Source organism: Chanos chanos, chromosome 5, assembly GCF_902362185.1.
Source record: "Chanos chanos chromosome 5, fChaCha1.1, whole genome shotgun sequence".
Lineage (NCBI taxonomy): Eukaryota > Metazoa > Chordata > Actinopteri > Gonorynchiformes > Chanidae > Chanos > Chanos chanos.
Window position 1 is genome coordinate 9,306,854 of NC_044499.1, and position 60,948 is coordinate 9,367,801.

Consider the following 60,948-nt stretch of genomic DNA (forward strand, 5'->3'; position numbering starts at 1 on the left):
ACGCATTGCGGGCGTATGAGTGGATCGGCGATATTGGCATCGAGTCTCGGGTAGCGTTGGGTTCAGGGCCCCGGGCGGATCGAAATTCAGTGACCTGGCAGAGACGCGATACCTGATCAATCTGAAGTGCGTACTGCTCAATAATGGATGTTCGGGGAGTTGCGCTATCACAGACCGCTTGTCCGTCTTTGTCTGCTGATCAGGAACTACTCAACATTAAGTTCACATCAGGAAAATACCCAAGCCAGCCTTGTCCTATCCACTGAGTACGCAGTTCTCTTCCCTCTACTTATCTCATCTGACAGGTGACATACACACAGCTGCTTCACACAAGACAGCGCCGATATTCGCAAGACTGCATTCTGTTTACAGTTAAAACAAAAGGCATCGCAAAACAAACCACTTCAATCATTCTGATGTGGTCTGACCTTGGTAGACTGATGAAATTAAAATGAAAAGATGACAGAAATAACCTGTTTTTTTTGTTTGGTTTTTTTTTACCCAGCATTGGTTCACACACACACCCCCCCCCCCACCCCTCCAAAAAAACCCCCATTTAAACATGCCTTTATTTAAAAGTGACTTCATATTTAAAAGCAACTTCATCATCCGCCTGATGCTTTGTAGTATTAGACTGTGCTGTTTTGTCTGCCTTCCAGTTTTGCTGTATCTCAGCCTTCTGAGAAAGAGAGATTTTTCTTCAGCTGTATTTTTATGAAAGGCAGAACAATAACTGTCAGACAGGGGGGGTGGGGGGGGGGGGGGCTGTAGGAAACAAAGGACTGTGGAAAAGGAAGATGAAAGGAAAGTGGCTTACAGAGAAAGGATGTGTGCGCGGAGGTGCTTTCAGAAGAGGTTGCCTACCTGCTGTTAAAGGAGAGAGAGTATTGTACCTCCTGTCAAACGCAAGCTCGACAAGATTATTTTATCTGCTGCTCACTGAATCTCCCCGCCAGACATGCAAAGGGACAGAAATTATACTGGGAGTGGAAATCCCTCCTGTAACTGTAACTTAGAGTTTGATGATGCGAGTTCATATCCAATTCTTTTTATTTTTTCCCCCCACTCACGTCACACTCAGGAAAATTCTAAGAACTTTTAAAAGATGTTGGACCTTTAAAAGATAAATGCCCTTATTTCACAGCTAAAAAAAAAACTGTATTGAACACAACATGTGTTGAGTAAAAATATACTTTTAGGTTTAAGATCATTACAGTAAAATCAACCCCCTTTTCCTCTCTCTTGCCGCCCCCCCCCCCCCCCCCCCCCCCCAAACACACACACACACACACCTCCACCACAAGCGACTCTGTGACATATAGGGTCCTTTTATTATATACATTTAGAGAGCCCTTCACAACCAAGTGCAGTACATACCTATCAGTCCATCCATTAAGGAGGGCAAATTGGTTGTCATTATTCACATTACTCTGAACCTATCTTCACTAACCACTGTGGTAAATGGCTTCTTTTCTTTGAACTCAGAATAATAATGGCTAAGCAGTGTGCCTTGGTCCCCGTATGCATCAAACGTCTTTTATTTCCACTAGCAAACACCCCCCCCCCCCCCAGTTATTTCTTTAGCCTTTTTTTCCTGCCACCAAAACATACCAGGAAGAAGTAAATCTATGGTTGTTATGTTGAAGGACAGATGCTTGAGTCTAATATTTTAGTCCTTTTATCTGTAGATCTGTCTTGCAAGAAATTATCAGTCACAAACAGAGGGCAAAGGAAGCATGAAGAAAATCAATCAATCTGGAACGTAGCTTAACAAAAAAAAAAAAAAAAAAAAAATTACACATTTCTTCAGTTCTCATATATTTCTCAACTCGCCGTTCACTGCTTTGATACTCTATGGACAAAAGAGCATTGAAGGTATTTGTTGATGAAAAATCGTATTATACTTTCATGGTGTCTCTTCATTTTATGTCAACCTTTCTAAGAACATTCTCTGAAAATATTTGAAACTGTGCGAAGCACATTTTCTGCACCTGACTACAATGATTAAGTCAAAGGCAGCGCAAATTAGTTTGTCTGTGCTGAGGCTCCATTTAATGGGCTTAATTGAATGTTTTTCTAAGAGAAGCTCTCAGAGCGTGGGCCTCAATAACGATTTGAGATGTTGCTGGTCAAGTTTGCACAACGTATCTCTAATGTTATGTTCATGCATACGCACGTGCACAAAGAAAAACACACTGCTTGACGATAGGCTGAGAGAACAATCAGTGGTTAGGAAACCTCTTGGACCTAGAGACAGTGGTGTGCATGATGACATCCTGTGGGATGGTATTGTCTTAAGGAGCATTGAAGGGAGAGAAGGAGGGGGGGGGACTTTTAGAGTTGCCTGGTCGCAGGTGCGGGAAATGTGCAGTGTCCAATGATCCTGAAAGACAAGGCAATTTGGCAGGAACTGCTGGAGTAATGAGAATAGAATGGTAATGGTCTAGGGTTGAGATTTCAGCTCAGGAGGAAGGCGAAAGAGCCGGTACAGGCCAGTCTCAATGCCACAATCTTCATGTTGAGGTGTTTGCACATTAACCTGTGCAAATAGGGGTTACGCACCCCCTTCCTCAGTTACCGTGTGTGTGTGTGTGTATGTGTGTGTGTGTGTGTGTCTGTGTATGCGCACGCGAGTATGTCTATGTATGTGTGTCTGCCTGAGAATGTACTCAGCGCGGCGAATCCCTGGCCTGTCACAGCAAAAACATGGACATCTCTTTATAGCACCGCTCCGGTCAAAGTGAAAGAATGAAACGGGAGACAATACAGAGAGAGAGAGAGACAGAGAGACAGAGAGAGAGAGAGAGAGAGAGAGAGAGAGAGAGAGAGAAAGGAAAAAGACAGAAAGTTAGATGAGACAGAACAACCTCCTTGGGGAACTGCTCCCCACACTTTCACAAGACAAACTATATTTAGTAACATTAGGTTTGACACGCAAACAAGAAAAAAAAAAATAAATAAAAATAGATAAAGGCTCACATTAGTGAGATGATAGCTCCTGCTACTACCAGATGTAAGTTTCTCCAGTCAAGTGTGAACCCCCTGTGTCTGCTCCATCTAAGAGAAGGAGGAAGAGACTGAGATTAGATTACATGTTGATTTTTACAATGGTAAAAAAAAAAAAAAAAGAAGAAGAAGAAGAAGCCTAACATGAGTGGGGAAGCAGAGATCTTAGGGCCTAATTTGTAAAATAAAAAAGGGAGAGAGAAAAGAGTAGTCTAAGTGCGTTTAAGCTTTGCAGTCCAAAAGGGGAAAAAAGGCATTTGATAGACCAGACGGTTCTACCTGAAAATACTCACATGAAACCAAAAAAAAAAACAGGTACAAAGCCTATTTAATGAATCAGGTAAATAGACTAGAGCTTCAGCATACAACAGTTTCCTCAGATTCAGGCTGAAGATAGGAAAACAGTAGCTGTAGCAGTCATTTGGCAGCTGTGTATGTAATTAATTGGATATTTCTCAGAGGAAGTTTCCAGTGTTACTGCACAAACATGACCTTTATAAAAACAATTGCTAAAAACAGCGATTAAAAAAAAAAAAAAACCTTCACCTGTGCTCTATGACATAGAAAACATCATAGACACATTATTTATTTAAATCATACATATACTGAAGAAACCAGTATTACATCATCAACTGATTCATTCATTTATACCATTGGATTCAGAACCATTAGGAGTACAGAACCAGAAGGAGTGTGGATTTGGCAAAGCTGTCAGAGGTATGCAGAGTACTGCTTCAGTGTTAGTGCTGGGATACGGGTGTGTTTTTCCCCCTGGGGGACTGTTAGACACTGTGATCAAACTCGACACATGGGAGGGAGTGAACATCAATGCCTCTCTCATATATAATGCAAGACGCTGTGTAATAGCTTGTGCAACAAGCTTTTAAGAACCACAATGAATGAGAGAGAGAGAGAGAGAGAGAGAGAGCGAGAGAGATAGTGTGTGTGTGTGTGTGTGTGTGTGTGTGTGTGTGTGTGTGTGTGTGTGTGTGTGTGTGTCTGTCAGCGAGATGAAAATGGATACAGATGGGGAGGAAAAGGCTGTGATATCATTACAATAAGCACCTGTCGTATCAAATATTTAGTGAAGCTCAGACAGACGTAATAAAATGATCTTAAAAAAAAAAATCGCTACCGATTAAGGATAATCATCATTCTGCCAAATAAAATGTCATAAGTTGAGGAAAATGGAAAAAAAAAGTCTAACATAAAAAACTTTTTGCCTTAATGACACCTTCACTGTACAAAGGAAGAATGCATAGCAATAACTACTAGTTTAACTAGCTGTCTGCCCTTCCTCATTAAAAAACAAAAATCGTCAAGTCAGCCAGCACCCATTCGTGTCATCCTCCTAACACCTTTACTGTGCTTTCCATTTCATCCAAAATCTCTTTTACTGTGTAGATGTGTCACAGGAGTAGTGCAGGCCACTAAAATGGTCTCTTAAAAGTTGCCAGTTAGATTTTTTTTATTAATTGAGGTGATAACTGAATATGCATTTACATCAGCAATTCCAAAAGTTTTCCACAATCTTCGTAGCCATCATTTCAATGTATTTATATTGTAGACTTCACTTTATAAAAACAACAACAATAACAGCAGCAGCAACTACAACAACAACAACAACAATAATAATAATAATAATAATAATAATAATAATAATAATAATAATGATTTAAAGGAACTCGTGTTGAAACACTTTGTTTTTAAGAGAAAGAGAGATTGACAGTCATTGACAGGAATATATTGACATATATTCCAAAAAAGTCTGACTGACAGACAGAAAGACAGACAGTATAATCCGTTCTTGAAGGAGACGGACAGTATAATCCGTTCTTGAAGGAAGAGTGAAATTCTTTCAGAGTGAGAAAGACACAAGCATCTCAGTTTATCACGTCGGGTTTCGCTCGTCTGTGGTTATTTCATTCTTTGTGGAGGTGTCGTGTCTGTGGCAGTTCAGATTCAAAATGGCGCAAAGGCACATATGACAGGTGTGTGGTGATGTTGCCTGTTATCTTCTCTTATATATGTGTGCGTGTGTATATATATATATAAATATATATATAAATCGGGCATTTCCACACATGCTGTGTGATGCGGAAAAACATGGTCATGTGTTATCTGGAGAAAAGGTTAATGCTTTTCTTGACCCCCCAGCACCTCAACACCATGTAACTTCCATTCCTTATCACACATCTACTGTACGACATGCACATTCCCTATTTAGTGTTTGCAGATGAAATCCCAACCAAGAAACAGGGTAAAGCGAGTGTCCCAGCAAAACACAAGACAGCTTTTCCCTCAGCCAATAACCCACAGTCCCTGAGTGGATTATAATCCATCAGTCGTCAGTCTACAGACCACTCTGTAATCTCTACATTCACTGGCGTAATTTAGTTTCATGAGAGATGATCATCACAAGTGTTTCCTGCGCTGACAGTTCGGGAAAAGAAGCTCAGCTTAGCATGGCTTGGTGAAAATGAAGGAGAATGTTCTACTAATTGTTAATACCGAGAGGGGTCTATTGTAATGTGGTTTGATATTAGGTTGAAGAAAAAGCTTGAACAATGGGAAAGCACAGACATTGAGAATATACGAGATCCTCTGTGAGACCTTCTGTAAGATGTTTAATTATACATGCTGATGGTTTGCTTTGATTAGTGGAGATCAGAAACAGCAAAAAACGTGCATCTGTTCAAGTGTTTTCAAGGCAGTTCTGCGTAGTTCGTTAAAAAAAAGCGTACCTCTTTCATAAAGTGTAGACTTACTAATGTGACAAAAGTTCTTGAACTAAAATCACCTGCAGATTTTTCAAAATTTTAAAGCTGTTTTTGTAACTCAGCTCTGCACAGAATAAAGGGGAAAAGATATTGGAAAAGGATTTTCGTCAGGTCATTTGAGGAATAAGTGCTCTGTTTAAAAATTCACTCTATTTTAAAAACTCTCTCTCTCTCTCTCTCTCTCTCTCTCTGTATTTAAATATATATCTTACAGTATGTCTCACAGAGGCTTTTGTACATTCTCAATGTTTATATTTTCCCATTGTTCGAGCTTTCTTCTTCAACATAATATTAAACCACATTCTCTCTCTCTCTCTCTTCCTCTCTCTCTCTCTCTATATATTTATATATATGTTATATATTATATACTGTGAATGTATGTATGCATGTATGTATATATATGTATGTATACACACACACACACGCACACACACACACACAGATATGTACATGTGGAACTAAATGTAGAAACATTCTTAAAGGAAGTTTCAGCCTCTCAAATGAAACCTTTTCACCAAATTGCACTCTTTTGTAAATTTGCATTAACCTGAATCTGAACCTAACATGTCTATATTCAAAGTTTCCCAAAACAACATGGCATTTCCCAAAAATTGGGTCGCAAACTGCATATATGATATTGTTGCATCACAATAAGACTGACAGAAAATCATATATTTTTCCACTTGATAAGTGTTCTGAATCTCCGTGCATCTTCGGAGGGCACTATTTTAGGAGCCATTACATTGCACTGTACTGTTTGACATAATACGCAGTGTCTTTTTTCCATTCATGTCTGGGAAGTTTGTGGCAAGAGTGGTATCATTATAACCTTAACATTCAGCACCTGAACTAATTTTCATATCAGTGGAAATTACTCAGAGTTAAGCTAGTGGGTGTGAGTCATTTTCATATCACCGTTCACCGGGTGAGGGTGTCACAGTGAGGGACCCATTTTCTGCCTCTCTGTGCTGCTATTGTATTTCATGGTTACAATGCACATGCACACACACACATGCACACGCTCACACACACACACACACACACATACATACACACGCACACACACTCACTCACCCACTCGCAAGATTTGATTGACAACCAGAAACATCATACAGTGAGAATTTTCATTTCCTCAAGTTTAATTACCCTCATAGCATGGGCACTACCATTAAGTGAATTTGAGCAGACGTCTCTGTCGTAAGCACTGAACTCGTGAAAAGTAAATTAGGAGAACGGGGAAAACATTGTCCCTAAGCTCAACAGTTCCTCTGTGTCATTCTAATTGAGATCTCTCCCTAATTGAGCCCCTTCATCATTCAGTCTGCCGAAATGTTTTCTCTTCAAAGGCTTGGACTGCTCCACACCGAGTCCAAATGGAACCATATTTCGCTTCGACAATAAGAGAAGCATCCTCTTGTGCTTCTGGGCCCTGATCTGAAAATTCTTTTAGGGGCCTATCAAAGAAGGAAGAAATCTTCCAAGTAATGAATGACCCGGCCCACTAACGGTTCATTAAAGCACGGGCGGGCAATTTTGGGACTCTGTTATTGATCGGAACGTAAGCTAAAATCTGTGATTGTACCAAAAGCACCACATCTCAGAGGAGAGCAGTCTAAAAAGAAAAAAAAAAACGCCCTGGCACGAAGAGAATTAACCGCTTGGATGTAGACCTGTGGATTCTCTTTTTTTATTTAGTTCTTTTTTTCGTCTGTCAAGTTCTCTTTAGTTTGGTGGCTTTGAGAGTGAAATGTTTTTTTTTGTTGTGTTAGACCTTTTTTCTTTATCTTCTTGACAGGAGCCGGATTATTCTACCCTTGAGAGTGTTCAGCAAACTGTACTTAGAGGAAGCAAACTGTCCTTTCTGAAGGCTGCTTTTCTGAAACAAATACAAGACAAACTTTCAGATACACCACACAGCTGCTGCTTTAAAAAAAAAAAGAAAAAAGAACACTTTAAACTCAAAGCCCATCAGCCAATCTAACTATCTTTCCTCTCTTCATTTTATGTTCAGGAAAATTCTGTCTGTAGAGAAGGAACATTGCAGTGCTTTGAATACCATTTCGGATCAAGTAACTGTAAATAAAATTATTCATATGGTCAACCGGGAGGTGATTCAATTTAGTCCGGAGCATTTCGTTTCTTTGAAATGTTTCTTTAACGTAAATTCTAAAGAGCTACCTTTAGATCAACGTGCTTAGTAAAAAAAAGAAAAAAAAAAGAAGAGGGTCTCAGTAAGCTTAAGAAGTAGTTGAATAATTGCTCAGATTAAAGAGCAGGTTTTACTATGTCATTGAGTGGCTTGTCAGCAAAAGCAATTTATTTATCCATGTACTTTTGATAAGGGGATTATTCATTACTACAGACTCCGTGGCCTACTCGTATTTTGGATGATGTACTGAAGACAGACCTGTGATCCACTGCTTCTCATCCCAAGGTCTTGATTTGTGTTCTTCTTAAAGAGATATTTTTTTTTTTTACTATCTTCATATGCTGAATCTAAGCACCCGACATTTACTTTAAAGTCTCCCATTTTTATTCTGGTGATTGAGTCTGGATAAGAGACTTATCTATGTGCTGTAGGCTTCTGTATCAATCCAGTGAGTATGGGGGGGGGGGGGTGTTTTAGCAGATAATCGCTCCCTGACCAACGATTCTGAGCCTCACATCACTACCTGAATGTGATTCATTTTTACAGTTTGCCTGTGTCACAAAACTTGTAGATAAAGAATAAAAAAAGGGACTTCAAAGCAAGAAAAAGAATCATTAAAAGCCTTGGCTGTGTGAATAGATGTATTACTATGTTACTTTGTTAATGTTAGGATTGCTCTCCTGTGACAAACTGAAATATTTCACACACTGTGGATGAAAATGTGAGATTTGAACATTGAAGGGCTGGCTTTATTGGGAATTTAATGCTGAACCACTTTCACTGTGTTAAAGCTATTGTACATCCATTTACAGTCTTTCTTTATTGCATGAATGAAATCACAAAATTGTATATATATATATATATATATATATATGTTTTTTTTTTTATTATTTTTTTTTTTTCATGCAGGACCAACCAGACCATCTCTCAGCGTTGTAGAGTGAACTCACTCCATTCCTGACACGACAACAGGTTGGAGAACCATGACGCTTGTAATTTATCTGACTGGCCTGGCCCTGGTTTTAATGAAGGTCCATGCAGCCCCATCAAACGGAGAAAAACTGGTGCAAACCACCAGGGTCAGGAGACAAGCCCCAGAGGGCGACAGCAGCCTAGGCAACCAAACCCAGCCCATGATCTTCAACCACGTGTACAATATCAACGTACCTCTGGAATCCCTCTGTTCTGTGGATCTGGAGTCCACTACAGACCAAGGGACAAAGGGGGAAACCGGGGGTGACAAGACCCCAACGGAGTACACAGAGCAGACGGTGGACGCGGACAGTCAGGTGACTTTTACCCACCGCATCAACATCCCCAAACAGGCCTGCGGGTGCCCTGCCGCCACCGCCATGCAACAGCTGGCCACTCGAATTGAGATGCTGGAGAGGGAGGTGTCGCTGCTCCGTGCCCAGTGCAGTCCCAGCTGTTGCGGAGAGAGCTCTGCCATTGGTGAGTCGGAGACAAAATTGACAGGAAGTCGGTCCCTACTGCTCTTCCCTCTGTTGCCGCTAACCTGCCCCTGCGCTGGGTTTCTGACTCTCACTGATTCCCTCACATCATGGGATAAAGTCATATTTATGTTCTCCAACAGGAAAGACCCGATATTGCGTCTGCTTTTTGTTTTTTTTTTTTTCACGTCAGTAAATTGTTATCTCTGTAGATACACACTTGACGTCTGCATTTTATGCTTAGATGTTTTTTTCACTTCCATTCATTTAAGTGAGTCATAGCTCTATACTGTGTCAATACTGTGTCCAACAACTAACATTTCTACAGAATTTACTGTGTACCTATTTGAAACCACCATGGTATTAGAAACACCTCACATAGGCAATATGTTGGAGTCTGAGGTCTAAATTTTACTCTATGGACAAAAAAACAAGGTAAAAAGAGAATATTCTCAGGAAGAAAATATCATAATTAAAGGGACTTTGGTGCTTACTTTATCTCTGCCATGCTAAATGGAATAGGACCTATGCTAAACATGCACCAAAAGGCCAAGGATTGGGACAGTGTTGTGTTTGTTCAAAGTCTCAGTGGTACATTTGAGTGGATTCACACCTGCAGAGCACAGTTAGCGATCCCCACAGGGCTACTAAAAAAAAGCTGACAAAGTGGTAAGAGAAGGAGTATGCTGTTTTATTTGAAATTAACTAGGCTATGTGAGAAAAGAAAATTGATTGCAAAGAATTTTTAGTAGGGATTCTGTTCAGGTATTTCTCTTTATTGCACAAGTATAGTTTGTCTTTCTGATAATGCAGCAACATCCTGATGTGTGTGTGTGTGTGTATGTGCGTGTGTGTGCGTGCGTGCGTGCGCGCACATCTGTGTGTGTGCGTGCGTGTGTGTGCGTGTGTGTGCATGTGTGTGCGTGTGTGTGTGCGCATGTGTGCATGCACGTGTGTGTGTGCATGCATGCACACGATGCCATCTTTCCATTCAGGTCGACTGGACTTCGTCCCTCACTGCAGTGGCCACGGGACCTTCAGCATGGACATCTGTGGGTGTGTGTGTGAGGAGGGTTGGACAGGTAAAAACTGCTCTGAACCACGCTGCCCGGACGACTGCTCTGGTCAGGGAGTGTGCATAGAGGGCGAATGCGTCTGCGACCGGGACTTTGGAGGAGAAAACTGTTCCGAGCCTCGGTGTCCTAGCGATTGCTCCGACAGAGGGCTGTGCATTGACGGAGAGTGTGTTTGTGAAGAGGCTTTTTCAGGAGAGGACTGTTCACAGGGCAGATGCCTGAATGACTGCTCAGATCAAGGCCTCTGCGTGAATGGAAGCTGCCAGTGTCGGCCTGGCTTCATGGGGGACGATTGCTCTGTGGTCTTCTGTGCCAACAACTGCAGTCAAAAAGGAGTCTGTAAGGATGGCTTTTGTGTTTGTCAAGAGGGCTACGCTGGAGACGACTGTGCCTCAGGTGAGTGTGAGTCAACCAGGCGATGGTGCCAGCTCATTGCTGATCTAAAAAAAATTCAGTTCAGTAGACGTACAAAGTGATTCTAGAACATAAAAATCCATCTACAAAAACTCACTAGATACAAATGTAATCTGGACACTGGGAACATGGTTCGAAATATTGGGGGGGGTTGGGGGGGGGGGGGGGGTCTGACCCCCCCTAATTAAGACTTGGACCCCCCCAAAAGAGGTAAAAACAAAAGTTTGGAGGAGGGGGGGTCGAAACATTTATACATCCTATGCTATACAGCCCTGGAGAAAAAGTTGACCCCCACCCCCCTCCTCCAATTGTCATTGTATAATTCGCACTCTGACTGGGAAGATATTCAAAAAGAAAAGACTGAGTGTCTTATTTTGAGAATATATAAAAACTGTTTTTTTAGACCGTATTTTTTCAAGAAGCGTTCAGGTTATTCTCTGCAGAGGCACAATCATTCGGCGGAGAAATTCTACTGGGAATTACCAAGCCCCAGTTACCCAGCAGAACTCCAGAAAAAAAAACCCGATATATTTTCACAAATAAAAATCAAAATCCTTCCCTGTGCCGAAAAACCGGCGAATTTAAGGCTCTTGCCTTATACAACAGAAGTCAACCCTCGTGGCGGGTGCCCCCCCCCCCACGCCTCCTATTGTGGCTGTGAAATTGGTGACGGCTCACGGTGTAACAGCATTCATTTGTCAAAAGTCACATTCGCTGGGGAAGAAGTGTCACATTAGCCAAGCCCAGGCAATTTCTGAATGATGCTTACTTGGGTTCACAGCTAGTTCTTGGGAAGGCCTACTGAATCCCCTACATCACAGAAGACTGCTGTCATCTCACCACAAAGAGTACTAAAAAAAAAAAAAAAGAAAAAAAAAAGAAAAAACAGAAAGGGCAAATCACATTACCAATCTAGTACTTTCCTTCTCATTTTCTGCAAGACCTAGTAGAGGCAAAAAATTGCTTATTTCATCGCAATTAGGAGAAAAATTGCAGGTCCCGCTTGTGGTGGAGGCTGTGGAATACAGAACGAGGCTCTTCAGTTATTAGGCACCACTCAGGTGCAAAGGGTACTGAGCATTGTATATGCTTCATATTATTAGGGAGAAGAAATCAGGTGTGTGTCTGGGCCTTCAATTACCTATTGTCTATTACCTATTTTCTCATTCCACCAGAACAATGAAACTAGGCATGGAATATTATGCAGATGAAAATGAATAAACAAAACAGCTACATTCTATAAGGAGTGCATCCACTGCACCATTCAATCCAAAATTACAACAATTCTCAACATAGTCTGTTATACAAAAGGGACTAACTGAGGTTTTCAGGTTTGTGAATATTATCTTTATTTTGAAAAAATGTTAGTGAAGAGGTAGCAGAGGTGCCCGGTTGAGAAATGTGTTATGAAGACATTCCTTTAAAAGAACTGACGTTAATGTTTTTAACTCACTTACGTACTTCATCACTCATTCCTTCACTCACTCATATTGTTTCTATTCGTCTAAACACGATGAGTGTGTCTATGAATTTTGATTAGGTAAACATACATAGGAACCAAACATCTTTAAGACTGAAACATTAATGCGTTAACAAGGAATTCCGACCGAGGCAGAAGAAACCAGTAAAGCTTGCCTCTTTGACCTTAAGTGTGATAAGGTTATTTTGGACACGTGTTTGAAAGTCCAGTGATAATTTCAACTAAGGGCAAGAGAGGTCGTTATATTTTGAGCTTATATGGACAGCCGTGGCCTCAAAGTTTAGAGAAGTGGGCTTGTGACCGAAAGGTCACCGGTTGGATCCCCTGGTCTGGGAAATATGTGGGCGGGAGAAGTGAATGAACAGCGATTTCCCCTCCCTCAACACCCATGGCTGAAGTGCCCTTGAGCAAGGAACTTAACCCCCAACTGCTCCCGGGCCGCTGCGGCTGCCCACTGCTAGTCTGTGTGTGTGCTCACTGCACACCGTTCCTAGTGTGTGTTCCTAATGTGTGCTCCTAATGTGTGTTCACTGCTCGTGGATGGGTTAAATGCAGAGGATGAAATTTGCCACGCCGATCAATATGGCTGCGTGCCCCTGAGTGCAGCGGCTACGTCAGGTCCATGGCCCACGACAGTGACGCATGTGAAGTGCAGCAGCTACTCACCACGGTCCCGAGGACACGCAATTTCGTCCCACATGTGTGCTGTGTATATGGCCGGGATGACAATAAAGAGAATTTCATCTAATTTCATTTTGAATTTCAGTTCATTCGGGCTTTGACTCCAAGAAAACAATAGCAAGCCTCACGCGAGAGCCGAGAGCAGGGATTGCTTTTGGTCCAGTCTGTATCCAACACCTTTTTGTGAACACCTTTAACAGCTGTTAGTAGTGAGACCGGTGGTAATTTTTCTTTCACAGAACTGTACAATGACTTTGTCATTAAATACACATCACAAAAATCTTATACATTATGGAAGAGAAAAAGTTTAGCCTTTTTTTTCCCTTCCTCTTCTTTTTTTCTTCTTTTTTTCTTTTCTTTTTAAGCCAAGGTATACAAACGCAGATTCCTAAGCTCTGAGCCTAACATGTGATTTTAATCAGACATTTATTTGGCATGTCTGAATGAGAGATTTTGCCTTATTCCAACCAAGGAACTGAGGTCCATCTGATTGTCCCTTCATCCACTGATACGATTGGTTTGAGCAAAAGATCAGGTCCAGAATCTGTAATTCATTATTAATATTGTGCTTTAAAAAGAAATAAAAAAGATTTGTTGTCTGCATTGAAAATTCAAAGCAGAGTACAGGTGGGAATTCAACTGTACAAATTTGGTTTGCATCACCTAATTTGCAAACAAAACCTCCATAATGTGTTGTTTCCTAATATAACATTTCTCGGAGTTGATTTCAGTTTTCTGTCACTTTACACGTTACTTGTGAAAGAATGCTGTTTCTCAGTGCAATCACAATTGCCTTTATGCTGTCAAGTGTCGACTGATATCAACACCGTAAAAATGTTGATTGTATGAATGCTCACAGAGCTGTATGAGCACTTTAGCAAAACTTAGCAAAACCCCCCAAGATGTCATATCAGCCAAAACCCTGAAACCCCAGTCACACCATTCTATCCGGAGCATTTCAAAACTAGAGAGGGGCTTTCCGTAATTGAGTTTTTGGTACCACCCTAGGCTTATTTACATTTTAATTTGTGAGATTCCCTTTAAACGCGTAGGGAAATCTCCACTGAATAATCATTTCTTCTCTCAAGCATGGATAGTGTTGTGAAAGCGATAGGATTTCATGGTTTAGAGGGGCAACAATGACTTCTCAGGAAAAAGAAGAGCCAGGGATACGAAAGAGAAGGCGGCAAATGTTTTTTTTTTTTTTTTTTTTTTTAAAAACGACAGTTTAAAGTACTATCTAAATATTCAACATAAGTTTCTATTTCCACATTTCCAGCATTTGAATGTGATTTTCTTCAGACCGAAACCGTTTCAATTCTTGCGTCTGAGGGAACTAATTGGTGGCAAGAAAGCCTGGTCACAGAGTTGTTTTTTTTTGCTTGTGGCTTTGAGCCTATACTGCTGAGTTGTGGGTCTTGGCTTAACGCCTGTGTCCTTAACCCAACTCTCTAAAGCCACCCTCTATCCCTCTGTTGAGAGCTGCTTAATGTCTGACTAATGAGGACCAAATAAGGTGGGTTTTCTGTGGTCAGTTGAACTGGGTCCACATCCACAACAATTGTGTACAGTGTGCTGTCTTTTGGCACTGGTGACCGCGCACTCGGCACCCAATTTCCACCAAAGCTGTTTAGATACCCAAGGAGTTGTATCCAATTTGTGGTGAGGTTTTGTGGTGTTTTTTTTTTTTTTTTTTTTTTAGGGAAAAAATAAAATGCTTGGAAGTGATTGTTAGTGATGAATTTCTTTGAGCACTACCTCGGGACCTCGAAGGGTCAATTGTGGAGAGGGAACAGGCGGAGACCCCATCTGCTGTGCGCGTGTATAAGAAGTTAAAATGCTTCTCAAGTTTTCCATGGCTCCCCAGGGGCATCTTTGTGCCTTCACCGATGGAGCCTAGCCTCTAGAGAGAGTTCCCATGTTTCAAGTCTGCAAGGTTGTTTTCCTGCGCACTCAGGTAGCTGCAGAAATATTATCAACCCTTATTTATGACTGGTTTCATTTACATTCTGGGCTGGATGCTAAGGTTTATGGGCTGGCACCAGCCCAGTTACCCCTGAGAATATGAGAGCATCCTTTTCTCCCACTCAGCACAGCATGTGGTGTGCACTGCCAAATCAAATGATTATCTCTTGCACCATCTCCCTCCTAGTTATCTCTACACTATAATTTCAGACGTCTGAGTCACAAACAAACATACATTAGGCAGTGATGACGTCATGATAGAACACGACCTGCTACAAAAAATGGAAAAAAAAGAAAGAAAGAAAGAAAGAGAGAAAGAGAGAAAGAGAGAGAGAGAGAAAAAAACACCGAGCCATTGTATTTTTGACTTAAGAACCTATAGAAGACGAAGAGGAAGAAAAGGAGAGAGAGAGAAAAAAGAAAAAACGCCTGCCATTGTGTATAATTAGTGAGGCTTTTGTTTCGCCACTGTGCTGGTTCCCTTCTAATTTTTATCACTCTAATGTCTAAATTCACTTCACTAAAGATAATCACTTGCTTTGTGTTGGGAAGAAGTTCAGCGGGTTAGATTTTGAGCCACCTCTTGAATTGAATTACGGATTCTTATGAGGTCCAGTTTAATTCCTGAATCTGAATTAAACTTAAAACAAAAAAAATACAAGTGAAAACCTTTGAATCTAAATTGAAGGAGGCAAAGGAGGTGGAACTGATTTAATTACATTTATGTTTATTTCAAATGTTTCATGTCAGTGAAGAACTCAACATAATTAGATGCAGTAGTTTGAATCAGTTTAAATGACTGTTTTGTAATTGCAATAGGAAATATAGTTATGTTATATGTCCATCCATAAATCACCACAGAAGTTGCTGGAAACACTTGTTGGTAATGTTTATATTCAGACTCTGGTGGTGGGAATTATACTTTATTTGAAATTCCCCCTGTTAAAAAAGAAGAAAACAAACAGAATGTGTGCCTTTCATTCCTTTTTTTGTCCTTTTCCTCCATAGTGGCGTCTCCCGTCAATCTAAAAGTTCAGGGAGTAACAGAGACCACCATTGATCTAGAGTGGGAGGGGTCAGTGGTGCTGACAGACTACCTAATCACTTATGCCCCCACAAGCCCCGGCGGCGTACAGCTGGAGATTAGGGTGCCAGGCAATGTCACCAACACCACCATTAAGGAGCTGGAGCCTGGCATTGAGTACAACATCAACGTCTACGCTGTCCTTAACAATGTCATCAGTGTACCTCTCAGTGCCCAGATCTCAACCTGTGCGTAGAACATTTTTTTAAAAAATATTCCTGAACTGTGAAATATTCCTGAACTATAAAATATTCTTTAATTCTACTTCCTGAACACCTACTGTGTTTTTCAGAGAGAGAGAGAGTGTGATAGGGAGAAGAAAGAAAGAAAGAAAGAAAGAAAAAAAGAAAGAGAGAGAGAGAGAGAGAGAGAGAGAGAGAGAGAGACTGTGTGTGTGTGTGTGTTTGTGAGAGAAAGGGAGAGAGAGACATTTTCTTGCCTGTGAAAATTGTTGATTTATTGAACGAACTGAGGATGGAGGCCAATAATGCATCAATCTGTGCCTTCTAGATCTCTCAAATCCAGACGGTTTACTCTTCAAATCCATCACAGAGACATCCGTAGAGGTTCAGTGGCAACCCTTGGACTACTTGTTTGATGGCTGGGAAATAAGCTTCATTCCCAAGGTAAGGCTTTCTCTCAGAAGTCACACTTAAATTGATTCTTCCCACTACCTCAGTTCATGGAAGAACAACAGCATGGAAAAAAAGAGCTGAAATCTGCAATCAGACGCTTTAGGATGCACCAACTATCTTTTCATATGAACAGTACATTCACTGTCCCGGGATGTAAGGGTATTCTAAGGTTTCGATGTATGATGGTTATTTCAAAAAATCACTTTCCTGTCAGTTCAATGAACACAGACAACTCCTCAGCATGCAAGCCAGAATCCACGTGCAAATGAAAGATGGTTTCGACTTTGAAACACGTCAACACAAAGCCCACACGCGGATGTTTTCTTTCTTCTTTATATTGTGTGATACTGCCAAGGACGATACACCTCCATGCATCTGTCAATCAAACCTGAGACTAGCGCGTCTAGGTTCTCTCTGCCTTCAAAACTACCCTTTTAGCATGCAGAGCCTCAGTGAGGGGCAGCACTGTATGTAAAAGCATGTGATGAGCAGAGCATCTCCACAACCACTTTGCCATTTTCAGCTCAGCAGGATAGAATCCGCCTATCCCTGTCAGGACCAACCTACACCAAACCTCCACAGATGGATCTTACAGTCTCAACAGTGATTTATGCGAATCCATAAACATTCTGCCTTTAAACATTGATAAGGACAGACATGCAGTGCTTGCAATGAAAGCATTAACTGTCTAGATTATGCTTTTTTCTCTTCTTCTTCTTCTTTTTTTTTTTTTTATCTATATCCCACTGTAAAACTGAGGTAGCTCAGAGACTCTTTCCAGCTAAAAGATGATTTAGTGGATTTGACCTCAGACAGGTTTTTGAAAGCTCATAATGGTAATAGCTATTGGTTTCAAAGTTGCAAGAGCTAATTCCCTTAATAAAAGTCAGCTTCTTTAATCTTATTTTTCTCCCCTCTGCCATTGGCTCGCATCACTGACATAGCTTGGGATGAGTTTACTTTGGCTGGCATGAGGTTTTATAAAACCTCGATTTTTAGATGAAAGGCAGAAAACACCATGGAAACAAACTGGGAAGCCTCTTTTCGAGAGGACGGGCACTGAATACAAAGGAGGCTGGGTGCAAGAGGGTCACAGAACACTTCAATCTTCTTTGGGCGTGGGACCGGACCACAGGCCCTGTGCGTGAGAGCCAACCCTGCTCTGTCTCAGGGGAAATCACATTAGAAGTGAAAGCCTTCACCTTTGTGGATTTAATCCAAAAAGCATGAGAAGAAACCCGATTTTTGACAATATCATAATGGATGCGAGGGCTGCTTCCAGAATGAACGGGGGGGGGGGGGGGGGGGGGGGGGTAGGACAGTTTGAGTAAGCATACACTGAATGAATCATTTTTAATAAAACACAAACTCTCCCTCACTCAGTCACTCATTGTCTAAGCTGCTTATCCTAATTAGGGTCTTGGGGGGGGGTGGTGGTGCTGGAGGGGGTGCTGGAGCCTATCCTGGCACTCATAGGGCAAAAGATGGGGAAACATCCCGAACAGGTCGCCAGTCCATCGCAGTAAAACACAAACTGAAATTTCAAATTATTTTTTGTTGATATCAGACAATTAGATGTAAAATTAGTCTGTTCTATTTGATAAATAGAAAACAGAGAAGACATAGTTATCATTCAGTGAATCAAATATCTGGCATTGTTTCACATTTCTGAAATATCTACTCATGGTTTTAGCATGTTCTTTTCAATTGCTGGATAACTCTTCAAATCAGACTCTTTGAAAATGCTCAGAGCTGAGAAGGGCTCTGTGCTGTTTCTTGCTGCACCCTTGCCTGCATTTGCACGTGTCCAAGGCATCACCTTTCGTATCTTTTTTCCTGTACTTGCTTGACAGGATAATGACGGAGGGATGACGGCCCAGTTGCCAAGCACCATCACCTCTTTCCACCAGACGGGACTCAGACCAGGAGAAGAATATACGGTCAGTCTGGTCGCCCTCAAAGACCAGGGCAGGAGCCAACCCGTGACGGCCACCGTCACCACACGTAAGGCTGCGTCTGATCCATCACACGAATTCTTACTGTTCTTTGTTGGCTTTGTTGGAAGGAAAATTACAAGAATGTGGATCTTCTGTTCTCATAAAATGGGATCAAGAGAGAGAGAATAGACGGTCCATCTTACGTCCCCCAACCAAGAATGAGTGAATATGAAGAATTTACCTTTCTATTTTTTTTTTCTTCTGAACTGAATAAACCCCAGGCCTCTCTCTCGCTCGCTCAGTCTCTTTCTCTCTCTCTCTCTCTCTCTCTCTCCCCCCTTCTCACCGCATTCTGGTTTTAGCCTATTTCATTACATATTTAATCTGTTTATACAAGACTAATTTTATCTACCTCTTAGCTCTGATCCAGCTCAGTCTCAGGGCGTCTGTCTTTTTTTTTTCCTGTAGAAGAGACTACTGGTATCATTATCTACAGTATACCCCTATGATAAGGTTCAGATGGAGACCTTGCAAACTGTGAGAACGAGTGAACGTGAGTTGAGGTGGAAATGCAGAGAAGTGTCACACAGCTTCAGCTAATGGAAAATGTCACCTTGATGAATGGGTTGGTCTGCCAGCAATTATGCACTTAATGTAAACCTCACCCAAGACCTCTCTCTCTGTCACATGGAGACAGAAGGATTAGATTCAATTGAACTTTTTTTTTCCCCAGAACAATCAAAATTATATGTCTGTAGGGAAAACACGATTAATTTCCATGGAGTCTCACCATCAGGCGAAATTAAAGAGGCGTTAATTATGCATGAGACTCCATTAATATTTCACATGTCCACCACAGATACCTTATTGGATAAAGAAAGATAAATTTGATTTCATTTAATTATTCATGTGTGCAAAGATTTATCTTCACAGGGGGAAAAAAAGAGGAAATTGTAAAAGTAAAAAAACTCATACTCTTGAGGAGTATCAAGCTGATGGCATCGTGAACGTATTAAATCTGAGTACGTCTCGTGGTTAACAAAGAAATTATTTCAGGCAAGTTAAGATCTTTACAAAGATGCTACATCACCCAATGCAGACAGTAAATGGAACTGAGATGTACCTATTATACACTGGAGAGTATGGCATTGATTTTTCATTGTTAAGATCTCAGTGTCTGTTATAAGTCATGCATCAGGTTATGAGAGTGTCATTTAAAGCACTGATAAGCTTGCTGCTAAGGTTAAATGAAAGACTACCACTGTAGGTTCACTATGCTCAATTAGCACTTTTTCACTCTGTGTGACATGGGGAACAGGTGAATGTTAAAGGCTGTGATCCTCAGGGTTGGAATTCATCAGAGATGCCTACCTTTATTGGATCAACTGTCTCTGTGGCAGATGTTTGCTTTACCTTGTGACAAGAAAAGTTTAATTATTCTCTGAACCAATTAGCTATTTTTAAAAGAAAAGACAGTTTGGGGTTACAGCCGCCAACATGTTCACCGACACAGGTGAGTTTTCTCACATCGACAGCGGCGGGGTTCTTTTTTCCCTGCAAATCTGGCTATGTTCCCGTGTGTACGGTTAAGAAAATGGCTCCTCCTGTAAGAAAGAAAAAATACATTTCACATCATACATACTTTCTCATCAGTCATGCCCCAAAAATGAGAAGGAAGTCCCTCTGTGTCAAGCTTTCGCAATAGATTAATTTTCCGTTGCAATCAGCAACAGAGCTACTCATTTCGAAAAGTGAAATGAAACTTATTATTTAGGTGCAGATTTGCAGTGAGCTCACATTTGTAAAAGTACGCCTACCTGTCTGATGTTCCTGAAAACCTGAGTAACACACAATTCCAGTCCCTTTCATTCCTTTAAATGAATCTCGCTGCTACTTTTAGACCTTACCGTTTCCAAGGAGACTTTGTAATGATTAGGTACGTAATAAAACCAGATTTAATTATGTCTCTCCTTTTGTACCTATTTTTGGTTCCTCATCTCAACTATTGAATATCAGGTCTCCAGTTGAAGGCTATTTCAGGGTGAAAATATAACTATGTGCTTTTATGAGAAAAGAATGACAACTTTACAGTTTGTAACTCATGATTTTTTATCATTTGAAAAGATATGTGGTTTATTTTTACCATACATAACAAAATGTGTAAATAGACATGTATTATTGTGCAACTGTGTCACAAGGTCAATTGCTTATACAACTGTTGTCACCATCCCCTTATGTTGATGCGTTTTCATGAAGTGAAGATTATAATCATGATAGTTTCTGCTTTAAATGTACTGATTATCCATTCGCCAATAATTTGTCGTAAAATGGAAGTCACGATATTTTGTATTTGTGTTCCAGTGATTGATGGACCAACTGAACTTATAGTGAGAGATGTGTCAGACACAGTGGCATTTGTTGAGTGGACTCCGCCCAAGGCTAAAGTAGACCAGATCATACTTCGCTACTGCCTCATAGGGGACGATGGACCGAAGACCACTTTTCGGCTACAGCCAACTTTGAGCCAGTACTCCCTGCAGGTCCTACGGCCTGGATCCCGCTATGAAGTGTCCGTCAGTGGGGTCCGTAAGGGAAACGAGAGCGGGGTTGTCTCTACAGAGTTCACCACAGGTAGATGCTGACCTTGGCCCTTGCACCAACCTCATACCATTGCCAAGCGGCTTTGCATGCAAGTGGCTGAAGCAAGCATCATCAAAATCCAATGTAACGAAGGACCACAAGTTTACTGTCCCAACAAGCTGAGCACATTATAACATATTATATCTTATATATATATATGTATGTATGTATCTACAATTTTATTAAGAGCCTTCTAAAGTTCTAGAATGAGACTTCATAACAATCTTATGAAGTAGTACCAATCATAGTATCAGTTGTTATAAAAGTTACATGATGTGCCAAATCCAACTGATGATCGGTCTGAGTGGCCCAACCATTTGCAGTTCTGTCGTTTTTCTCAGAGATTGACGCGCCTAAGAACCTACGGGTGCTCTCTAAGACCTCCACCACGCTGGAGCTGGAGTGGGACAACAGTGAGGCCGAGGTGGAAGGATACAGCGTGGTCTACAGCACACTGGCAGGAGACCAGTATGACAAGATCATCGTCCCACGCAGTGAAGGAGCCACCACCACAACCACTCTCACAAGTAGGCTACTTTCTCCTTACTCTGTTTCAAATTTGAAAAAAAGAGTGGACGACTGCGGTCGGAAAAATACGAAGTATCATACATTTTTCATCATGCGCATGTAAGAGCCCAGCAAAATGTATAATAATGTGTTGCATGTATAATTACTGTCGTTAGTGCTCTATCTTCCATTTTCATTCTCATTTGATGGATACAGTGTCAGCTTGTAAATTAGACAGCACGTAGAAAATACATTTAAAGACCTGAATACTCAATTACTACAGTCTAAGTTATGGCGAGTGTGAAATCTGTTAATCCCTTTAAAGCACGTTTTGACTTTGAATTTCAGGCTTAGAGAGTAGTGAGTCCTAAAGGCCACTTTAGGGTAAGAGCTTGTCTTGTCCGTAGCGCAGCAAAAATGAAAGAAAAAAAAATCAATGTTTGATTTACCATTTCAATAAACCAATAAGCTAACTGTTATCATATTGACCTTTTGACTATTATATTATTATTATTATTATTATTATTATTAATAATAATAATAATAATAGTAGTAGCAACAACAATAATAATAATGATAATAATTATTATTATTAGTATTGTTATTGTTGTTGTTGTTGTTATTATTATTATTATTCATTATGCTTTTAAAAAGTTAAGCAAAAATCCAAAGAAAACATTGAGAAACGTGATATTTGGCAATGTCCCAGTATAACTGCAGTTTTAATATGGAGGTACTAAAAGCACCATCCGCCAGCAGACTTTGTCTCTTTCATATAAAACTACATAGACTGTGTCAAACATATGAAGATATATGAAAACAGTTCCTCTGCAAAGGCTTTCATCTGCCTTCATAATGAATATTTAATAGACTTCATTTCACATACAATATTACTCTAATTAGTATTCTCCAAAAAGCTAACATTGACCAGATAACACACTATTAACTCTCTCTCCCTCTCTCTCTCTCTCTCTCTCTCTCTCTCTCTCGCTCTCTCTCTCTCTCTCAGATCTACTCCCTGGGACTGAGTACGGCATAGGGATATCTGCAATTCTTGGTGTCAACCAGAGCACACCAGCGACTATGAATGCCCGGACAGGTGAGAGAGCAGACTCCAGCTATGATCACACAGGCTCAAACATTTCTGGCAGAGGTAACAGTGCTGCAACCACAGTCAGGTTTCATTTGGTGGGGAAAAAAAAAAATCTACTCCGATTGTCCTTTGGCCTTTTCTGGTAAGTGCATGTTTTGTTTTCTGTAAACCCTCTGAAATGATTCTACACCTGTGAGGGGAAATATTGCACAGCAAAAGAAAAATGGTTATCTGTCTACGGGATGCAAAACTGATCGAGAGAATCGCTAATGTTGTGGTTGCCTCTGGATTAGAGCCCAGTCCCCATTCTGTTCTGATCTATAGAGCGGATCATGTTTGCAGTGCCAAATGGAATTCGTATTTGTTTACATGGCGGAAATTCCTGTTGATACACGAAGGGTTAGAAATGCTTTCATTTGAACCGATGTCAGTATGTGTTAAAGCATGGACCGTGCGGTAGACCTCTGCTCGACCTGGTTACATTTTTAACTCTACAGGTCTAGACATCCCCATGGACCTGACCGTGACCGACTCGACAGAGAACTCCATCACCTTGCTGTGGGGCATGGTACAAGGTCCCATTGACCACTACCGGGTCACTTACACCTCTTCCTCGGGAGTGACCACAGAACTAACTGTACCCAAGGACACCAACACAGCTACTCTACCTGATCTGGAGCCAGGCACAGAGTACACCATTAGAGTGAGTGCGCAGAGAGGAAGGCAACAGAGTGCAGCCGCCACTATTGACGCCTTCACAGGTAACGCAGTCAGGAAGGATGAGAAAAATATATGTGCTTTACGATACTTTAAAATGTCTGTTACCATGTAGTCACAAAATAATACCACGTTATATGCAGACTGAAATTTACTGAAACTATAGGCTGCTTTCAGTGGGATTTGGATACTAGTGCTAAGACAGAGTCATAATAACTTTCAGTTCAGTAATTAAAGTACAAATCATGAAAATACAGAAGTTGAAGAAATAAGCACGCTCTGCTTGAGAGTTCATTTTCTCTATTCATTTGTAATCGGCAGTTACAGGCACATATATATTTGTTTGTCTTCATTTCCAATAACTCATGAAAAGTGTGTTTTCCTAAGAACCTTTCTAAGCACTGTCTGCTTCATTCTCCATCAACAAAAGTTTTACTTTGATGGTGTTCATCTCCTCATCTTTATGATAAACTTTGTTGAGTTTATCTACTTTCTTTCTTTTTCTTCTTTTTTCATAACCAACATTCATGTCTTTGGACAAGCTGTCATCTCATTGTCTTGACTCATTTCAAATAATTTGCCTCCTCAGCCTTTCATTGCTGACAGCCTGAATCTTTCAGATTTACACCTCACATCTGCTTCTGCTGCTTCCAAGGATCCCATCTTCCATATTTCATTCCTCACTTCTTTCTTTCTCAGAAGAACACACACCAATTAATGAAGAGTTCCACAAAATTGACCAATGGTATTGAACCCTTTTACCATCATTCACTTTCAGGGTTCCGCCCTGTTACACAGCTCTATTTCTCTGATGTCACGTCTGATTCTGTGACCGTGGCCTGGGGTGCTCCCGCCCCGCCCGCCGATGCATTCATCTTGAGCTACAGCACCCTGGATGCTAGTGATAGTTCCCAGGTCACACTGGAAGGCGTGAAAACAAGAACCACACTTACAGACCTGTTGCCTTCCAGGCAGTACGCAGTCACCTTGCTAACGCTACACGGAGACGCAACCTCCGAACCGATCACAGGCACGGTCATCACAGGTAAAGCTCCAATGTCCTCATGTGAGAACAGAACCTCTGCGGCTAGGCTTCATAAAAACTGTCAGAATGTTAGCCATTTACTGTATTCAGAAAACACACTGACTCCAATCTAACAAGGGGCCGGATCAAGAACGGATTTTCTAATATAACATCTTAATAATGTTAGTTCTTTTCAGTAGCACAAGACTTTCAAAATCTGGAAGGCCTCGGATACCGTCGGCACACGCTATTCAGAGTGAAAAGAAACAGACTGAGATAGCGTTCTGCTTTGTCTATTTATAGTTGATTTTTTTTTTTTTTTTTTTTTTTATCTGAAGGCGGAAGAAAATTTTCTATTGTTGTTATCACTTTACTAAGAGATTTTAAATATTTGTCAGCAGTCGCAGAACACCGTTTCAAAGTTAAATGGCAGTTTTCCTCATTAACATTCTCTAACACAGCTGCACTGCAGAATTTTTTTTTTTCTTTTACCCTTTTGTGTCTTAATTAATTCTGCTGTGTGTAATCCTCTCTTAATTACCTCTGTCTGAATGTGGAGGTGTGTGAAATGCTTGGCGGGTTCATGCTCAAGCTGATATTTGCAGTTACCAAGTCCACTGAGAGGTTTATTTTCACTGGAGTTATTTCTAAAACATGCATTTTCATGTCTAAAACAAACATGCAACTCTGTAGATAGACAAGTGTTTCTCAGTTTATTCATCAGATTGCCAAAAAAAGACTTCATTTTGTAGTCTTACAGTAAAAGACCACAATGTTTGTCTCAGTATTCAAACACTGCTCAGAATCTAGGTTTGTGCACTGTGAGTTTTCCTTGTTGGCATGTTGACAGCAGGTTACTAGCTGTAGTTTGCAACAAGTTTTAGGGGTTTTTTTTCCCCCATTATCTTTGGTAAACAATATTAGTTCCCAGTTCACAACACAAAAAGGTTCTATCTTCGAAGGACACATACAGGAAGCTCAAAATGCCTCCTTCCACTTGTGTCCTTTAAAAATCATTTAAATGAGCAGAATCGTTTCTGAATGTTTACTGACTGTTTACTGACTGCTCTGCTGAATGAGGAATAATTAAAGATATGCATATATGAATAATCAAAACCCATTTACTCAGGAATGCTTTACTCTGGAAGCATTTAAATGAGGCTGACGAGCGAGCTTATAAAATTGTCCCTCCCTGATTTATGAATTAAACGCATTACACTAATGAATATGGAAGGAGGAACAGTTTTACTCTCAGGTTAATGATTCAGCCCTCAATAATAGCCCCCAGTCAATCTGTTCATTGGCCTCTCTGACTCTCCAAATGACACAGAATCTTGGGCTGTTGACATGTTTACAAACTCTGTCTCTTGTAACCTTTACCTACACAAAACAAAAAGAGCTCTTAGGATGAACAAACAAATAATAGAAGGATTCTTGCTTGGCAACACAACTCAATTACAATGCAAATATCCCCTGCAAGATGTAGTCCGATTGACAAAGGCTTCGTTTTCGGAGCATGATATTTGCAGCTAAAAAAAAAACCCCCTGAATCCTAATAATATTCTGACACAGTCTGTCACGCTTAAGAAACAGAGAATTACTGACAAAAACATGGCTCTAAAAAGAGACATGTTCAGTGTTGTTCAATCCTTGGGCTATTTTTTTTTTCCTTTTTTTTTTTTGCGCAAAATACAAATGTAAATTAAAATGTCAAACATCTCAATAAATCCCTGCTTTGTGAAACCCCGACAAAAGATTCGTCGCGCTGACACTCTCTCCACGGGGAACTCGGGCTCATTTCCTGATTTTTGAAATCTCTCCGCCGCAGGTATGGACCCTCCTAAAGATCTGACCGTGTCGTTGGTGATGGAGGATTCGGTTACCCTGACGTGGGCTCAGCCTCTCGCACCCTTTGATTACTACAAAATGTCTTACCAATCATCCAAAGGTAGAAAAACTCAGACATCGATAAAACTGCAAATGTGGAAGGAAAGACAAATCAAACAAGCGTTGCATCCGTAGTATTTGTTGAGTAATGTCTGGGCCTATGTATTGTTATTTAATAGGCAGAATGGACAGTGTGGTGATAGACAAGGATATCACAAACTACACCCTGACCAACCTTCATCCAGCAACGGAGTATGAGATTAACTTAAATGCAGTACGGGGAAGCCAGGAAAGCAAGGTTGTCACCACCAGTGTCTTCACAGGTATGGTTCTACGCATCAGTCAACCAGCAGCGTAACAGTCAAGAGTAACAGCCTCTCGTTTTTCAGGGCTAGTGTGACCTCTTGCTTTTGAACATCCCATTTATCCTTATTGAGAGAGACAGAGAGTCAGTTTCAGAGCACTGAATATTTTACATGTTGCTTGGGTTACACACCGAGTTCTACAACTCTCCAGATATATGAACCTGGCCCTTTGCCAGGGGCAGAGACCACAGAATTTTAATGTTAACAAAATACGGATGACAGAAAATACTGAGGGTTGGAACGCAGGAAGAAAATGGAATTTCTAAAGCACTATGTCATGATATCTAGGTTTTAAAAAGAGAGAGTAGCAAATGGATTCAAGCATCTGGAGCTTAGACCCCACTAATATGAAGATTCACACAATACAGTCTCTTTTTGTGTCCTTTCAGCCAAACAGGACAAAAACAAACCCTCAAGTAACCAACTAACTGGTGATTGTATAACCCTCACCCCAAGCTTATGAAACTGATAACAAATGTATAGAATAACAGCCATACGTACTGCTGTCAGAAATATACTTAATTGGTTCACGAAGGTCACTATGACAACGCTGTTACTTGATAACTGTAAAGAAATTTCAACTCTGCTCATTAGAATCTGGCCACAACACAGAGTACTTTACTTTTATGTTAAGAGCAGTCGTTTTAGAGGAGGATAAGACATTTTAGAGCTCAGCCACACTCTGCTTAATGACCTACAGGGGATCATCACCACTCGCTCTTATTCTGCAAACGGGAGATCTGATAAAAGTGTTCAAAAATCCACCGTGTCAGTGGAATAAGTCAGAACTCCATTCTCAAGCTAGCAAACACAGGGCTTATTAAGACACCGACGGGAAGGAGAGGGAAGGGGTTTTCTTGTGGTACCGAGTATGGGGTGGGGGGGGCTGTTAGCATACCATGCTCAAGTGAGTAAGTCTGATTTTTTTTTCTCTCTCTCTCTCTCTGAGATAACGAGAGGGTCGGAATCCTTGGGTCAAATTCAACAGTGTGTCTAATGGAGGGCTTGTTCAGTCAGAGTCAACTCTAACAGTGGCAGTAAAGCTATGTCCCTGTTAAGAAGGTCCAGCTGAGGAGAGATGTGTGTGAACAAAGCAGTTATGAAGACAGATGTGTGTGGTTAGAGAGAGAGGAGTCCTTGTAAGACTGCAAGCTTTTGTTATCGAGAGGCTGTGCAAAGGAAAGCTAATGATAGCTTTGGACAGGAGAGCAGGAGTAGTCAAAGTGGTTGTCTCAAAGGGGGGGGGGGATTAATTTGAGCATTGGCAGATAACCAGTCTGACCATGAAAACTACCAACATTTATGTGATAATTATTATACTCGTGACAGAGTCCAATTTAAAGTCTGTGGTGGTAAAAAAAAAAAAAATGCAATAAAAGTGGGGAATTGTGCAGAGCTGATAAAAAAAATGCGAAAAGGAAAAAAAAAATCTGACTTAAAATTACAGTGATAACCAGCTCTCATTATGCTCTTGCAGTCTCAAAAAGCTGTTGAAAAGCGCAGATATTTGACTGTATAATTTCCCATATGATCTCAGCTAATTACACAAATTGTGATTCTCGTCAGCTGGATAATTACAACAAATTAGCATCAACCTGCTGAGGCGCTGTTTTTTAACCATCGGCAAGAATAACATACACCTGAAAACGTAAATTGCTATCAGGTATCTAACGCGAGAGTGCTGGAAATTAACCCGCGTCTACACTGTAAAAATGCGCGAGCTTTCAGTGAGCTCGCAGCGTACAGTGATTTGTCTGATCCCATGTTCACTGGACTCTCGCAGGCTTGCATTTAACTCTCACTGAGTGAAATGAACACTGTCAAATTTATCGCGATTTACCGCGAAATTCCTCTGTTTCTCACAGCCATGGACATGCCGACGGATCTGACCGCCTTGAACGTCACGCCTCAGGGGGCTTTGCTTCGTTGGAACGCACCGCTCTCCAGCGTGGACAACTACGTTCTCATGCTAACCCGTAACCAAGGTACAGAGAGACCTGCCGGGCATATCCGTGCAGAAATCAGCACTGGCAGAGTGCATCTCGGTCAATGTAGCTTTCATCAATATCAGTGCATATGATGGCACCACAACAGCCCCAGTGCCAGAGCTGTATTGACTCACTGCAGTGTCCATTAAGAGTGTTTTTTTTCCTATTTACTCCAGGTCTTGTCACAGACAATAACAACGCATCCCCAGTTTGGTTAATGTCTATGAATGCTTTTATTAATGAATATAATTTTGACACTTAAAATGATCCATTGTTGAAATGTTGTGTTAAAATGTCAAACAGTGACAACTAGAAAGAAATCATATGGTAGTTAAGATAAATACACATCTGCAATTAACACCTTATCTGCAGCTTTCGCTTTAAAGATCATCAGTGTAATTCAACTTGTGGAACTCTTTCCCCTGTAGTGACATCAGACACTATACTGGTGGATGGTAACAAGCAAGAACATCAGTTAAGCAAGCTCATCCCTAGTACCACCTATTCAGTGGTTCTCTACGCCACCAAGGGGCCCCTAACCAGTGGCATTGTCGTCATCAACTTCGTCACACGTACGTACCCTGAATTTTCCACATTTACTTAGAGCAGTTAACAGGATGGAAGTACTCAGAGGATTTGACTGAAAATGGATAGAAATTTGGAATGTTCCAGAACATTGGCAATGATTTATTTCTGTCCTCCCAAACAGATATTACCTGATATTTCTGTAAATTCGAAATTTGCCACCCATCTATCTCTTCCCACACGTTCGTTCAAAACTGTGGATGGAAAGGTCTGCAGTAAGGGGGTCTAACTTTTATTTTTGGAGTTTCGAAAAAAAAAAAAAAATTAAATGCTGCAGTCAGCAGGGTGTTGATCTCCCTGGGGGAGAGGAAGAGCAGTAGCCAGGCTGGGAGACAGCCGTTACAGTGACAGAGGGGGAGGCAGGGGGGTGGACTCCCTTTCCCATCGCCTACACTCTCCACTGAAACACAACAACCGGCACTTTTGTTCACACTTACTTAGTCCACGGCGCAGGTCAAAAATCGTATCCTGGCAAACCAAGTCCTTTCAGAACCATTCGACCATTCGACCTCAACTTTAATCAAACTGACCACGAGAATTCCTCATTAGTTTACAATGTTTTAAAAGAAATGAATTTGCACATAAAAGTGTCACAGGCCATCAGCTCCTGTCACCACAGTGCCAAGATTACTGAATGAATCTTGACACACAATTGCCCGATGGGGTTGAATGAGTTCACCAGACTTCAAACCCTTTTTTGTTTTGGGATTTATTGGGAATTTACTTCGGCAACAGTTATGCTCTGATCCGCACAGTGGATTTAGATGCTGTCATGCTCTGATAACATGTAACAATGTTTAGCCGCCAGGAAAAAAAAAAAAATAAAAAAAAAATTAAAAATGCACTGAAGTAAATATCCTGAGGCAATTCTGCAATAAACTGACTTTCCTTTTGAGGGCGGTGAAGTGTCAAAGATATGTCTTTTGGCAGATATAAGGGAAGCTTATGAGAGCTTTGGAGATAACCGAGATGAAAAACAACTAACATATTCACGTTTTCCCTTAGGACTCCGTGTTTTCCTTTTTGGATTACAGTAACACTTTGAAAACTTCACAGCTATAAATGCTGATGTGTTTTAGTAAAGGAGACGCGCTGTGTTTTTTTTTTTTTTATTATTTATTTATTTGTGTTTTTTTTTCCCCTCATGGATCTCTATACCTGTGGGAGAAATTAAGATATACATCTTTCTGTGCCACAGATATGATAACAGCATGTTTCGCTGATTGTAAGGCCCACAGAACTTTACTCTGTTCAATTAAAGGATGGAAGACAGAAAAAATAACAAGAGAGAGAGAGAAAGAGAGAGTGTGTGTGTGTCTGTGTGAGTAAAAGCGGGACATAGAAACGAAAACGAGTGAAATCAAGTGATCTAAGCGCTCAGTGATTCAACAGTAAGTTTTTCGACAATAGAGTGAGATTCAGAGTGACATCCATTCGCATGACAGCTCCTTGACATCATGCAAATGTTGCGTCAGCGTGAGACATTCTAATGAGGTGCTGAAGGGGGTAAGAGCCTATGAATGGCTCCTCAGCTCTGCTTTGACAGAGGAAGACTGACAGGCTGTCAGATAAGAGTTCAAACTGAGAGACAGGCATTGGTAAGAGAACACCCACCATGTAATTGCCTCCCCCACTGGAACAGGCTTGTCACTGCATTTCACATGTACAAGCCCTTCCATCCACAGGTTAATGTTTAGTGTTTACACTCTGTCAGCAGAGAGACTGTCAGAGCTAGTCATAGATATGCTTTGTCGGGGGTGAGTGGTTTAGCTGAAAGTAATTATGCAGGGAAGTATGGAGAAATGATGGTCTATAAGCAACTTGATGAAAGCAGGTGAATAAACTGGAAGGGTGAGGTGAATTCCATTCGGGAAGGTTACGTTGTAGGTAATCTGCTCTTGAACAGAAAGGACAGGTTTGTGGAGTTGCCTGTGATCTGACCTTCAACCTCTTGGTTCACAGCTATGGATGCGCCCCAGAATCTGACCGCCAGCGAAGTCAATCATCGGAGCGCCCTCATCTCTTGGCAACCGCCAATCGCAGACATCGACAACTACATGCTAACTTACAAGTCAGCCGACAGCAGCCGCAAGGTAAGATAAATGTGCTTATGACTTAAGCAGATTATGTACTGTGAATATGCATGTTACATACGCCATGTCCCATTTTACCCCATCAAATAACCTTTTAGGCAGTACCTTAAATAAGGTTAAAAAAAAAAAAACAGAATCAAGAGTTTTTTCAGTTCTTTCCACAAACATCAGTATGACCTACATGAATATGATACACACAAAAATTGGCAAACTAACAAAGCCTATGTATATTGTCCTTCCAATTAAACTGTTTAGTTGTTTTTAATTTAGCTAAAATAACTTATTATTTTTAAAGTTTTAATTAAATTCCTTAAAGTAACAGGATAATATTAATGAAGTCCATTAACAGGGCTACGCCAGATGGAATATGCCTATTAATGACTCTAGGAAAACGAAAAAAAAAGAAAAAAAAAACAATTTCCTTTGATGTTTTTCTACACAATATCTGTTTCATTTAATTGCATCATGTACAGTATGACCCCACAATTTCAGTATGTACACACTTTCTTTTATATCATCCAAGTGGAGAGACATGATTAATTTCCAGATTTTTTTTTTAACATGATTTCATCCTTTTAATCAGAGCTGTCTAGATAATAAACAGACACATGCACATACGCTCAAACACACACACACACACACACACACTCACAGAAGGACAAATGATTGCATAGGGCTTAGTGGTGACGTGCGGTTTGGAGCCCGTGACCTGTGGGTTTTTGTTAATGCTTGTGTTTGTCCAGTGGGGGTCAGTGACGCACAGTGGATACAGTCTGTGCTGCAGTTCTGTGGACCATGTCCTAATTCTCCTTCATTTTGGCCAAGTCATACTCAAACACATTTCAACTCTTTCAGCCGCAGTAGTTTTAAGTGTGATAAATGTACAATAAGTGTAAAATTGTTCAGGGCCAAAACCTGTAATTTTAAACAGTGTCAAACAAACAAACAAACAAGCAAAAAAATAAAGTATAAATAAAGCATTTTGTTCCTCTCGTGAAAGAGTTGCCATCTCTACAAACCACCCCAGCCATTTCTGTTTCATTTGCAAGGACTCTGAAAGGAGTGTCTGCACTACATAATTAGAGGATCCTACTCTTAATGTGTGAATATTTCATTCACTCCTTCATATTTTATAGGATTCAGTCTTGACAGATAAAGGAATATAATTCTCAGCTCTCAGGGAATCCACGGTGAAATCTGTTTGTTGCTTTGTCTCCCTGAGAGAGAGAGAGAGAGAGAGAGAGAGCGGGAGAGGGAGAGAGAGAGAGAAGAGAGGGGAGGGAGAGAACAAAAAAATAAATACATTTAAAGTGAAAATACTGAATGCCTTCTTGGCAGATCCGTCTGATAAAAGTAGATTTGTCAAAAACAAAAGAGAGGAACTGAGCTGTCAAGAGCTGAAGACTAAAATAGTAACCCCTCCTCTTCCTGCCAGCACTGCAGACTGATAAGGCCCTTCCTTCTCAGCATCAGGAGCTACACAGCTGCCACTCACGACAGAAACTAATAAACAGAGAGAGAGAGAAGAGCATCGGAAAACAGAGGGAACGCAGGCATTTGTCGGTGTTTTGTAATATAAGGTCTGGTTAACGTCAGCTAATGAGTAGCTCTCACCCAAGTTTGCTCAAGTTTGCTCTTTGAACTCCTTAGTTCTCCTTAAAAGTATGTTCCTTGGTTCAGCGAAATGTTGGTTCAGTGAGCAGACGGTGAAATCCTGCTTTAAATACACACATAACACACCACACTCTGGTCCTTGATACTTCAGGGCTTCATTTATTTTAGGTGTTGCGTTTGGGTAGTGGGGACAGCGCTGTAACCCCAGTTTTGAGTGTGCTGCTCTGGAGTTTGTGAAAGCTAATCTCTGAGCTGCATGCATCTCTTGACTGGGGTTTTGTGTCTTAGGAGCTGATTCTGGATGCTGAGGACACATGGATTCGTCTGGAAGGACTGGCGGAGACTACAGAGTACACGGTCAGGCTGCAGGCTGCCCGGGGCCTGGAGACCAGCGCTATCGTTTCCACCACTTTCACCACAGGTAGAGCAGCAAACCTGTTCCATCCTGCTCCGTCTCTAATTAGTCAGCATTTACTCTGCATCCAGCGGCAGGATCTTGGCTATCTCAAGTCATTATCAACTACACACACATCTCTTGTGTTTAGTCTTGTGCTTTGCCTTATGTTCCACTCAATAGGGTGTGATGGGGACTTAACCATTTATGTACTTGCCCTTTGCTCACACCTCATACCCAATTTCAAACACAGCACCCCAGTTCAGCCCTTCCAACATCAAAGCCCTTATACTCTACGCTATCACACAACTTTATGGGTAATAGGCGTATTCGGAATCTATTATCTCGATGAGAGATGTCATCATCAGTTTGCTCCTGCAAAAGCTGACTCAGCCGAGCTTAGAATCCAAGCAGCACATCACATCTCTCTGCCTGTTTTCAACCAGAGTCCTGTAATAGAATATATTTCTTCAGCTAAACTTTTGCATTATTTGCTTGTCCCATGATGGATGTTTTTGACATTTCGCCTCCTTCAGGAAATCGCTTGTTTGCCATGCCTCAGAACTGCGCGCAGCACCTCCTGAACGGAGAATCCCTTAGCGGCGTCTACACCATCTACATTAACAGGGATCCCAGCCAGGGCGTGCAGGTCTACTGCGATATGACCACCGACGGCGGGGGCTGGATCGTAAGTGTCGGCGCCAAAGCCGTCACAATTTTGTGTTCCACGCCATCCGTCATCGATAAGACCCAGCACACATACTGTGAACCTGACAGTCACAAGCTCCCTTACTGATAGGCTAAACTTTTTTTTTTTTTTTTTTCCCCCAGGTCTTTCAGCGACGCCAGAACGGCCTTACGGACTTTTCGAGGAAGTGGAACGACTACCGCATAGGCTTCGGTAACCTGGAGGACGAGTTTTGGCTAGGTGAGGGAATATCAAATCAACTGGTTATTCAATTGTCTTTTGCCACCCAGGCCTTCATCCGATTCAGCATTTGTGTGACACTTCAGTCATGTAACTTTTGGGGGTTGTTGGATCATTGGTATGTGAGCATGAAACAAGAAGAGATGGCATCTGTCACGCAGCTAGAGCCTGCTCCGAGCTTACTTTAACTCTGTGTGTGTGTGCGTGTGTGTGTGTGTGTGTGCGTGTGTGTTCTGATTCCACAAAGACCTATGAATCTATTATGGGGACATTCAGGTTCCGATCCAATTTATATCACCCTGCTTTTGTTTTCAACAAATATCCAATTTTAATGAAAAACAATGGAACTCCTTCATTTTAATGCAGTGCGGGTAGTCACCGCAAATCTCATTATATAACTATAATTACATTCATTAAAAATTCTGCAAAAAAAAAGACAATGTTTTTGCATGGCCCACTTTTCAAAGCATTGTCTACAGAGAGATAAAAGAATTGATGAATAACATTAAAACAATCAGTCAGTTCTGAAGAAAAAAAAAAACAAAAAAAAACAGAAAGAAAACAACAACACAACAACAACGGTGTTCTGTTCTTCTGCCTGAAAGATTCCCAATTAAACTAATGGAACACTGCATTGCTAAAGAGGATGTGAATATTCTTCCTAATACTAAGCAAAATCATAATTGTTTACCGTCTTCCAGTTACATCATGATTAAATATCGAATTGCCAGCTCCCTTCCAAGTTTTTTTTTACAGTATCCCAGAGAAGACTGAAAAAATATATCCAAAAACTACCTAAAGGAGATGTCTCACTCATCAGCCCTGTTTTCACTTGCTCTTACCAGAATTGTTATAGAAACGCTCTTATCCTCCAACACAACAAGAGAACACCTGCTCACAAGGAAGCTATTGACTTTTTATTGTAGTCAGCGTATCTGCGAAACATACTGTAGCTTATCTCTCACCGGACTGTCCTGATAACAGAACACGTAGTCTTGCTCACTGATTCAGAGCTGTCCTCACGGTCCTCTAAACCATCTAACTGTAGCCAAGTGACACCTGCCCAATATTCTGCATAAATTTACATAATACTACCTACAGCGAACACTCCAAAAAAAAAATCACACCATGTCCATCAAATTCTTACACCCTGGCAAACAGTAGTTATTCTGACTGGTCTATTGAAATTTCAGAACAACCATCAAAACAGCACTTCAAGCTAAACAGCTTTGCCGTCTGCTCTACCGTACACATGCGCACGCACACACACACACACACACACACACACATACACACACACACACACACACGGACACACACTAACTGCCCACATCATTCCTGAGAACAGCTCCATGTTCATGACCCAGTGTCATCACATCAGCCTCTCATTAGTGTGGCAGCTGGGCTACATGACGGTCTACGTGTTCAGCTGCTGCAGCCCAGGTGGCTGAAACTGATCCAATACTGCCTGACTGGAGCTCACAGTCACAGTCACAGAATAAGAATCACACTGTATATATATGACAGCTACTCACTTTCTCAGGCATCATACTGCGCATACGAAAACTCCCCACTGGTTCAGGAATAACACTGTATATATGACATTACCCACTGGTTCAGGAATAACACTGTATATATGACATTACCCACCAGTTCAGGAATAACACTGTATATATGACATTACCCACTGTTTCAGGGATAACACTGTATATATGACATTACCCACTGTTTCTAGCTACTGACCATTTCTGTCCTATGTGCCATAGTATATACATGTACAATGCCTGGCCAAAAAAAAGTCGGCATTCGGATTTGGAGCCTCTGGAGGCAGTGTTGTAATATGGGGTTGCTTCAATTGATCAGGTCTAGGCTCAGCAACATTATGTGGCAATAAAATGAAGTCAGCTGAGTCCCTGGATGTACTGAATGAAAAGGTTATCCCATCAATAGATATCTTCCTTGATGTCAGGGGCAACAATGCCAAGATTCATTGGGCTCAAATTGTGAAAGAGTGGTTCAGGGAGCATGAGGAATCATTTTTACATATGAATTGACCACCGCGGAGTCCTGACCTTAATCCCATTGAAAGTCTTTGGGATATGCTGGAGAAGGCTTTAAAGAGTGGTTGGACTCTCCCGTCATCAACAAGATCTTAATTAATGCATGCATGTATGTGTGTGTATATATGTGTGTGTGTGTGTGTGTGTATGTGAATGTGTATGTATATGTGTTTATACTTGCAATGTATTTCTTTCTTTCTTTCTTTCTTTCTTTCTTCATTTAATCGGTTAAAGTAAGTATAGAAATAAAATTTCATTTATTTCTTCTCGGTTTAAGACAGAAAGGAAGGTCGTGAGATGAAAGAGATGAGTTTGAAGGAGTTGTCAGTTTTACAGGCTTTACCCAAATCTAATTTACCATAGGACCACAGGGGCTCCTAACAATCAACCTGAAATATGTTAATGTACGACTGTATCCAAAGTACATTCCAAATCACACACCGTTCCCCTTTGAGGACACTAGTATGGCCATTTTCTTCTCTATGTAATTGCAACACAATCTATTCTTCTAACACATTGACCTGACCCTGTGGAAATGAATGGGCAGTATGGGAAACAGACTAAGGAGAAATTGATCTAATCTACAATATGAGATCATTATCATGCTTTTTAATTTTAATCCTCCGTTCTGCTTGTGTGCTGAAATAAGGCAGCAATAAAACGATAAGAGATTGTTAAATAGGAGCCGCTGCATAATGAGAACAGAGAGATGCAGCATGTGAATGAAATTCTTAATCCTGACAATTTATTATCAAGTCAATGCAAAAATTTGTGCTATCAGTTTAATGCTACGTGATAAAGCACCATACACTGTAAATTGGATCTCACCCGACGTTTTACTAATCTTATTAGAGCAATTGCCTTGCCGTTGTCAGAAAGGGCCGTCCTTTTTTTGGATGCCGTTCCGGAGCCCAGTGTAATGCATATTTATTATTGGAGGAAAGTGCACGGGTACAGCTGGATAACAGCTGAGTATTAGATCTGTGCAGATTCACATAAAACAGCCCTGCTGTACGTTATCATCAGACATCTACAACATCAAATAATGGCCGTCCCCCCGGCCCAAACGGGGGCTTTTTTTTTTTTTAAATACCGTGGTACAGTTCATTTTTTTTCTTTGGTTATCTTTAGTAAACAGCTTCTTATCTCTAAGTTTTAGCATCTTATCATCACAGTTTTATGGGGGTCACGTGGAGAGATGAACCCCCGGACCAAATCCAGGGAACTGGCCGACGGACGATATGCTGTTCCGCGTTATTGGTTCTTATCTTATGTTTGCCATATGTATGGGACCACAGGAATGTGACATCTTGTCTGTGTAGGATGGAGGGATGGTATGTTTGTTGAAACGACTGATACGAGACTCCTGGCTAACAGTCTATGCTGAGATGTGCCCCCTCCCCTCCATCTCTCCTCCTGCAGGCTTGGACAACATTCAGAAGATTGCGGCTCAAGGTCGCTACGAGCTGCGTGTGGACATGAGAGATGGCCAAGAATCAGCGTATGCCAACTACGACAGGTTTTCCATTGGAGATGCCAGGAGCCTCTACAAACTGAGGATAGGAGAGTACAATGGCACTGCTGGTAAGCAACGGGGGTTTCTGGTTCTCCCATACGCAACAGAATACTGATCGATGCTGAGCGTTCAGTACTTTGACTGAACGGCTAAAAATATGGTAGAGCTCTGAATGTCTTGCGCTAGCAGTTTACAGAGAACGGCTGTCATTTCTATGCGGTTGAATCGTTGTGTAATAACAAAGCTCGTTTTTTTTTACCTCAGGTGACTCTCTGAGTTACCACCAGGGCCGACCGTTCTCCACGAAAGACAGGGACAACGACATCGCGGTCACCAACTGTGCCCTGTCATACAAAGGAGCCTGGTGGTACAAAAACTGCCACAGAGTCAATCTCAATGGCAAATACGGAGAGTCAAGACACAGTCAGGTGAGCCAGGAAAAGAAGCCGAAGACCTACAGATTTATAGCAATCGGAGGAAATCAGTGTAGTGACTGTACGTGAAAAAAATGAATGCTCTTCATTGACACTGTCAGTCGTTTGTTAGGAGCTGATATCTGTTCATGAGTCTTCAGGCGTTCCACCGAAGCGTTCACAACCCCGCAAACACGTGACATAGATCGTTTCTCATGATATGCAAACATCGCTTTCGATACATGAAAATACTCTCAGAATCCTGAAAAAGAATACGTTTTTTTTGTCCGTCGATCGCCGTGTTTGAAATACAGGTTGTTGACTTGAGATTTTCTGCTCTCATTAAACTTTTTTTTTTTTTACCAAGACTTTTATCAAGGGAGCTGTCGTCAGTATACACAAGGCCACTTGAGTGAGAGTGAGATACAGGTAACAGAAAAGAGCCATTTCAAATACATAGGCAGTCCGAGAGAGGGAAGTTCACCCAACACAATCACTCGGGCGTTCGTGTGCCGACAGCTGTCGCAAAATTGCTGTCTTAAAAGTGAGAATGTAATTTCAGACTGCAAACCTGTGATCTTGCTCATACGTTGTGTTACCAAACTCCAAATCATTACTGGAGTTGTGTCAGAGCAGCTGCAAAAGTGAAAGGAAATGTGCAACAAGGCAAAGTGGTTTTAACGCGCCATAAAAGTCTTCGAAGCAATTACACCGTACGATCAGATAATGAGAGTGAATAAGAATGTCTCTAAGCATGGCATTCAGTACACAGGTAAAAATAAACCAAACGCCTTCTTGCCCAAGCAGGCGTCCACACTATTTATTTCTCTCTGTCTAGTTTCATTTCACTGAACTCAGCAGTGTCAAGAGGTTAGATGTGGAAACTGGTCTTATTTGGAGCTTCTGTAAACCGTGAGTGAAGTTTCAGAGGCATCGACAGCAGTAAAGCAGGCCCTCTGTAGTTGTGCATTGGAAATAGTTGCTGTTTGGTAAGAAAAGCAGCCAAGTAGCTGGACAATTGCGTCTTTCTTTTTCGAGAATGACCACACCCAGCCTTTAAGCAAGGCCGTTGATCACACGACACGCAACTTATTAAAAAAAATAACTGTAAATTTTACTGGGCAACAGTCAAAATGAATTATTGTAATGTAAATGCACATTCAGACACATTTGTTTTCTGAATTGTCGCGGCTATTGGTAGTCGTAGAGAGGGCGTGAAATGACTGATTGGCCAACCCGCTGTGGAGTTCTGCACTGAACATCAGCATGCTTACAGAGTGAACAGCAGTGACACTGCCAAAGACAGAGTCTCTCTGGCCTTCGACACTTGATCATCACCTCCAACAAACAGCCTCTCAGGTTTATTAAAGAGCATTCAGAGACCTCATGGGTCAGAGTTTTTGTGTGTGTGTGTGTGTGTGTGTGTGTGTGTGTGTGTGTGTGTGCGTTTTTATGGGGTTTTTTTGTTTGTTTGTTTTGTTTTGTTTTTTTTTTGTTTTTTTGAGCAATGGTTTGAGGACTTTGAGGACCGGGTGTGAATTTAAGAGTGACACTGAAAGCTCTGAATCTGTTCAAGTAACTGAACTGCAGATAATACGTCTGTGTAATATAAACAGAAGTCTTTATCAGGATACACTGTTATATAATAAATGCAGAACATACCGTTATTTTCACGTGTATCACTTATATGTTGTAATACCCACATGTGAACAGAAAACAAAACGGTCAAAGAGACTGTGTCTCGACCAATGAGGACACGATTGGCTCTCGCAGTCATTGTGTTTTAGATGTATTGAGCTCACATTATTCCTTACAGACCTGCAGGGATTTTGCCCAATCACAGCGAAAGGTTCTGGTTTTGACCGAACGTGCGCTTCATATTAGAACGTTTCATACGCTCAGAGAGCGAGGAACAGAAATTACCGACCTGTGCAAAATTAGGCGGACGTGTGATTCACACGGTGACATCGCATTTTCCCTTTATCGCACGGCTCTAATGTGCTCTGCACTCTACATCCTGCGTGCACCTAACATTTTCCACTTCTCCCACAGGGCATTAACTGGTACGACTGGAGAGGACACGAATTCTCCATCCCATTTGTGGAGATGAAGATGAGACCTTTCAACTACCGTAACATCACTAGCAAGCGAAGGAGGTCCGCTCCTCTATAATCAGTTCTTTCTCCCCAGTCTTAGTAGCTGTTCCTATTTTTACATAGGGAGGGAAGAGGTTATGTGGATTTATGTAATTTATTAAAATAACTGAATGACAACAATCTGTCGGAGGATGCTGAGAGCAGGTGGTAGGCCTTGGCGCTACTAGACCATTTCCTTTTATGTGTAATATTGTTTGTGAAATTCTTAAGGGTGTGAATACACTGTAACTATGCAGTGTTACACAGTATGGTATACGTAGGACGGTTGGCTTGCAAAAATTGACATCACCGGAGACAAAGATAAGAAAAAAAGTATTAATAATCCCTCTTCGAGATAAAAAGATTTTAAAACAAAATTAGTACCCATGAATGAGAGAAATAAGATATTTCTATTTTTATAACTTATGAAACAGAACTGTACGCAGATCAGAGTTTAAGTTTCTTTGTTTTAATTGGTGATATGTTCAATCTATGTTGTCCTCTGAAAAGGTTTTTCAGCCTTTTTTTTTCTTTTTTTTTCTTTTTTGATTATATTATTATTTCATTGATATGTCATACCAGCACTTTCAAAACCACTATTTATTCATTTATTTATGTGTGTCCAAGTTTAAAAGGTAAACATAAACAACACTGACACGTTAAAGAAGTGCAGCACAAGTTTAAGAATATTCATATAAATGTCAGCTTCCATCTGTGCTGCCTATTCCTCTAATGTTATTCGCCTTGTTCATAGTCATGAATACCAAAGATCTGCAGCAGAGAGATTCGATTTTTTTTTTTTTTTTAAAGGATGCTTATTAAATAATGATATTCCAGATTCTGGTGAACCATTGGTGGAGGTTTTACTTTCATACAATAAGGATACCAGAAGTCCATAACTGACTGATGAAAACTTCTTCAGAAATTCATTTGTGTGTGTGTGAAGGAATGTGTGTGTGTGTGTGTGTGTGTGTGTGTGTGTGTGTGTGTGTGTGTTTGTGTGTGTGTGGGCATTCTGTGTCAGACAGGACGAAAACAAACACAAGACTACATATACTTCAATATATGCATCTGCTATCCAACTTTAGAAACTGCACCCTGTTTGCCCTCTACATCTAAAAAAAGTGATTTTGTTCAACTGAATCAGTCTGAAAGGTGTTTTGTTATTCATAGCAGATCAGTAGTTTTTGTGAAAGAATATTTTCAATCTCATTCATTTTTCTGTCCTCCGTTCTGTACCTGCATTACTATGTTAGTCATAGCTTGACCTGTGATTATTATTGTGTACATGATGTAATTATGACAATAACCCAGATCTCTAGCATAACTCCATATTATACTCTTGTTTTTGAGTGTGTTCATGTATTGATGCTCCTGTAGACTTGAAAACAATGGTAAATGTCCAAGCTCTGATAAATTCTCAGTGTTTCTAACATGTACTTATTATAGACATGGGGTACAGGAAAAAAAGGAAAAAAAAGCTATTTTGTTACTTCTGAACCCTTTATTAGCTGCAGAGTTAGTCATCCAAAATGCCCTAATTTTGTTTCCTTATCCACTGTCATTGATACTGAGCCATTTTCAAAGGGAGGTGACTGATTGCATGCAGGCATCTTGGTCAAAAGCGTTCAAAAGAAAAACCTTGACGTAATCATTTTCAGAAGGTGGTGTGTTTGTTTGTTTTTGGTCTGCTACGTTTGACAGATTAGAAACAAATCACAAAAGGTCAGTTGAAGAGTAAGATACAAGAATAGTCTGTCTCCCAAATTTTCCTTTCATTCTCTGATTAGTTTTTCTTTTTCTTTTTTTTTTTTCTTTTTAGCTTTTTTTTTTCTTGTTCTTTTAAAAATAGACTAGAATGTGTACTTATCTGTAGATCAATGTTGCCTCAATACATTTTGTACAAAGACTGAAAGTATTGATAATGTTCTCAGAATTTCTAGATGGACGTTGTTTACTAGATAATGATGATGATGATGATGTCGTTTTGGGAGAATGTTAGGTACTGACTTAAGGGAAAAAACCCTGCAAACGTGTGCACATTTTCTATGGCTCCTTTCATATAACTCATTGATGCCCTATTTGAAAGTCGATAGTTCTAATTTATCTGCTTATTTTCTAAATTTGATTTATCAGTAAATCTATTCATTTCATATGATAATTTATAATATGATTCATGTAACACGAACTTATTTAATGAAAAAAGTAGAGTATATGTTTGACACCAAAATGATAACATGACCTTTAACAAAGATGTAAATACGTGATGAGTATCAGCATGGACGTGCTGATTGTTACAAGCGGAAAGAGATATAAACAAATAAACAAAAACAAAGGATAAGCGCTATGAGTCTACTATGAACAAAACTAGTCCCAAAAAGACAGAAAACCCCCCCCCCTGAGAGATACTGTTTCACGTGCATTTTTTTAATGCACTCACCAAAACATTTCTTGAAGTCATTTTATCATATTTAATTTGCATTTCAACGCTATTGTATTCAAATCAGTGAAAGAGCAGAAGTTGTTTTTTTTTTTTCTTTTTTTGGCGAGAGTGAAGCCACAGACGTAAAGTACGCCTCAGCACGTTAATCCCCCAGCATGGCCAGAATATTCCAGTATTTAGTCACTACTGGAAACGTCCTCTTTGTTCTCCACGATGAAAGAATGTGGTGGAGTCTTCATTTTTTCTGCCTCCTCGACCTCCTCACCCTGAGCCACAAACTCTTAATTAAGAGGGAGCGATTCAAATAAGTCATCCTGGTAACATGTCTCAGGCAGTTCATTAGCTGTCCAAAATAATAAAAAAGACAGTTCACCCACAAAATTTTACAGGGGGGGGGGGGGGGGGGGGGGGGGGGGTTGAACAGGCCTCAAAACATCATCAAGGAAATCTGTTCATTTCAACTGCAAAATTTTTATAACATGAGACCAGGGGGCCAGAATACTCTACATACAAAGTCACAGAAGAGACAGAGAGCTGCTAAGACAAAAGTATATGGGTCGTCTGAGTTAAAGAAATTATTTAAATGCACGGTGCATTTTTAAGTTTGCACATGGAGGATGACTAAAGACATCCTACCCACATCCTGTTTGGTTTTTTTTTTGTGATGTGCTCCCATCCAAGTGAAAAAGGAACTTGTTCATTATTCGGTTTTCAGTTGCCTTTGAGAATAACAGAGAGAGAGAGAGAGAGAGAGAGAGAGAGAGAGAGAAATGAGGTTAGCTATGTAGTACTTCGCACTTCTTCGTTTTTTTCTCAATTTCATACAGAGAGTGAGCATTTCCGTTTTTGTGCGATGACAAATTTAGACCAATTCAATGGGAGGGAGCAGATTTCTCTTCATAATTCATTGACTCAGCATATGGTAGGGGCATTTCCAACCTCAGCGCAAGTCTCTTGAACCTCTCATGGCTTAAGATTTACCATGGTAACGCGTTATCAGAAGTGTGTCATACCGAGCTCTTAGATTTGTGCCACTTTTCATTTTTCGCTTTGCAGTACTTGCAACCAGTTTGTCTTTTAAGCTGTTATTGTATTGTATTGACCTTTTTGTTTTTTATCTACTAGTTTTAAACCATGTTTAACCGTCACCTGCCCTGTAACAAAGAAATTGTTTCATTCAGATGTCAGAGAGCATCCTTTACCTCTGTGGCTCCTAGTAATTCATGGAAATATGAATTTTGCATGCCCAGTGACACAGATAATGAAAGGAAATGAGAGGCCTCTTGAAAAGCTAACATGCTACGACTGCATTCTGTTGGATAACCTTGGCTATTAATTGATGGATCAAATTAGTTCTAGTTTGACTTACAGCGTGCTGTATAATTCCTTTTTTAATACATTTTCTACACATTAATAAAATATTCAAAATACCAGTTCATAGTTTTGTGTTGTGTTTTTCTTTATTTGTTTCTGTTTTTCGTGCCGGCTTTCTATCAGCCCTATATCGTCTCTAAACGTCTAAGCAATGAGGGTCTTTCCCCTACTTATTTGAAAAAAAAAAAAAAAACTACTGACATTACAGGTTCAAACAGAGTGAAAATGTTGTACAAGACATTACAGAAGTTTTCAAGAAATGGAAATCCTTGTCCAACCCTCTCGTTTATACTTTTCAGTTGCTTCACTACGAAAGATGCTTGTACAGCAGCTTTGTGAGTGAACGAGTGAGGAGTTAGTGACAGACAATACTCGTTTGACAGAAAAGATCAAGCATCAGACGCGCACAGCACGTGCCCATAGTGATCCCTGAGTCTATGCCCAAAATGATTCAGCCTCCGTATCAGCAGTCTTCAACTCCACTCCCTGCTCTAGTATTGCAATAACATGTCTGAGCTCAGAACAGGAAAAAGCTTTATACTCCTTTGTATCCATTGCATTTTTTCTTTTCAGTTAACCCAGTTCTTTTTCAGTTCTTAGATATTGTTAAGAGGAGTTACTAATTAGCACTTTCGCTGTTAGATAAATAATTCAGTTGTTTGTTACATCTTGTTCCTTCACAATGAAGATGAGTCAAGTGGAACTGTTTTGTATCTTCCATTCATGCATTCCTGCCAGATTCAGTGAGAAACATGCCTCCAAATCAGTCTGATCTCTGACAGTCAGTCTGATCGCTGACGAGTTGGTAGACAAGTCATGACCTGGCATGCCGGTGCTTGCATTGACGAAATACCCTCCCTCTCATCTCATCTAGGACACACACACACACACAAACGCACAAACACACACACACACACCCAAATACCCACATACCATCTTGAGCATGAGACAACAATAGTGCCTGGAGGTTATTAAAAGTATACACTTAACTAGGCCTGCAAATGCAATTCAACCAAATGGAGTTCTGGGTTGTTGTTTTTTTTTTTCTTTTTGGAAGTCTCAGTTCTAGAAAGTCTCCGTGAAATCTCCACGTATGAAACGTTTGCCATGGTTCCCTTCTCTAAGTCCCTGTGCAAGACTGCAAGCCTTGAGTTTGATCTGAGGTAGCAGAGTACACCATCCTCCCCCTCCCAAATCTTCACAAGTCACTGAGCTCTGAGAGTTAATCGCTTCTGACACGTGAATAGCAGGCTGGGCGTCTGCTTGTAGGAGCACTCGCTAATGTCAGCACAAACGCCATCACTTCACTGAACAACTCTGAATAAACAGAAGGAACTCTTTCAACACATCTGGCTGCACCGCATAACCAGAAGACTGCAGAATCATTCAGTGTCAAATTTTTTAACGTGGTTCAAAGCCTCATCTCTGTCCTATTTTCAGGTAAGATTTGTTCATTCGGTTAGAGAGATTCTGGATTAGTAACCTTGTCCTCTTGTATTATGATGTTGAGCAGTTTTGAGAATAATTAGTGGGCACTTGAGTAAAGTTCTGTTCGATTTTTCTTTTCTTTTTTTTTTTTGTTTCCTTTATTGAGTAACAACAGCTGATAACAGATAACCGAAGCGTTTCGACATATGGTCAATCCAATAAAGATGCACCTATGAAACTTTAAAACACGGAGAGACAGCATGATGTCAGACTGCACGGTTTCCAAAAATGCTGAGGCAACATCTGCGAAGGTTCAAAATATCGATAATATTTTTTTTTTTTTTTCGTCATTAGAGATAATGTAATTCTAAGTGCATTACAGAGCTTTCTGTCATCTGAAATCAGATCAGTAAAAGGACTGTCAGCGTAATAAGGTTTCTCTGTTATGATCATCTACCCGCTCTGGCAGCTGGTTTGTTTGCTTGCTGTGTGTGGTGAAATAGCAAAGTGTTAATGCTTAGCTTCAAAGGTGTGAAGTTTGGATTGAAGTAGTACTACACAGCCAGTGTGTGTATTTGATCAACAGAGCCTTACTGAGCTATTCCTCTTCTGTATACATACATACATACATACATACATACATATATATGTGTATGTGTGTGTGTGTGTGAGAACTGTAGTCTTTGAACAGCCTTTTCTTTTAAAGTTGTTCTCTCATATGCTTGTAGTCGCAAGAGTAATAGAGAATGCAGAAATCTGGTAACGAACTTGGCTGACCTTAGAAAGATATATATATTATTTAACAGGATGATTGTACAGTCTCTACAGAGAGCCTTATTGTTAAAGACAGAATTAGAATGAGGCAGAACGCAATATCAACTGAATACCATTTTATCAGAGCTAAGCTGTCAAAAAAAAAAAAAAAAAAAAAAAGCTACGGCTAAATAGAAACTTCTTTCACGACATATTCATATCCTTTCTCGTGAAAGATTTTGTAGGACACAGGAAGAGAAAAAAAAAAGGAAAAAGGAAAGCTTTCCAATGCCCAGAAGCGAGAGTCTGCTCTGCAAAAGGGAGCTGGCTTTTCTGCTCTTCCCAGCCATGTTGGAATTGATGCTTTCAGGCAACATCTCAGACTAAAGCTCGTTCTCATGGGCCATGTTTGAGGCCTTTTGTCCTTTTATCAAGATGTCACAGCATACGGTGCAAAACCACAAAAAAAAAAGTGCCGCTCAAGGCTAAAGGCTCCACAATGAGAAGCATTTCTCTGTGTCCCCTAGGCCTTTTTAGGACTTGTTTGGATGCTCTCTTTCTCTATGGATGGGATCCAAGCACCTCCCAATTCATCAGAAACTTTTGGTCTGTCATTCCACATGGAGTCTCTGTCTCTCAGTGCATGTAGTTGTTTGGCAGAGCAGCAACAGAGACGTACATAGTATGGTTGAGTGCACATTGTACATCTTTCGTGAACAGTATCATGGGAAGCTAGCTCAGTAGTATTTTGGCACATAGGAGAAGAGGTAAAGGTTTAGAATTATTCAATCAAAGGTCCCCCCCCGGAACCATTTATGATTTAAAAAAAAAAAAAGTAATGCCATGCCATTCGTTTCGTCAGTTAATCAAAAGTGACACCGTGGAAAACCTAATTAGGAAAGCATTTTAACTGGTGCGTCAAAAACAAATTTCAATATATTCTATTAAAGTTGTTATTGGACACATGGTGGCTGGCAAATTACGCCGGCTCTGAGCAAAATAAAGAGCCAAGAGAATTCTCACTCTTACAAAAACACCCTATACCTGCTTCACATACAGCTGGATGTCTGCATACAGACATGCACATGTGTGTAATGCAGTAGAGTTAGGAGTGCAGTTTTGGTTTAATAAATGAGGGGACACTAGCATGCAGCAGCAGTGCGTGTTTATGTTTCAGGCTCAGTAACGTGCAAAGCTGCTAAGTAATGTGTATTGTAAAAAGCTTTTGCAAATGGCTGTTGTATAACTTAACTGAAAGTTCAGCCTTCCCCTATGAATTCTGATGAAGTCACTAATGTGCGTTTGAGTGTGGGAGAGCACCGCGTTGTTGATCTTGTAGCTAGTTTTTCAACCCGGTTGCCAATTCAACAGCTTGTTCTCAAACTGCAAAAGCTCTATTAATATTGTAGGGTGAGGTAAGTACCCAAAAATGAAGTAATATTTCAGGCACAGACAGAGGAGGGAGGTCAGCATCAGTTCTGCTGGGAAAATCCCAGCCACGATCTCCCACAGAACATATTACAAATATGCCATCAGTGCTGAAATGTACTGAATAAGTTGTAAGAACAGACATAAGAAAATATATCTCCCTTTGGAAGTAGTATCAATCTTGACCAAGAAAAAAAAACCCTGGAGTTTGTGTCTGTTTTCTTTAATGACGGTGACTAACGACGGCAGACAGAATTTGTGAAAGAATGAGTGATGAAGGCTATCCTGAAGGTTAGCAGTGCCTTGAAATAATGAATTAAAATTTGTTTAAAAAAAAAAAAGGGTCTCATCCCTCAGGGTCTGAAATATGATAGCATTAATCTAAATTGAGTGTGGTACAGGTTTATTGAAACTGAAAATGAGCAAAGAATTAGTTTTCTTTGGTACTTTGGGTGAATGACATATTGTATTAGTTCAAGGCTATTAGCAATGAGCTCAGTATCACACTGTATTTGTCAGTGTCACAGTCTGATTTAACAAAAAAAAAAAAAAAAAAAACAGGAAGTCTGTCACTACTCTTTTTACTCATTTTCACCGTCTAAATCTTGACATTGAAACTTCCCCTAAACTGCTCGGAACTTAAAAATTCCAGTACTTTTTCCACATCTCGTAACGCGTGTTGTTGTACTGGACTTGTTCACATGTAGAAAAATCACAAAAACAACTTATTGAGGAAATAAATCACGACAAAACGTTGAATTGTTTATGACCTCTAAATAACGCTTTCGTCCAATTGTTATTACAGATGGGCATCCACGTACGGCATAAATATGATAAAGCACTTACAGTGAGTTCTATGGTCGCCCCTCCTGTTCTCATTGCACTGTGTTGAGACATTTCATTAGAGTGAGTCATGGTCTCCTTTGCTTTAGCGACCGGTTAGCAACGGGCTGTACTATATTTGGCCTCTCCTAAGATTCCTCCTGAGGTACACTGCTTTTTTTTTTTTTTTCTTTTTCTTTTTTTTTTTTTTTTAAGTTAACAGCCCGCTCATAAACCCAACACTATGTTTCTTAACCTGCCAGAACGTCTGAGAGATGTGTTGTACAATATGATGCCAGCCCCCTAAAGGCTCCAATCAGCACACAGAGGAAAGTCAAAGAGATTTTGGGAGGGGGAAAAAAAAAAACCATGGGTTTCCGTGTTTAGATGAACAAGGAGGCCTGTATATTGTTCAAAATGTGTTCCAGAGGGAAACGCAGGGTTAGACTTCTATCGCATTAAAGAAATCTATTCTAAATGTATTCCATACCATGATCTTCAACAAAATATTTACATTTAATTATCTTACCATCACATGGAATATTTGATCTGACGAGGAGAAGCGATCTCCGTTAAAAGCTGAGGAAAAAGTCAGTCAATGAAGAAAAAAGAAAAAAAGAAGTTGACAGTAAAAACAGCATGGCAAACTGCACATACAGTTCTGAGTTATAAGGTTACTGGAACAACTGTACATTACAGAGGTCACTGTAACCGCGGGACAACTACACATTACTGTTGACAAACATGCCCAAAGCTAATTCATATCATGAGAGCATGCTTTTAAACACTGTTCTTCTACCAGCAGAAATACATGAACTTTCTCTCTCATTCTGTCTCTTGGCCATGTGTTTACTTGAACTACACAGTAGAGAACTCGTGTAAAGACCTGTACTTTCCTTGCATGGTTGCTGCTCTGCACTCCACCTGGTCAGGTTGTGGCCGCACCCTGACCCCAGATGACTGACTCTACTTTCATTTCTCATTTCTGAATTTAGTTTTTATGCTCAGACGGGGTGGGAGTGATCGAAAAAGCACACCCTGCGCTAATAATAGCCTCTATAAAAAAAAAACAGAGTTAAAAGTATCTCAGCTCCATGAGCATGGAACAGTGCACAAATGCTAAACCTAATAATGGACTCGGTGTTAAAGAGAGAAAGAAAGAAAGAAGGAACGAGAGAAAGAAAGAAAGAAAGAAAGAAAGAAAGAAAGAAAGAAAGAAAGAAAGAGTCACAACATTGTTTATATCCATTAGAGAGTTTGTACTTTCTGTGCAGACATACAGATGGTAAAACAGTACCCGCTTCCTCAAAAAGCTATTCTTTGTACATGTGAAATAATAACCGATGTCCTTAAATATCCGAGGTCATACTCTGGGCAGGAAATATATAAATAAATAAGGTGACACTGAAGCTGAAGGTGGGCTAAACTAAAAATGAATGGGTAAAATTTTGTTCATGTACATATACAGCTAAACCTATTGGATGAGAAACAGTTATTAAATTAGTAACTTATCAACTTTTTAACAAATGGGATGACTGAGAATAACTGTAATTTTAATTGTTACTCACGGCTTTGAAAGATCACCTGGGTTTACTTCAGTGTGTCCAATTTGCTTGACTGACACAGAAGTATAGTTAGCCTGCTTTTACCGCTGACAGTCACCTTTCTGCAACAACAGAAAGAGCTGTAAAGTTGGCCAAGTGACATTAAAACAATCAATTACACATTGAAAAAAGGCCTACTTGACATTTGTGAGAAAAAAAAGAAGAAAGAAACAAGACACAAAGTTCGGACACAAACTGATGACTTAAAATGAGCTAAATGATTGGTTGCCGATGTAGTTTTGTTCAAAGGACCCTCTTCCATCACAAAAGCCTACAGTACTGGATTAAAACAGAAGGGATTTAAGTTTCTACTCATGTTTCTAAAAGTAGAATAAAAAGAATAGGAAAATATCTGAAATGACTCTTGATAAACATTTAACCTCAACGAGTCAGAGCTCATGGGCGGTAACTAAATACAGTCATGCTTGCGCTCTCTCCCTCTCTCTCTCTCTCTCTCTCTCTCTCTCTCTCTCTCTCTCTCTCTCTCTCTCTCTCTCTCTCTCTCTCTCTCTCTCTCGCTCTGTGACATCATCAGGAACTTAAGTGTATAAAGTAACCACAAGAACGCAGCGTGTGAGGAAAGCAGAGGCGAGTAAGTGTAGACAGAGGGCTCTTTCTTGACCAGGAACATGGGCAGGAGGAAACAGTGAAACACAGCGTGACTCGACTCTCCCACTCACACACTGTGTAGGTGCGAGGGAGGACGAAGACCAGACAAACTTGACGTAAAGACAGGGCAACAGCTCAGAAAGGTTTCCATGATAAAAAAAACTACAGATGTGTGGACTTCAAGCCTACTCTGTCGGTAAGATTAAACATATTTAAATTCTCTGAGATAGGACTAACAACAAGACATGAAGTCCTTTTTTGGTTTCTTTGTGTGAGTATTTTTTTGTTTGTTTGTTTGTTTGTTTGTCTTCCATGAGTTACAGTATCTCTCAATTTGATAGCAGCAGTTACAGTTTACTCACGCAACTTCATTTGAACTTCAATCTAAACTTCGTAACCACTACCGAAATCCAGTTACATAAATCAGGTTTAACACAGAATTAAACCGAAGGCTGTTCTGTTAACATTCTTTCTACGTTCAATGAAATTTCCCAACCACTGCTGAGGCTCGGTAACATGTGTCAGGCTTAATCCAGAGTAATGTCAAAGCTGGCTATGTTAACATTCTGTTACATGACATGCTTTTCGAAAGTGGTGTTATAATCCAAGCAGGACTGACTAAGAGGAAATCAAGATGTTCAATGTTAGCTGAGAGTATATACAAGTGAGGAAATAATGGACATTCACATGCAGAAGAACAGGCTGCTGACAGAAACTTAAAAAAAAAACTGCCAAGTGAAACAGCTTTAACATGCAGGCACTGCAAATTTATCAAACTTCAGAGAGAGAGAGAGAGAGAGAGAGAGAGAGAGAGAGAGAGAGAGAGAGAGAGAGAGAGAGAGAGAGAGAGAGAGAGAGAAAGAGAGCTTAGGTGGAGTTTGGTGGGGGTCAGTAATTGAGTTTTCAAGGACATAAACATGAAGGGAGATGCAGTTGGTTGATGTTGAGGGTTATTTGAAATCTATGTTCTCTCACGATCACTCTCAACAGTTGCCCTGAAGCCTGTGCTGTGATGTTGTGAGACAAAGTTCGCTCTTGTAGTCTGAAGATCATGGCGTTCTTTCACGGATCTCATGAAACCCACTATGCTCTTCCCACCTGACTAGTAGGACTTCAGCATCTAATAGCCACAGGACAAGACAGACCAAGAGAAAGACACTCCAAATGACTTTAAGCTTCCCTGAAACTATATCTGAGCAATATGGCCCAAACATAATACTTTGATATTTTCAGACCCAAGTCATCATATACTATACATGAAAAAGTTTCTTGTTTTGTCTTTTTTTTTTTTTTTTTTTTGCTTACAAGTTCGTACAATCAACAGAAGACTAAACAACAGTTGTATCACAGCTGATAAAGTGATACCCGCAAAACAACGCAAAACTACTGCAAAAAATATGAGTTAATCTTATCTGTTACTAAGAAATTCGTCAGTCTGTTCACCGCCAACTTTTCCTGTAATAGCAGATCCTTCAAATGAAAAAAAAAAACAACAACGTGGTACTAATCGCTTGTTTGTCACCGATATTTTTCTAATTTTTTCTATTTTTCTCTTGACTGGAGGACACGGCAAACCTCCAGTACTGTAATGAATTCCTTATTCTGCTCTCATTCCTTCTCTGTCTGGGTTGATGGAATCAATTTGAAGGACTGCTTCTTTTCATTAGACATACAAATGACAAACGACAAATTTTACACATAGCTGTACTTTGCTGCGCGGTTTCGCTTTTAAAAAACCAATTAACTTTCACAGAACTGCTGTGACGTTCCTTTTTTTTCTTTTTTTTTTTTTACGAGAATCATTTCTTTTCTGAAGTTGAATTCTTGCCACTGCCTGCGTCCATTGTGGACTTTTTTTTTTTTTGCAATTTGTGTGCCATCTATATTTTTAAAGAGTAGACCAGACCAGGGTACTCTGCTTCATGGAGGATAATGTGGACAAGCAGATAAATACTAAGTGCAAAAATCTCGTAACTGATGAATTTTTGATCTGAAGTAAGTAAATCTTGATCCTGGACATATGATCTAATGAAAATTTGTATACAAAAGAACATAGGATATGTCGTAAAGACTTGCAATATCGCTCAACTATCAGAAAGCAGTGCAGATATGAAAAGGATATATATCAACATCTCTTCTAACTGTGCGTGGTTTTTTTGCATAGCCTGATGTCATTTCTTAAAATTCACACCAGTTCTTCACATAGTGATGTGAGACTTGCACTGTCAGATCTTTCTCTGTCTCTTTCTTTTTTTTTCTGCTTCATCCTGGCATTGTGTAGAGTGTCTTCCTGTTTACAGCTTCTCCTCAACAAAAGCAGTGTGTGAATGGCAATACCACGACACTCATAGCAGGCATGTTGTTTTTCTGAAGATCTTCTTCAGCTTCGGTCAAGGCACATTTTAATCGTTTAAATTGCTTACTTATTGTATCAGAAGGCATAAAAAAAAGGTCTTTAATTGCGTGTATACACTTTCTGTACCTGTAGGCTATGTATGACTGATGTATGACGGACGTGTAACTTTTGGGTTGTTTAAATAACCCAGGAGCGGTCTTAAAATGGTTCGAGCATTCTTATTTTGACCTCCTGACTACAAACTGACTTGAACACCAAGCAACACGCAGCCTTAAGTCTTAAGCTTCCTGTTGAGTAATGAACAACAGGAAGTTGGGTTTGATTATGGGCAAAGTTGTTTCACATATGGGCTGTGAGACCAAAACTAACATAGCTGCTTTTTTTTTTTTTTGGTTCCCACATGCAGTTTCACCTTATGAGTCTATCAGTACAACAGTCGTTCATCTCACTTAAAACCTTTTGTCTCTCTAATGTGCTTTTTTTTTTCAAAGTCTATAGCTACTACAGAGAAAAGGGGAATAAGCCTAAGGGCATTTCTTTATGGTAGGTCTCCATCAGTTTATCAAAGCGGAAGGTTGAAGATCAGGATCCCATCCATCATTTTCTCTGCCCTCCTATTGGCCTGTTCTTTCAGAAGTGTCTGAACTGGTTAGCCTCCTTCAGCTGGGCACTCAAGCAGTGAAATCTTGACTCCTCCAACATTCATGAGGGTTGGGCCTAATACGACAGTTAGCAGAGAGAGGGGGAGAAACACAGGGGAGGGACTGAAGTTCACTCTGCTCACCTGCTCTCTCTTTCTCTCTCTCTTTCACTCTCTCTCTCTCTTTCACTTTCTCTCTCCCTCTCTCCCTCTCTCTCTCTCTCTCTCTCTCCACAGAAATGTCCCCATTCCATCACATCTGTGAGAGCCAAAGACTAAAATAGAATTGGAACCTCCAGAGACATCCACAAAGTGTAAACAGAACGAACCAGGACAGTGGCAGTCTCCGTGGACCTACAAAACCTCCAAAAATCTACGAGTGCAAAGACAAGCCCTCTAACTTTGGGGATTAACAACGTAACGGTGTGTGTTGGGGATGTCGTGACACTTGGGCCTCGGTTCATTAGCCAGGACCTGTGTCTAATATTTATCCCAGTACAGAACGCCCCACCACAGCTGAGGAGTTAAAAAATAATTAAAAAAAAAAAAAGAGTTGATTCTGAGGACAGGATGCAACTAGGCTCAAGTGACTGGAGTTAAGAGCTCCCTTGTTGACGAGGCTTTAATCCACCCCTCTGACGAATTCTGTTTCTCTGTTGGGCTCATTACCTCAAAGATAACATTGTGTTTGATGTCTATATGAACTCCACAGAGAGCTGAGGAACTCTGACTGAACCATGACGGACAAGATCCAAGTGTTTTTCAATGAAATATGGAGCCTCGTCTCCAACAAGCATAACCAGGGTATTTACAACACGGTCTGCCTGGTGGTACTTTTGGCTTTGCCTTTAGTTATGCTATTTACAGCTTTCATGGTTTGTTGCCATTGTTGCTGCTGTCGTCGTGCCAACTGCGTCCCGTGCTGTCGTCGGAAAGATGACACCACCGTCAGCGACCCAAAATCAGAGAAGAAGAAAAAGAAGAAAAAGAACAGTAGCCAAAAGGCCGAAGACTTGTGGATCTCTGTTAAAACAGAACCAATGACCCCTGATAGGGCGGCACTGACCATGGTGTAGCACCGTTACGCCAAAATAGACTGTTATTTGTTATCTGTGTATACATGTTTCCCCTTTTTTTTTTACTGCACGGTACATGTAAAGGTACTGAAGCGTGTGGTATAAGTCAGTCACTGTGAGTGTGGTTGTGTGAAAGAGTTGGGCAACATGTGCAGTTTTCTCGTCTTCGAAAGAGAACCGAAATTGAAGACTTGAATGCATAGGCTAAGACTGAGATCATACAGCATTTACAGTAAATCTGTGTGTGTGTGTGTGTGCGCTTTTGTTTGTGTGCGTATGTGTATGTGCGTGCGTGTGTGTGTGTGTGTGTGTGTCTGTGTGAGAATGTGTGGCTGCACGTGAGTGATTTTTACTCTTTCAAGTAAAATACACTTCCTTCACAAAAAGGTGACTGTGAGGTCAAGAACAATTTGACATTTTCAAATTGAAAGGGCTGCAATCCAATGCTGAGATCTGAAAAAAAAAAAAAAAAATATATATATATATATATATATATATATATATATATATATATATATATATATATATATATATATATATGTATATATATATTCTAAAGGGTTCGCCAATCTCTAGTTTTGGCACTTGCAATTAATGCATTCAAAATAATGCACTTACCGGTCCTCAGTCCCTGTAGGGAATTGAATGTGCAAATAGTTCATAGGCTGGATCTTTTTTTTTTTTTCGCTCTACTTTGACTTTAACTCTGAGAAGCCTACAAAAGTATGAAAACCTTTTGTGTCCCAACATCGAAATGAATATTGTATAACGCAGCTTGACTTTCACCGTATTACCTCGCGCAGTGCTGAGCTCTGCCATTGCAGATTCTGGGCCACACTTAAGGGGGCTGGGATCTGTGTTATGGTGAAGTGCAAGCGTGTTCTTGAGCACCTCTGTGGGTGATTTTACCCACATGCCAATTGTATATGCTACACACTCTCTCTCTCTCTCTCTCTCTCTCTCTCTGTCTCTCTCTCTCTCTCTCTCTCTCTGTCTCTCTCTCTGTCTCTCTCTCTCTCTCTCTCTCTCTCTCGGCACTTATTTGTTAGTTCACACTGAAGTGGGAAAACTATTAAATAAAAAGCATTTATTTCAGGAAAGGAATGACTGAGGCAGCACAGTGCAGTAAACGTGCATCAAGCCTCAAGTGTAAATAAGCCTACTGAAGTCTATTGAAACCTGCATTGTGATTATGCATAAACACAGAGTAATAGTAACACAACGGTTTAAGAGCCCAGTCTAAGAGCTAAATGTACTAGACTCAATTGTTAAAAAGTCATTATCATTACCATGATGTAAAAAGACACCATTATCACATTATCAGTCATAACTGCGTTTGTATGACAAATGACAGAGTACTGAGAAGGAAGTGTGCGTTGCCAAGACGTGGATATACACGGCTAAATTGGAGTTCCTCAAGTCATTTTGAAGCCACTGAATTTTTGTAGCCATACAGATATATTTTCAGTGTTTACAGTCATGTTATTGTCTGCCTCTTTATTAAGAGTAAATTTTACAGGGTGGGAAAATTATTTTATGTCTTTGGTTAAATTGTCTTTACCGCACAATGCAATAAAGTGTGAGATTTGCCAACTGTTTGAAACAGGAGTGCTGTCAAATGTTTGTGTAATCATTAATATTTTCGCTGTACAAGATAGCAGTTTGACAAGCCCAATTATGCATGAAACAGTTTGTTCTGTTGTCACTCCATGTGAATTTGCTGAAGCGACGAAATCTGCGGTTATCATTTCTGGCCACGCTGGCTGATGCATGCAAGTTTTGGCAGTTCTTCCTCTTATGAAAAAGCAAAAGAAATTTGTGTTTTCACTTCTCAGTTTCATTAAAATCAAAATATCTAGTTCAATCGTGTATAACACCAAAAATAGTGCAAGCTCCTCTACAATAAAACAAGAGCAAATATGTTCCACAAACTTACTAGCTACTTGCTCCTTGATAATTAGGTGTCTGTCACTGTTTCAACAACATTACACACATACACTTGGTCTAACTGAAACTGTGTTTGTCTCAGACTGATGGGTTTGTACTAAAACACCCTGTGTTAAAATAGAGGCATACTACTGGGTAGGTTTTCAACAACAGTGCTAGCTAAGCACCTGGAGGGTCAGAGCAGTTGTACCATAAGGCTATAAGTGAGGCATTACTTCAATGGATACACTCTGTCGTTCTCACCAAACAGCAGACATCCAGAGCCACGGCTGAGAAGTGGAGGGGAAATTCTCTCCTGACTGATGCCAATGACTTTGCCATTATGCAGCTTCGGCCAAATTCCCTCCACCCAAACAAACAGTCCTTGTTCAGGCTCATGCTTTAACTCACACAAACCCAGGAGAAGAGGGAGGGGGAAGGAAACATAACAAACCCTATTGAAAACAGTGATTCAACCCGAGCCTGATGACAGATTAGTGAGGCACACAGAGACGAGAGCTAAACAAATGGAGTATTATGCCATTATCGAATCTACATGTTAATGTTTCCCAGAGTAATTGGAAAAATACAGAATTCTCTGTTTTCTGATTGTATGTGTGTGTGTGTGTGTGTGTGTGTGTGTATCAAAAACCCCAAAACTATAACTTACCACATCAGACAAAAGTATGATAAATTATAAAAGGTGCTGAGCTTTATTTTTCTTTCACATGTCATTAAATATATCATGCATATACTTCACAAAAAAAAAACAAAAAACAAAACCCTGTGCATTTATATGTGATTTTTTTTGTCTCGGTGTGAATGAATGACTACAACTGAACTTTTCCCACTGTACAACCATTCTCATTAGGAGGCCCCTTACCCTCCAGTGTTTTTACAGGAACTAAACCTCTTTGAATCAGCAATTAGCAATCAGTGAGGACTACAACAGGCCATTACACTGAATGCTTCCTCTGAGACCTTGAGAGATGGAGTTCTCATATTAAAGTGAACATGACACCCTGTGCTCCTGCATTATAATACTTTGCGTAGCGCTTTTTTTTTGGGCTTGTTTTTCATGTAGCGTCTAACTTATACTTTCTGGGATAAGAAATGCTATTGGCTGCAGGCAGAAGTTCACTGTATTTAAGCATATTTCATGAAATCAAAAACCTAGCCATATTTTTAGGTGTGAGCTGTATCAGCACAGCAGCAATGTTCACAGTTTTCCCAGTTTGTCTGAGGACGGCAACAAGCTGATTCCATAACCAGAATCATCCAAGATAGCTTCAGTAACAAACATATAGATGGATTCTGTTTTCGTTTGACTTTTTCACTTTCAGGAACTTTGTCTGTCTCTGGTATATGTCAAAAATGATGACTTCATTGCCCAACATTACAGCCATACAGCAACTACCTGAAAAGAGCTATCATTGTGAAAATCTTGTTCAGCATGTAAGTGGCAAATATGTTGACATTTGGAAAAACAGAGACATCTGCTAATATTGTCATCCAGGCACAAATCAAATAAAAAATAATAATAATAATAATAACATAATATATGTAGAGCATCTCACTAACACAGGCACAGCATTATACTCACCTCTCTTGCTCAAATGATAGAATATTGAGCTTTTATTTTGTCTGGCTACCAAGCTACAATGCACCATCAATGAATGTTTGGTTTTGTGCACATAATGGCATGCAGGGAGAATTTGATTTAATTGAGCTGACCTACATGAGGAAAATTTCCCTCAGATTATCAGTTGCCTTTACACTTCAAATTGTCTTTATTTCAGCTGAGTGACTAACTAATTCATTCACCAACCAATCAACTTGATGTTTCCGCTGATCTGTTTCAATGAATAATAAAGGCAATCCTGACCTCTTCAAAACAGTCTTGAAGTAGGAGTTTGAGAGAAGGCCACTTATGTTTCTTTCATTTTGAAGGGATCAGTGAAATTCAGATTTCTGAAATGCATTAAATGCAAAACATTTGGACAACTCAGGAACTTTCTCTAATATCCATGCATCCTAAACACCAATCCACAACATAGCAATGCTTCAAAAAATTGAGCCACCGTTTTCTGACATCAGGGTGGTGCAGCACAAGAGCTAGAGCAAGGCAGTTACCAAGCAAAATTTGGTTCGCCTCATAAACCACCATATAGGTTAGTGAGAAAGGCCAAATGTTATTTTTACCTACTCTAAATGCACTGTAAACAACATATCTGTTACTCACACAATTAACCTATGTAATGAATTTAATTACAGCACAGCTCTCACAAAGGCTCTGCTTTTAAAGTGGACAGGAAAGCCTATTCTTTGACAGTCTTACGAGGCATTCAGTGGGGAATGACGTTATTATGTTTCAGAAAATTAGAAGACTAATGAGACTGTAACTAAAGCATAAAGAGGGCTTAGCCTGCTTTGGCCATCAAATATCACCCAGCTAACACAGGCAAGAGCTTGTTCTTAGCGTGACAAACTGGCTGAATTTAAAGGGAACTTACACATGTTTATCAGTACCACTGCCAACAGGAGTGGCATGGCTTATAGTTGGAGAGTTCTAACATTACAAAGTGCTATTATTTTGAGTGCAAATGAAGTTTGACCATAAATCAAAGGAAGTAACAAAACAGAACGACAAAATAGCAGTATTCTGTTCCCAGTACTCCTGCTACTGCTACTACTACTACTACTACTACTGCTGCTGCTGCTGCTATTACTGCTATTATTATAAGTAGTAGTAGTAATAGTAGTAGTAGTAGTAGTAGTAGTATTGGGTCAGAGCTCCTATAAGTCCTCTGGGAGATCCAGGATCTTGCAAAAGATGAATCCACTTCCAAGCAACATTGCTATGATGAGAACTGCTGCCTTGTGTGCTACAGGCAGGAATGTCTACCTGGTCAGAACTGCCCGTGCGGGGTCTTGCCTCTGATGGTGTCTTCCATTTGATCTTTCCTTCTGGCCTTGGCTACCATATCTGGTTTCTTGTACACTCTTCCCAGGTGGATTGACTGAATGATTGTGTCCCCATTTTGCTTGAGGGACTGTATGTCCTTGAGGTATTCTCTCTCCTCTTTCATTCCCTCAGTATTTGTGATCTTGCCATGCTGGTCTAGCCTGAAGTTCACTTTGATGTCATCTGAGGAGGTCTTTACTGTCTGAATCAAGGAGATAATTTCATCTGCTGATCTGTGCAGCTTGATATCATCTATGTACATTAGATGTGGTATCTTACTTCTTGACGTCAGCTGGTATCCTAGGTCCAATGTCTTGAGTAGCTCAAGGGGTTGAGTGCCACCCAGAACTGTATTGAGGAGAGTACATTGCCTTGGTATCTGCTGGTCTTAAGTGATACCGGTCCCATTCCCTGTCATTGTGTGTCAGCTAGGTGCACCAGGATTTCCTGGAGAGTTAACTAGATCTTATGGTTTTTTGTCCCTTTGCCTCCAGGTCTTGCTTATTTCCGCTCATAAATGAGAATGTTCTTCTCATATAGGTTCTATGAATCTGCTATAATTCTGAGGAACAGCTTTCGGGCTGTTTATGGACATGTGATTGGTCAGTAGTTGTTGGGGACTGTACCTTTCTCTTTATCTTACCTGAGCAGAGAGGTCTTTCCTCACATTTTATTTTGATCGTGTAGAAGAATCCTATAGTGAACAATAATTTATAGTCTTAAGTTCTGATAATGTATTATTATTGGACTCTACTTGGGTTAAAAAATTAGCTTAGTTATAAATTTGTACCCAGCCTACCACAATAATTGGAACAGCTATTTAGTCATTTGGGCTGTAATGCAGTGTTGTGCAAGTTATGTAAAATTAGTAATTGGTTACAGTTACTAGTTCCTTCTTTCAAAAGTA

The 60,948-nt window shown here is 40.3% G+C and overlaps 2 protein-coding genes across 2 annotated transcripts; both read left to right on the forward strand.

Annotated features, from left to right (window-relative positions):
- The first annotated feature begins 8,918 nt into the window (after positions 1–8,918).
- Positions 8,919–40,654, forward strand: tnr (tenascin R (restrictin, janusin)). The gene is made up of 21 exons (XM_030774605.1): positions 8,919–9,387; positions 10,382–10,858; positions 16,011–16,274; positions 16,597–16,712; positions 18,575–18,725; positions 21,020–21,289; positions 21,640–21,825; positions 22,815–22,904; positions 23,396–23,659; positions 24,394–24,660; positions 26,468–26,587; positions 26,706–26,849; positions 28,757–28,876; positions 29,308–29,451; positions 31,427–31,557; positions 33,460–33,592; positions 34,102–34,253; positions 34,397–34,493; positions 37,976–38,137; positions 38,334–38,497; positions 40,535–40,654. Exons 1-21 carry the CDS (start codon positions 8,919–8,921, stop codon positions 40,652–40,654), a joined length of 4,041 nt encoding a protein of 1,346 aa, XP_030630465.1.
- Positions 40,655–54,656: 14,002 nt separating this feature from the next.
- Positions 54,657–55,232, forward strand: kiaa0040 (KIAA0040 ortholog). Its single transcript, XM_030776033.1, has one exon. The coding sequence runs from the start codon at positions 54,812–54,814 to the stop codon at positions 55,148–55,150; it is 339 nt and encodes a 112-aa protein (XP_030631893.1). The 5' UTR covers positions 54,657–54,811; the 3' UTR covers positions 55,151–55,232.
- The last annotated feature ends 5,716 nt before the right edge of the window (positions 55,233–60,948 follow it).

What these genes read in the sequence shown, in the direction of transcription:
- tnr (XM_030774605.1), top strand. Translation starts at nt 8,919, where the DNA reads ATGACGCTTGTAATTTATCTGACTGGCCTGGCCCTGGTTTTAATGAAG. An exon ending in CACCACCAGTGTCTTCACAG is followed by an intron (nt 26,850 to 28,756) that starts GTATGGTTCTAC and finishes TGTTTCTCACAG; the next exon opens with CCATGGACATGCCGACGGAT. An exon ending in AGAGTACAATGGCACTGCTG is followed by an intron (nt 38,138 to 38,333) that starts GTAAGCAACGGG and finishes TTTTTACCTCAG; the next exon opens with GTGACTCTCTGAGTTACCAC.
- kiaa0040 (XM_030776033.1), top strand. Translation starts at nt 54,812, where the DNA reads ATGACGGACAAGATCCAAGTGTTTTTCAATGAAATATGGAGCCTCGTC.